The sequence below is a fragment of the Salmo salar genome, unplaced genomic scaffold (genome assembly GCF_905237065.1).
Source record: "Salmo salar unplaced genomic scaffold, Ssal_v3.1, whole genome shotgun sequence".
NCBI classification, from domain to species: Eukaryota; Metazoa; Chordata; class Actinopteri; order Salmoniformes; family Salmonidae; genus Salmo; species Salmo salar.
The window spans coordinates 63,547-135,635 of record NW_025549375.1 but is presented as its reverse complement, the minus strand read 5'-3'; the positions used below and the strand labels follow the sequence as shown (position 1 = coordinate 135,635).

The window sequence follows — 72,089 nt, the reverse complement described above, 5'->3', positions numbered from 1 at the left end:
TTGAATTAACTGCTATAGAACTAGTTTAATGTAGCTAACTTCCTACTGTTGAATTAACTGCTATAGAACTAGTTTAATGTAGCTAACTTCCCACTGTTGAATTAACTGCTATAGAACTAGTTTAATGTAGCTAACTTCCCACTGTTGAATTAACTGCTATAGAACTAGTTTAATGTAGCTAACTTCCCACTGTTGAATTAACTGCTATATAACTAGTTTAATGTAGCTAACTTCCCACTGTTGAATTAACTGCTATAGAACTAGTTTAATGTAGCTAACTTCCCACTGTTGAATTAACTGCTATAGAACTAGTTTAATGTAGCTAACTTCCCACTGTTGAATTAACTGCTATAGAACTAGTTTAATGTAGCTAACTTCCTACTGTTGAATTAACTGCTATAGAACTAGTTTAATGTAGCTAACTTCCCACTGTTGAATTAACTGCTATAGAACTAGTTTAATGTAGCCTAACTTCCCACTGTTGAATTAACTGCTATAGAACTAGTTTAATGTAGCTAACTTCCCACTGTTGAATTAACTGCTATAGAACTAGTTTAATGTAGCTAACTTCCCACTGTTGAATTAACTGCTATAGAACTAGTTTAATGTAGCTAACTTCCCACTGTTGAATTAACTGCTATATAACTAGTTTAATGTAGCTAACTTCCCACTGTTGAATTAACTGCTATAGAACTAGTTTAATGTAGCTAACTTCCCACTGTTGAATTAACTGCTATAGAACTAGTTTAATGTAGCTAACTTCCCACTGTTGAATTAACTGCTATAGAACTAGTTTAATGTAGCTAACTTCCCACTGTTGAATTAACTGCTATAGAACTAGTTTAATGTAGCTAACTTCCCACTGTTGAATTAACTGCTATATAACTAGTTTAATGTAGCTAACTTCCCACTGTTGAATTAACTGCTATAGAACTAGTTTAATGTAGCTAACTTCCCACTGTTGAATTAACTGCTATAGAACTAGTTTAATGTAGCTAACTTCCTACTGTTGAATTAACTGCTATAGAACTAGTTTAATGTAGCTAACTTCCCACTGTTGAATTAACTGCTATAGAACTAGTTTAATGTAGCTAACTTCCCACTGTTGAATTAACTGCTATAGAACTAGTTTAATGTAGCTAACTTCCCACTGTTGAATTAACTGCTATAGAACTAGTTTAATGTAGCTAACTTCCCACTGTTGAATTAACTGCTATAGAACTAGTTTAATGTAGCTAACTTCCCACTGTTGAATTAACTGCTATAGAACTAGTTTAATGTAGCTAACTTCCCACTGTTGAATTAACTGCTATAGAACTAGTTTAATGTAGCTAACTTCCCACTGTTGAATTAACTGCTATAGAACTAGTTTAATGTAGCTAACTTCCCACTGTTGAATTAACTGCTATAGAACTAGTTTAATGTAGCTAACTTCCCACTGTTGAATTAACTGCTATAGAACTAGTTTAATGTAGCTAACTTCCCACTGTTGAATTAACTGCTATAGAACTAGTTTAATGTAGCTAACTTCCCACTGTTGAATTAACTGCTATAGAACTAGTTTAATGTAGCTAACTTCCTACTGTTGAATTAACTGCTATAGAACTAGTTTAATGTAGCTAACTTCCCACTGTTGAATTAACTGCTATAGAACTAGTTTAATGTAGCTAACTTCCCACTGTTGAATTAACTGCTATAGAACTAGTTTAATGTAGCTAACTTCCCACTGTTGAATTAACTGCTATAGAACTAGTTTAATGTAGCTAACTTCCCACTGTTGAATTAACTGCTATAGAACTAGTTTAATGTAGCTAACTTCCCACTGTTGAATTAACTGCTATAGAACTAGTTTAATGTAGCTAACTTCCTACTGTTGAATTAACTGCTATATAACTAGTTTAATGTAGCTAACTTCCCACTGTTGAATTAACTGCTATAGAACTAGTTTAATGTAGCTAACTTCCTACTGTTGAACTAACTGCTATATAACTAGTTTAATGTAGCTAACATCCCACTGTTGAATTAACTGCTATATAACTAGTTTAATGTAGCTAACTTCCCACTGTTGAATTAACTGCTATAGAACTAGTTTAATGTAGCTAACTTCCCACTGTTGAATTAACTGCTATAGAACTAGTTTAATGTAGCTAACTTCCCACTGTTGAATTAACTGCTATAGAACTAGTTTAATGTAGCTAACTTCCCACTGTTGAATTAACTGCTATAGAACTAGTTTAATGTAGCTAACTTCCCACTGTTGAATTAACTGCTATAGAACTAGTTTAATGTAGCTAACTTCCCACTGTTGAATTAACTGCTATAGAACTAGTTTAATGTAGCTAACTTCCCACTGTTGAATTAACTGCTATAGAACTTTTAGAATGTTCTAATTAAGACTGATTATGCATTATGCTAATTTTAACATCTCTAACCCACTTACCTGTGGTAGCAGTTCTACAGGAAGAGAGAGACTGCAGATTCTTTCAAACAACAATTTTATAAGATTTGCAAAAATGAAGCAATCAACCATCACCAAGAATTGTTCAGTTGAAAACTTAACAAACGTAGTCGGGTCTCTGCTTTTATAGAAGAATACATCATTCTTGTGTCCGTGGCAGTTAGCAGATAGTGTGTAAAAGGTCATTAGTTGTCTGTGCAGATTGAAGATAGCACGAGGTTGATAGTCCGAGGGCTCAACCGTCTAACTGCATTCAGAACAACAACAAAAAATGAAATAAAATATAATGTTATTGGTCACATACATGTGTTTAGCAGATGTTATTGTGGGTGTAGCGAAATGCGTGTGCTTCTTGTTCCGACAGTACAGCAATATCTAACATTTATCTACCACTACTATCTACCAATATCTAACAAGTAATATCTAACATTTATCTACCACTACTAATATCGACCATTATCTACCAATATCTAACAAGTAATATCTAACATTTATCTACCACTACTAATATATACCAATATCTAACATTTATCTACCAATATCTAACACGTAATATCTAACATTTATCTACCACTACTAATATCTACCAATATCTAACAAGTAATATCTAACATTTATCTACTACTACTAATATCTAACATTTATCTACTACTACTAATATCTAACATTTATCTACCACTACTAATATCTAACAAGTAATATCTAACATTTATCTACTAATATCTATCTACTCGTACTACCCACTGAACGCTACTATCAACTATTTCTTCAACAGTCACTCCCTCTACTAAACCAGCCAAATAAAATGTAACACTAACAAACTTCTAAACTACTTCCATTAGATGCACCATATCCCTGTGGATCAGTTGGTAGAGCATGGTGTTTGCAATGGTGTTTGCAACGCCAGGGTTGTGGGTTCGATTCCCATGGGGGGCCAATACAGGAAATAAAGAAATAAAAATGTATGAAATGAAATGTATGCATTCACTACTGTAAGTTGCTCTGGATAAGAGCATCTGCTAAATGACGTAAATGTAATCATATTTCCTCCCTAAATAATATCCTAAAACTTTTCTAATTCCTTATGAGTGGAAGTGTAGTAGTCTGACTATAGTTGTTAGTGATGAAATATGTGACCTAACTGCCCCACACTCCAAAGTAATAAGATTCACATAGTAGTCCATCAAAGTAAACAGACCAGATATTGGTGTATTTGTTATTATTTTTGACTATATTTCATTACTTTGCTTAAATAAAGCGTTTTAACATTTGTTCCACTGCCACAACAATACTTGTTGAGTTAAAGCAACCCCACAGGTTACCTTCATGGAAAATGACTATCTAGTTACTTATTTTCTTACTCACATTGGTGCTATTTTCACAAGTATGTGTGGAATTTTCAGAACTCTTAGTACAAAACTCCAAACTGGTAACAGTTGCAATGCAGCCAGTCTTCTATTCAAAACCTTTTTATAGAGCATCCATTTTTGTTTGGAGACATCTCTCACCACACAACCATTGATCCAAAATATATGTTTACAGTAAAATACAATGAGAACATTGATTTAATCACCAAAACATAATGACATTTTCTCAACTTAGGGAGTAAACATTATTTATAATAATGTCACATGGCGAAAATCAAATCTCTCTGAAATGAAAATGGATGGCCCTCCCTTCAGCAAAATATATTTTCCGCTTGAAAATAAAAAAAACTGAGGCAAGCTATTTCACCCCCTGGAGTTGATTGACGCATCTGGTCCATCAATTGAAGTTACATAACAAAAAAATCACATCAAACACTCTGGCTTTCTTAAAGCATTCTATTCATCAGCAAGCTGACCAGACTGTTGTAGATAGTGGCAGAGCCTGTTATTTAGAATGCAGCAATACAATTTACACACAGTGCTAATGGGACCAATCCCTCTATGGTTCAATGTGATTTTAGGGTCCTTTTTGGAGGATTTTTGGAACGGCTTGATTATGGATTTGTACTAAACAGAAGGAATAATGCCTGTCTCAAAACACGCCTGGAAGAGTTCAAATAGTATATGGAATAGTCTTTGGGAAATTAAGACATAAATGTATTGTTCCGATATCATTACAACATAGGTGTACTGTAATCAGATGATACAAATTAAATGAATGAATGAAAGAAACAAGGTTTAGCAGGCGTTAGTTAGCATCAAGCCTGTCTGGAGCATTTGGCCATAGGTTCTCATCCACATCACAGTAAATGCACCTGGTGAAAAACATTTTTGGAATTGCAAATAGAAGCCTGATATAGTTTTTATTATTTTCTACATTGTAGAATAATAGTGAAGACATCAAAACTATGAAGTAACACATATGGAATCATGTAGTAAGCAAAAAGTATTAAGCAAATCCAAATATATTTTAGATTCTTCTAAGTAGCCACCCTTTGCATTGATGACAGCTTTGCAAACTCTTGGAATTCTCTTAACCAGCTTCACCTGGAATGCTTTTCCAACATTCTTGAAGGAGTTCCCACATGTGCTGGGCACTTGTCTGCTTTTCCTTAAATCTGCGGTCCAACTCATCCCAAATCATCTCAATTGGGTTGAGGTCAGGTAATTGTGGAGGCCAGGTTATCTGATGCAGCACTCTATCACTCTCCTTCTTGGTCAAATAGCCCTTACACAGCCTGGAGGTGTGTTGGGTCATTATTGTCCCACTAAGTTCACACCAGGGATGGAGCATCGCTGCAGAATTATATGGTAGCCATGCTGGTTGAGTTTGCCTTGAATTCAAAATAAATCACTGACAGTGTCACCAGCAAAGCAACCCCACACCATCACACCTCCTCCTTCATGGTGGGAACCACACATGCGGAGATCATCCATTCACCTACTCTGCGTCTCAGATACAAGGCGGTTGGAATCAAAAATTGGGGCTCATCAGAACAAACAACAGATTTCCACCGGTCTAATGTCCATTGCTCGTGTTTCTTGGCCCAAGCAAGTCTCTTCTTATTGGTGTCCTTTAGTAGTGGTTTCTTTGCAGCAATTCGTCCATGGAGGCCTGATTCACTCAGTCTCCTCTGAACAGTTGATGTTGAGATGTGTCTGTTACTTGAGCTCTGTGAAACATTTATTTGGGCTGCAATTTCTGAGGCTGGTAACTCTAATGAACTTATCCTCTGCAGCAGAGGTAACTCTGGGTCTTCCTTTCCTGTGGCGGTCCTCATGAGAGCCAGTTTCATCACAGAGCTTGATGCTTTTTGCGACTGCACTTGAAGAAACTTTCAAAGTTCTTGAAATGTTCCACATTGACTGACCTTCATGTCTTAAAGTAATGACTGACTGTCGTTTTTCTTTGCTTATTTGAGCTGTTCTTTCCATAATATGGACTTGGTCTTTTACCAAATAGGGCTATCTTCTGTATAGCACCCCTACCTTGTCACAACACAACTGATTGGCTCAAACGCATTAAAAAGGAAAGACATTCCACAAATTAACGTTTAACATGGCACACCTGTTAATTATAATGCATTCCAGGTGACTACCTCATGAAGCTGAATGCCAAGAGTGTGCAAAACTGTCATCAAGACAAAGGGTGGCTACTTTGAAGAATCTCAAATATCAAATATATTTTGATTTGTTTAACACTTTTTGGTTACTACATGATTCAATATGTGTTATTTCTTAGTTTAGATGTTTTCACTATTATTATACAATGTGTAAAATAGTAAAAATAAAGAAAATCCCTGGAATGAGTAGGTGTGTCTAAACTTTTGACTGGTACTGTAGTTCTGGATTGATATCATTAAATGTATTTCATTGTATTTATGTATCGTGTCTTGTGTGGCTTAATTAGTATGAGCATGGCACTAGCAACACCAGAGTTGTGGGTTTTGATTCCCACTGGGGTCACATACCAAAACTTTGGATAAAGCACCTGCTACATGAATGGCATATATTAGAGTGATAGTAAAATGTATTTTAACAAATGAGAAGAGAATCATATCTTAAGTAAAGTGAGGGTTGCATTGTGAAAAGCAATTTCTTTATATGAACATGTATTGCAATGTGAAACATGTATTTCTAGATGAAACACTACGTTTTGGTGAAAAAGTGTCTGTATGATTTTGTGTGTTGTAATAGTCAATTGAAAATGTACTCAGAGTTTTGAAACAACTGTCTTTTTGATGATCTGTTTTGGATTTTGTACTAATCGTTGCTAAAATGTACCACATACTTGTGAAAACTGCACCAAAGCAATACAAACAAAAAATATATATTTCTCTCTCTCTCTCCCTCCCTCCCCCAGAGCTGGTTGAAGAGGTGAGTATTTATGACGTCCTGTGGGAGACCAGTGAGAGAGTAGCAGATGAGACCCTCGACACCGCCTTCCTCAGAGGGATGTATTCCAGACGTCTGCCTGCCCACTGCTATGCTGACTTCTGCCACCAGGAGCTGCTATACCTGGACAGAGTCATCACCATGCTGCAGGTGACAAGAAAATAAATTTAATAGAACGAATATCATAAAGTTTTACTTACTATGACTGTGATACGTGGTTGTCATCGCTAGCTATCTTAAGATAAGTTGCTCTGTGTGTGTAAATGTGTGTATGCGTGTGTGCGAGCCAGGTGCTGATCAGAACAGTCCAGGGTCCTCCAGACATCATGCAGTTTCTCCAGAGAACACATCAACGCTACCAGGAGTCTCTGAAGGAGGCCCAGAACCAAACTCCACCACACCTGGTAAGAAGCTGTTATAACAATCACCCTTAATATATAATTTAAGATAATATATCTAATTATACAATTTAAAATAATATATCTAATTATACATTTTAAGATAATATATCTAAATATACAATTTAAGATAATATATATTAAAAAAATAATTTAAGAGGACTTAAAAGCAACTGGAACGTAGATGATTTATCAATTTAATAAACCTACCATAAATGTTTTCAATGACCCTTATTTAACCTTTTTGTTTTGGTTAAATTCAAGTTTAATTTTGGTTACCCAAGTTTTGGTGTATGTAGACACACCGCCAAAAGGTAAATCAATAATATCTTCTATCTTTTCCCTTTTTGACTCCCTTTAGATCATTCAGTTCAGTTCATAGTCTTTTAGCGTTACAATTATATTTCCCTAAATTGGAATTTAGTTTGTTTATAGCTAGGTTTCCAGCCAATTGGTGACAGATTTTCATGGGAATATTATAAAATCTTCATATAATCAATATGCCATTTCAGAGATTCCTTTAAAAAATTTGGTGCCGGACAACATGATAGGGAAGATTTTAATTTACCAGATATTTGAGAAACCCATATGCATTCAGATCCAACCTGGTGCTGCCAGAGGGATGTTGGCCAAATGAGCCACATTTACGTTGTAACGGCTGTCTACGGAAGAAGTGGACCAAAATGCGGCGGAGTTAGGGTTCGTCATTTTAATGTTACGAACACTATGCAATTAACAAAACAACAAAACTGACAGCCAACACAGTCCTGTCAGGTGCAACAACAGTGACAAGCACAATTACCCACACCACACAACGGAAACGTAGGCAACTTATGTGTGACTCCCAATCAACCACAACCCTCTACAGCTGTGCTTGATTGGAAGTCACACGGCCAAAATTAAATGAAACAATAAAACACTCACTCCCTTCTGCCACGTCCTGACCCAACTACACCCTCTACTGGTCAGGACGTGACAGTACCCCTCAAGGTGCAGACCCCGGGATGCACCTAAAAAAAGGAAAACACAAAAAAATCCCCAACAAAAAGGAACACCTAAACAATAAGGGAGGGAAGGGAGGGTGGCTGCCGTCACCGACGGCACTGTGCTACACCCTCCCTCCCCAACCCACCTATCCTGGAGGTGGCTCAGGTGCAGGACGTGGACCTCGCTCCACCTTCGGCGTCGCCCACTCTGTTGGCGCCCGATCGCTGCGCCGGGCAGACGGGCCACTCGGGCTGACCCTGGCAGACGGACCACTCGGGCTGGGCCGGAAGGCATGCGGGCCACTCGGGCTGGGCCGGAAGGCATGCGGGCCACTCGGGCTGGGCCGGAAGGCATGCGGGCACACTCGGGCTGGGCGAAGGCATGCGGGCCACTCGGGCTGGACCGGAGGGCAGGAGGACCACTCGGGCTGATCCGCATCCCCGCAGATCAGGCAGCGGGCACCCTGGCAGAACAGGGCAGTCCGGCCACTCTGGCAGAACAGGGCAGTCCGGCCACTCTGGCAGAACAGGGCAGTCCGGCCACTCTGGCAGAACAGGGCAGTCCGGCCACTCTGGCAGAACAGGGCAGTCCGGCCACTCTGGCAGAACAGGGCAGTCTGGCCACTCCGACGACTGTTGACTGGCGGGCAGCTCCGACGACTGTTGACTGGCGGGCAGCTCCGACTCAGGATTCACCAGGCTGGGGAGACATAACGGAGGCCTGGCTTGAGGAGGTGGCACAGGAGTGACCAGGGTGGAGAGACCCACTGGAGGACCGGTCCGTGGAGGAGACACGGGCTTGACCAGGATAGGGAGATCCACTGGAGGACTGTCCGTGGAGGAGACACGGGCTTGACCAGGATAGGGAGACCCACTGGAGGACTGGTCTGTGGAGGAGACACGGGTTTGACCAGGATAGGGAGACCCACTGGAGGACTGGTCCGTGGAGGAGGCACGGGCTTGACCAGGATAGGAAGACATGCAGGAGGCTTGGTTCTGGGCGTAGGTACAGGATGTGCAGGGCTGGGAAGACATGCAGGAGGCCTGTTTCTGGGCGCAGGCACAGTCTTTACCAGACAACCAGCACGCACCTCAGGACGAGTATGGAGAGCTGCCTCAGGTGACATCATACCCACGACACGCTCATTAGGGCGAATACCGTACTTTATGCACCACACTAGCAGCTCTCTCATCTCTCTCTCTCCTAATTTTCCCATTAACCCCGTCACAGTCTCTGTCTCATATCCCTCGCTCACCTCCAATGTCATCCCGACTGGCTCTGGTTCCGACCTCAGCTCCACCGACTGTCCCGTGTGCCCCCCCAAAAAAAAATTATTGGGGCTGCCTCTCGCGCTTCCTAGCCAACCGTGTTCCAGCGTAACATTCCCGATGGTTCCTCTGTCCAGCTGCCTCCACTCTCCTGAGTGCCTCCACCTGTTCCCATGGGGAGGCGATCCCTTCCGGCCAGGATCTCTTCCCAGGTGTAGGCTCCCTTGCCGTCCAGGACGTCCTCCCATGTCCATTGTTCCCTTTTTCTCTCCTGTGGCTTCCTCCTCTTCTGCTGCTTGGTCCTTTGGTGGGTGGTTCTGTAACGGCTGTCTATGGAAGAAGTGGACCAAAATGCGGCGGAGTTAGGGTTCGTCATTTTTAATGTTACGAACACCATACAATTCACAAAACAACAAAACTGACAGCCAACACAGTCCTGTCAGGTGCAACAACAGTGACAAGCACAATTACCCACACCACACAACGGAAACGTAGGCAACTTATGTGTGACTCCCAATCAACCACAACCCTCTACAGCTGTGCTTGATTGGAAGTCACACGGCCAAAATTAAATGAAACAATAAAACACTCACTCCCTTCTGCCACGTCCTGACCCAACTACACCCTCTACTGGTCAGGACGTGACATACGTGCCCTAAAAACTGCTATAATAAATTACAAAACACTATTACATTTGTTTCCATGTGTAGTATACACAAAACTTTATAGACATTTTCTTTATTGGTCTTTAGGCTACTTCCTAAAACAACAATTGTCCACTATAGGACAATTGCATACTGCAGTTGAAGTTGGAAGTTTACATACGCCACCAAGGTTGGAGTCATTAAAACTCATTTTTCAACCACTCCACAAATTTCTTGTTAACAAACTATAGTTTTGGCAAATTGGTAAGGACATCTACTTTGTACATGACACAATTAATTTTTCCAACAATTGTTTACAGACAGATTATTTCACTTATAATTCACTGTATCACAATTCCAGTGGGTCAGAAGTTTACATACACTAAGTCAGTCCTTCTCATATAGTGGGCGCGCCCCCTGGAGGACCTCGAGGCGATGCCAGGGGGGAACATGCTTTTTTTTGCCGCAGGGAGTAGGGTTTTTTGCACCGAACAAGAGCACGCAGCACAGAGCAGGAGATATGAAGTGCAGATAACAAACCCTTAAGAGACACCATGGAAAAATATTTAACAGGGATGAAAAGAAAGGCGGAGAGAGACGGAGATAATGAGACAAACGTAAGTCTCCCGAAAGCTAAGACGAGGAAATATGACGAAGCGTATGTAGCGCTTGGCTTCACTGTGACTACGGTGGGAGACGAGGAAAGACCGGTATGTTTACTGTGTCTAAAAATGTTGGTAGCGGACAGCATGAAGCCAAATAAATTAAGGCGTCACTTAAAGACATTTCACCCCAATCACACTGATAAGCCGCTTGAGTTTTTTTCAGCGAAACGTGCGAATATTGCCAACAATCGTCCCGCTTTGTGAATGCTACTTCAGTAAACCAGCGAGCACTGTTAGCATCATATAAGGTGGCGTACCAAATTGCTCAGTGCAAAAAACCCCACTCCATAGCAGAGGAGCTGATACTGCCTGCAGCATTAGACATGGTCTCTGTCATGCTGGATGACGCAAGTGCTGCAAAAATAAAAACTATCCCTCTGTCCAATGACACTGTCGCCAGACGTATAAATAACATTGCTAACGATCTTAAAGAACAGCTGGTAGATAAACTCAAAGACAAACGTTTTACCTTACAGTGAAGCAACTGACAGCAACAAAGACTGTTTGTTTATTGCTTATGTACGTTTTGACATGACAAACTCCCGGTGTGAGGATCTACTTTTTGTAAATATGTCAGACAGAGCCACAGCTGAAGAGCTATTCAAAATGCTGGACTGCTATCTGTGAGGAGATGGGAGCTGAACATCAAGCTGTGCTGTTTCACAGTGAAGCAAGGTGGCTGTCACGAGGAAAAGTCTTGTCCCGAGTTTTTGAGCTCAGAGAGCAGATAAGAATGTTTTCGGAGCAGGAACACAAGTATGACCTCGCAGAAAAATGTAGTGATGAGAACTTCCTGCCAAACTGGCCTACCTGAGTGACATATTTGGAAAGCTAAATGAACTAAATCTACTGCTTCAAGGGAAAGATAAACACCTCCCTCAGGTCACAGACAAGATCAGCTCTTTCACTCGAAAGCTTGCAATGTGGGGCAGGCGACTTGATGAAGGAAATACTGATTCATTCGAGAACCTGCATGAATTTGTTGACACTACTGACTATGATGCCACCTCAGTGATTCCAGAAATTAAGGAGCATATTTCATCACTGATGGGATTCTTTAATCTAACCACACTGTCCGATTTCAAAAGGCTTTACAACGAAAGCAAAACATTAGATTATGTCAGGAGAGTACCCTGCCAAAAATAATCACACAGCCATTTTCAAAGCATGCATATATGTCACAAAAACCAAAACCACAGCTAAATGCAGCACTAACCTTTGATGATCTTCATCAGATGACACTCCTAGGACATTATATTATACAATACATGCATGTTTTGTTCAATCAAGTTCATATTTATATCAAAAAACAGCTTTTTACTTTAGCATGTGATGTTCAGAACTAGCATACCCACCGCAAACTTCCGGTGAATTTACTAAATTACTCACGATTAATGTTCACAAAATACATAACAATTATTTTAAGAATTATAGATACAGAACTCCTTTATGCAATCGCGGTGTCAGATTTTAAAATTGCTTTTAGGCGAAAGCACATTTTGCAATATTCTGAGTAGATAGCCTGGCCATCACGGCTAGCTAATTTGACACCCACCAAGTTTGGCCCTCAACAAACTCAGATTTACTATTAGAAAAAGTGGATTACCTTTGCTGTTCTTCGTCAGAATGCACTCCCAGGACTTCTACTTCAACAACAAATGTTGTTTTGGTTCGAAATATTCCATATTTATATTGAAATAGCTCCGTTTTGTTCGTGCGTTGAGGTCAGTATCCAAAGGGTGACGCGCGGGCATATTTCGTGCCCAAAAAATTCAAAATATTCCATTACCGTACTTCGAAGCATGTCAAACGCTGTTTAAAATCAATTTTTATGCGATTTTTCTCATGAAATAGCGATAATTTTCCAACCGGGCGACGTTGTATTCGTTCAAAGAGAGAAAGAAAAAATGTAGTCCTCTCGTGCACGCGTGCTCCAGTGTCAGTGTTCCCAGCCTGACCACTCACAAACACTGCTGTTTTTCGCCCAGAGACTGCAGAGCTCTCATTCCACTTTCTGGCGCCTTCTTAGAGCCAATTGAAGCCTTAGAAAATGTCACGTTACAGCAGAGATGCTGTATTTTTGATAGAGATGCCCAATAAAGGTCAACAAATTGTCAGACAGGGCACTTCCTGCATGGTATCTTCTCAGGTTTTGGCCTGCCATATGAGTTCTGTTATACTCACAGACACCATTCAAACAGTTTTAGAAAATGTAGAGTGTTTTCTATCCAAATCTACTAATTATATGCATATTCCCATTTCTGGGTAAGAGTAGTAACCAGTTTAAATCGGGTACGTTTTTTATCCGGCCGTGAAAATACTGCCCCCTAGCCCCAACAGGTTAACACTTTTTTGGTTACTACATGATTCCATATGTGTTATTTCATAGTTTTGATGTCTTCTCTATTATTCTACAATGTAGAAAATAGTACAAATAAAGAAAACCCTTGAACGAGTAGATGTGTCAACTTTTTACTGGTACTGTATGTATAGACATATATTATTTAGATATACATATATATACATACATACATACATACATACATACATACAGTTGAAGTCGGAGGTTTACATACACCTTAGCTAAATACATTTAAACTCAGTTTTTCACAATTCCTGACATTTAATCCTAATGAAAATTCCCTGTCTTAGGTCAGTTAGGATCACCACTTTATTTTAAGAATGTCAAATGTCACAATAATAGTAAAGAGAATGATTTATTTCAGCTTTTATTTCTCCTCTGAACAGTTGATGTTCTGATGTGTCTGTTATTTGAACTCTGAAGAATTTATTTGGGCTGCAATCTGAGGCTGGTAACTCTAATAAAGTTATCCTCTGCAGCAGAGATATATCTGGGTCTGTAGATAGCTCCACACTGATCTGGTACTGGTACTCCCTGTATATAGATCCATTCTTGTTTATTGTATTTTATTCCTCCTTTTACTTTCATTTCTGTTATTATGTTTTAACTGTGGATCATTGGGAATGCTCTTAAGCATTTCACGGTAAAGTCAACACCAGTTGATTTCAGAGCCTGTAACAAATAAAATGTAAATTAGATTTTGCTTCTCCTTTTACTCCTCCTCCATATCCTCCTCCTCATTCTTCTCCTCTACTTCCATCTCCTCCTCCTCTTCCTCATCCTCTACCTCCATCTCCTCTTCCTCCTCCTCCTCCTCTTCCTCCTCCTCTACTTCCATCTCCTCCTCCTCTTCCTCCATCTCCTCCCCTCATTCTTCTCCTCTACCTCCATCTCCTCCTCCTCGTCCTGCTCCATATCCTCTTCCTCCTCATTCTTCTCCTCTACCTCCATCTCCTCCTCCTCCTCCTCCTCCTCACCTGCCTACAGAACCGGTCCTCCATCCAGCCCTCTGCAGCCGTGTTTCAGTACCTTCACACCTTCCATAACCACATAGTAAACTCCCTGTCTCTCTTCCTCCTCCTCCTCCTGCCTACAGAACCTGTCCTCCATCCAGCCCTCTGCAGCCGTGCGTCAGTACCTCCAGAGCTTCCATGACATTGTGAATGAGGAGCCCATCTACTGGCTGGTGTCTCTGCTGCCCAGAGCCCTGCTAAGACCTTTCCTGGCAAAGAACCTGCCCCTGGGAGAGAGGACCAGACCAGGCCCCAGGCCCTGCCTCTACCCCGGCTAAACCTCTTCCCATGCCCCTGCTACCAGTTGGGGGAAGAAGACATGAAGTCAGACCAGAGGAACCAGAAGGACGAGTCAGGGACATATTACAGGTATATTGAGGATATTATCATGTATTACAACTGATACAATATAATGTATGCTGATTGATATTGATGATATGAGGTATGCTGATTGATATTTATGATATGAGGTATGCTGATTGATATTGATGATATGAGGTATGCTGATTGATATTGATGATATGAGGTATGCTGATTGATATTGATGATATGAGGTATGCTGATTGATATTGATGATATCAGGTATGCTGATTGATATTGATGATATGAGGTATGCTGATTGATATTGATGATATGAGGTATGCTTATTGATGATATAAGGTATGCTGATTGATATTTATGATATGAGGTATCTTGAGGTTTATAGCCTATGGAAGTTTATAGTGTCTCAAGTCCACGTTGTTGTGTTTAATCTTGTCAAGTGTGGTGATATTGTGGAGTGACTCTTTTCTAACCTGTTTCTCTCTCCAGGCCTCTACTGGAGAAGTACCAGGATGTGATAGATGTCTATAAGGCTGTCAACATCTTCAGAGTCCAGATGATCAACGAGAAGGCTCTCTTCACCTCCAGGTGCAGTTAGCCTATCCAAGTCTACAGTTAGCATGATCCTGCTAACTAGGTTTACAGTTAGCCAGATCCTGCTATCTAATTCTACAGTTAGCCTGGTCCTGCTATCTAATTCTACAGTTAGCCTGGTCCTGCTACTATTCTCGTTCCTTCTGCTATCTAATTCTACAGTTAGCCTGGTCCTGCTATCTATTTCTACAGTTAGCCTGGTCCTGCTAACTAAGTTTACAGTTAGCCTGGTCCTGCTGACTAAGTTTACAGTTATCCATGTCCTGTTTTCTAAGTCTACAGTTAGCTTGGTCCAGCTAAACAAGTCTTGCCAGGTCTCCCTCTCAAAACAGGCTCTCAACCCTACGGATCTCTTTAGCCTGGGCACCAATCTATTTTGTGATAACATTCTACTCCTTGTCAACATAATTTGGTATATGACATGGAGTACAAGAAGTGTAATCCCAACTAGCGCATTTGGTTTATTGAAAGTTGTGGGAACATGCATGTTTGGTTTACCATTGGTTCTAGGGAGGAAGTCATAACTTTACTGACTGGTAAAACGGAGCGTTTTTTAAACATTCTGAAAACAGAAGTGAAAACTTAGCCTGTTCTGGGAACATTAAGTTTAAGGTTGCAGGGAGGTTTCTGAGAACGTCTTACTATGCTTCCAGGGAGGTTCAGAGAACGTCTAACTATGGCTCCAGGGACGTTTCTGAAAACATCTAACTATGGCTCCAGGGACGTTTCTGAAAACGTCTTACTATGACTCCAGGGACGTTCTGAGAACGTCTTACTATGGTTCCAGGGAGGTTCTGAGAACGTCTTACTATGGTTCCAGGGACGTTCTGAGAACGTCTTACTATGCTTCAGAGGTTCTGAGAACGTCTAACTATGGCTCCAGGGAGGTTCTGAGAACGTTCCCTGAAAGTTTTCCTGGGAGTTTTTTTTAACGCTCAGAGACAGAATTATAGGTTATTTTTACTTTTTTTTAAACTTCCTTAAAACCTTCACTGAATGTTTCAATAATACTTTTAATAACAGTGTTATCTTTTTGGCTTAACTTTTTTAAAGTCCAAGCACAAATAGGACAAGGGGCTCAACTTTATGAGCTAGCTGGGATGTTAGCACAAAACAGGTCTGGATTTCAGGCTCTCAGTGAAACACTACAGTAGAACACGTGTATCACATTAACCAGGTGATCTCTGTATTAACCTCTTATGGCTAGGGGGCAGTATTTTCATGGCTGGATAAAAAACGTACCCGATTTAATCTGGTTACTAATCCTACCCAGTAACTAGAATATGCATATACTTATTATATATGGATAGAAAACACCCTAAAGTTTCTAAAACTGTTTGAATGGTGTCTGTGAGTATAACAGAACTCAAATGGCAGGTCAAAACCTGAGAGATTCCTTTACAGGAAGTGGCCTGTCTGACCATTTCTGGAACTTCTTTGCCATCTCTATCTTTTACTAAGGATCTCTGCTCTAACGTGACACTTCCTACGTCGTCCATAGGCGCTCAGAGCCCGGGAAAAACCTGAATGTCGTCATCCCAGCCCCAGGCTGAAACACATTATCGCCTTTCTCAAGTGGCCTATCAAGGTACTCTGGGCTTAGGCGCGTGACCTGGTCGCCCCCGTCTTTGTGATTTTTTTTCCTCTGTTTGCCGAAAAGGAGATTCCCGGTCGGAATATTATCGCTTTTCTACGAGAAAAATTGCATAAAAATTGATTTTAAACAGCGGTTGACATGCTTCGAAGTACGGTAATGTTATATTTAGATTTTTTTGTCACGAATTGCGCCATGCGCACGACCCTTCTTTACCATTTCGGATAGTGTCTGGAACGCATCGAACAAAACGCCGCTATTCGGATATAACGATGGATTATTTTGGACCAAACCAACATTTGTTATTGAAGTAGCAGTCCTGGGAGTGCATTCTGACGAAGACAACAAAGGTAATGAAACTTTTGTAATAGTAAATCGGAGTTTGATCAGGGCTAAACTTGGTCGGTGTCTAAATGGCTAGCCGTGATGGCTGGGCTATCTACTGAGAATATTGCAAAATGTGCTTTCACCGAAAAGCTATTTTAAAATCGGACATATCGAGTGCATAGAGGAGTTCTGTATCTATAATTCTTAAAATAATTGTTATTCTTTTTGTGAACGTTTATCGTGAGTAATTTAGTAAATTCACCGGATGTGTGCGGGGGTATGCTAGTTCTGAACGTCACATGCTAATGTAAAAGCTGGTTTTTGATATAAATATGAACTTGATTGAACAAAACATGCATGCATTGTATAACATAATGTCCTAGGGTTGTCATCTGATGAAGATCATCAAAGGTTAGTGCTGCATTTAGCTGTGGTTTTGTTTTTTGTGACATTATATGCTACCTTGAAAAATGGGTGTCTGATTATTTCTGGCTTGGTACTCTGCTGACATAATCTAATGTTTTGCTTTCGCTGTAAAGCCTTTTTGAAATCGGACAGTGTGGTTAGATAAAGGAGAGTCTTGTCTTTAAAATGCTGTGAAATAGTCATATGTTTGAAAAATTGAAGTTTTTGTATTTTTGAGGAATTTGTAATTCGCGCCACGCCCATCATTGGATATTGGAGCAGGTGTTCCGCTAGCGGAACGTCTAGATGTAAGAGGTTAATGTTAAATACCTCTGTGATGTTCATCTCTGTATTACTAGCTGGCAGCGTAATATAACTGACGTCATATATAATGTTGTCTCCAGCTGGAGTGTCCTAATACTTTTAATATCAAATAAATTCTATAAATCAATGAATATCTGATGTAATCTAATCCGTCTGTGTAATATTATCCTAGTTGGTTTCCCACTGGTGACGAGGAGGAAGTGGAGGATCAACCCAACCTGTGGTCTGTGGAGTCTGGACCTGACGTTAGCGTGAGTGACGTATTTACTTATGACATGTTTATCTTGTATTGAAATCAGTCGAGGATTGTGTACGACTGATAATGTGACTGTTTTTCTTTTCAACATTTACTTGTATTTTCTAACACACTGACCCTCTCCCAAAACAGTTATTCTTTGCAAAACTCCCAATTTAGACCAGCCCACTGGGCTTAATAATGGACCAGCCCATCTGGCCCCAAACTATCCTATGGCCAGTCAGTATTTGGTTCGTAGTGACTCTATCGAGACAGCTATGTCATGAGAGCCTTTCAGATAAGATGTGTTATCGTTCTTTGGTCTTGTTTGTCCTGTCCCTTAAATCTGTTTGTTTCTGTCTCTCTTCTCTAGGTGAAGTTGTAGCAGTGCAGCTGTAGAATACAGGGAGCTGTGTGTGTTTGGCTGTGTGTGTTGGCTTTCACACTGGGCAGGACTGTTCCTCTTGTCAGACATATTCCAATATGACTCTATGTTTGAAACTTCTCCCAAACAACTACTGTTTAAACTGTATTAATGCAATAACAGAATGAATGAACACATCTAATAATTGTCAACAAAGGAGCTACAATAAAATAAAAACATTTAGATAATAAAATCAAAGAATGAAACTGTGTGAACTGTAAAACGGTATTTTCTTATGGATATTGCATTATGAATATTACAGTTTGCTGTGCTCTTCCACAATCAGAAGAATTGCTCTGGCTAGCCAATAAACAGATGGTATTTCTTCCAAGAATTGACCAATCAGAAAAAGCTAAGGTTGCCCGACTGGCACTTGGCCAATATTTGAATTCTCCATTGTATAAACTATTGTATTTTTCCTGTGTTCATGTTTTATATTCATGTTGGATCCACAGATTTCAAACAATTAGACAATAGTTGTCCTTATCACGCCTAATTTCTGTGTCTTTAATTATTTCCTGGATTTACAAGCAAAACAACTTGGCTAACATTATGGTTTCTATGTAAACCTGTTCTTAAATGAATAGATCAAACCCTTTCTCTTTGGGAAGTACCAAACGTAACTCCTGTTAACACTTTCACCCTTCTGGGTATAACGTGTGAAGTTCCAATCCTGACGAGTGGACTGAGAAAAATAGAGGGTTTTATATCAGAATTTATGGTCTGGATGACGATGACAGATTTACATGGCGAGGATAGTTAGAAACCTGATGTTTTCTCCTGTCAGATTTACATGGTGAGATATTAAAACCTGATGTTTTCTCCTTCAATTTACATGGTGAGGAGCGAGGATAGTTAGAAACCTGATGTTTTCTCCTGTCAGATTTACATGGTGAGGATAGTTAGAAACCTGATGTTTTCTCCTGTCAGATTTACATGGTGAGGAGTGAGGATAGTTAGAAACCTGATGTTTTCTCCTGTCAGATTTACATGGTGAGGAGTGAGGATAGTTAGAAACCTGATGTTTTCTCCTGTCAGATTTACATGGTGAGGAGCGAGGATAGTTAGAAACCAGATGTTTTCTCCTGACAGATTTACATAGTAAGAAAAATTAAGCATAAAATCAATGGTTCTAGAGTGAATACAGCAGCTGATGTCAGGATTCCATTCCAGGTCGGCGTCTGTGAGTGTGTCATTGTTGGTAGAACATGAGCTCCGAATTTGCTCCAATTATTAATTATTGGTAGCGCAACCACTACCTCCAAAAGTGTGTGCGTGTGCGTGTGCACGTGCGAAAGAATGTAAGGTATATGTTTGAGTTTGTGCGTGTGAGTGAGTGGCTATACCAGTGTCTTCTTACCTGCTCCTGTATTACTGATGGGTAGATGGACAGTCATCTCTGTTTCCCTATCTCTCTCCCTCTCTCTCCAAGACTGGTGATAGATAGTTGGATATAATTTTTTTCATAAAAACATAGGTCCTTTTTTCTCAATTTCCGCATGACAGGCGTGCCCTATGTAAACTGCCTGTTACTCAGGCCCAGAAGCCAGTATATGAATATGATTGGTACCATTGGATAGAAAGCACTCTGAAGTTTGTAGACATTTTAAAATAATGTATGAGACTATAACACAATAGATATTGTTGGTGAAAATCCAAAGAAAAACCAACCCAGATTTCTTTTTGTTGAGAGCCAATGCTCATACAATGGAAAGTATAGGGGCATATCCAAATCCAGCTCCCAGATTGCAATTCCTATGGCTTCCACTAGATGTCAACAGTCTTTGTTCAAGGTTTAGGCTTGTTTCTTCCAAAACGAGGAAGAATTTTGAGTTTTAGTACTGGGACACAGACTTGGAAATTCGTGTATGCGCACGCAACGAAGAGGATGGGCACCTGCTAATATCGCTTTCCTATTGAACATACTTCTTTCCAAATGAAATATTATAGTTTATTTACATTTTAGGGTATCTGAGGATTTAATAGAAACATATTTTGACTTGTTTTAAATAAGTCTAGCGGTAGCTTTTTGGATTGATTTCTCTGCATGTTGAAATAGTGGATTACTCAAATCGATGCCGCCAACTAAACTGACTTTTTGGGATATAAAGAAGGATTTTATCAAACAAAACAACACTACATGTTATAGCTGGGACCCTTTGGATGACAAATCAGAGGAAGATTTTCAAAATGTAAGTGAATATTTAATTGCTACTTGTGAGTTTATGAAACCTGTGCTGGTGGAAAAATATTTTGATGTGGGGCGCCGTCCTCAAACAATCGCATGGCATGCTTTTGCTGTAATGGCTACTGTAAATCAGACAGTGCAGTTAGATTAATAGGAATTTAAGCTTGTAACCAATATTAGACACTTGTATGTTCCTAAATGTTTAATATCCATCATTTTTATGATTATGTATTTGAATTGCGCACCCTCCAGTTTCACAGGGATGCCTAGCCTTAAGAAGTTTTAATGAGTAAATTCATTTATTTCATCCTTCCACCAGATCATACTCTGACTGTACAAAACTTTAGGAACACCTTACTAATGTTGAGTTGCACCCCCTTTTGCCATCAGAACAGCCAACAATTGTCGGGCGCAGACTCTACAAGGTATCAAAAGCGTTCCACGGGGATGCCGGCACATGTTGAGTCCAGTGCTTCCCACAGTTGTGTCAAGTTGGCTGAATGTTCTTTGGGTGGTGGACCATTCCTGATACACACGGGAAACTGTTGGGCATGCAAAACCCAGCAGCGATGCAGTTCTTGACACAAACACCTTCTATCACACCCAGTTCAAAGGCACTTAAAAATGTTGTCTTGCCATTCACCCTCTGAATGGCACACATACACAATCCATGTCTATATACATATTTTTAATTTGTTTAACACTTCTTTGGTTACTAAATTATTCCATATGTGTTATTTCAAAGTCTTGATGTCTTCACTATTATTCTACAGTGTAGATAACAGTACAAATAAAATAAAGAATAAAGAAAAACCGATGAACGAGAAGGTGTGTCAACTTTTGACTTGGACTGTATATATATATATATATATATATATATATATATATACACTGCTCAAAAAAATAAAGGGAACACTTAAACAACACATCCTAGATCTGAATGAAAGAAATAATCTTATTAAATACTTTTTTCTTTACATAGTTGAATGTGCTGACAACAAAATCACACAAAAATAATCAATGGAAATCTAATTTATCAACCCATGGAGGTCTGGATTTGGAGTCACACTCAAAATTAAAGTGGAACACCACACTACAGGCTGATCCAACTTTGATGTAATGTCCTTAAAACAAGTCAAAATGAGGCTCAGTAGTGTGTGTGGTCTCCACATGCCTGTATGGCCTCCCTACAACGCCTGGGCATGCTCCTGATGAGGTAGCGGATGGTCTCCTGAGGGATCTCCTCCCAGACCTGGACTAAAGCATCTGCCAACTCCTGGACAGTCTGTGGGGCAACGTGGCGTTGGTGGATGGAGCGAGACATGATATCCCAGATGTGCTCAATTGGATTCAGGTCTGGGGAATGGGCGGGCCAGTCCATAGCGTCAATGCCTTCCTCTTGCAGGAACTGCTGACACACTCCGGCCACATGAGGTCTAGCATTGTCTTGCATTAGGAGGAACCCAGGGCCAACCGCACCAGCATATGGTCTCACAAAGGGTCTGAAGATCTCATCTCGGTACCTAATGGCAGTCAGGCTACCTCTGGCGAGCACATGGAGGGCTGTGCGGCCCCCCCAAAGAAATGCCACCCCACACCTTGACTGACCCACCGCCAAACCGGTCATGCTGGAGGATGTTGCAGGCAGCAGAACGTTCTCCACGGCGTCTCCAGACTCTGTCACGTCTGTCACGTGCTCAGTGTGAACCTGCTTTCATCTGTGAAGAGGACAGTGCGCCAGTGGCGAATTTGCCAATCTTGGTGTTCTCTGGCAAATGCCAAACATCCTGCACGGTGTTGGGCTGTAAGCACAACCCCCACCTGTGGATGTCGGGCCCTCATACCACCCTCATGGAGTCTGTTTCTGACCGTTTGAGCAGACACATGCACATTTGTGGCCTGCTGGAGGTCATTTTGCAGGGCTCTGGCAGTGCTCCTCCTGCTCCTCCTTGCACAAAGGCGGAGGTAGCGGTCCTGCTGCTGGGTTGTTGCCCTCCTACGGCCTCCTCCACGTCTCCTGATGTACTGGCCTGTCTCATGGTAGCGCCTCCATGCTCTGGACACTACGCTGACAGACACAGAAAACCTTCTTGCCACAGCTCGCATTGATGTGCCATCCTGGATGAGCTGCACTACCTGAGCCACTTGTGTGGGTTGTAGACTCCGTCTCATGCTACCACTAGAGTGAAAGCACCGCCAGCATTCAAAAGTGACCAAAACATCAGCCAGGAAGCATAGGAACTGAGAAGTGGTCTGTGGTTTCCACCTGAGAACCATTCCTTTATTGGGGGTGTCTTGCTTATTGCCTATAATTTCCACCTGTTGTGTATTCCATTTGCACAACAGCATGTGAAATTTATTGTCAATCAGTGTTGCTTCCTAAGTGGACAGTTTGATTTCACAGACGTGTGATTGACTTGGAGTTACATTGTGTTGTTTAAGTGTTCCCTTTATTTTTTTGAGCAGTATATATATACACACACACACACACACACACACACACACACACACACACACACACACACACACACACACACATACACACATATACACACATACATACATACATACATACATACATACACACACACACACATATACACACATACACACACACACACATACATACATACATACATACATACATACATACATACATACATACATACATACATACATACATACATACATACATACATACATACATACATACATTTGAAGTCAGAAGTTTGCATACACCTTAGCCAAATACATTTAAACTCAGTTTTTCACAATTCCTGACATGTAATCCAAATACAAATTCCCTGTATTAGATCAGTTAGGATCCCCACTTTATTTTAAGAATGTGAAATGTCAGAATAGTAGTAAAGAGAATAATTTATTTCAGCTTTTATTTCTTTCATCACATTCCCTGTGGGTCAGATTACATACACTCAATTAGTCCTTGGTAGCATTGCCTTTAAATTGTTTAACTTGGGTCAAACTTTTGGGTGGCCTTCCACAAGCTTCCCACAATGTTGGGTGAATTTTGGCCAATTCCTCCTGACAGAGCTGGTGTAACTGAGTCAGGTTTGTATGCCTCCTTACACGCACATGCTTTTTCAGTTCTACGCATACATTTTCTATGGGATTGAGGTCAGTGATTTGTGATGGCCACTCCAGTACCTTGACTTTGTTGTCCTTAAGCCATTTTGCTAAAACTTTGGAAGTATGCTTGGGGTCATGGTGTTCTTTGGCTTGCAAGCCTCCCCTTTTTCCTCCAAACATAAAAATGGTCATTATGGACAAACAGTTCTATTTCTGTTTCATCAGACCAGAGGACATTTCTCCCCATGTGCAATTGCAAACCGTAGTCTTGCTTTTTTATGGTGGTTTTGGAGCAATGGCATCTTCCTTGCTGAGTGGCCTTTCAGGTTATGTCGATATAGGACTTGTTTTACTGTGGATATAGATGCTTTTGTACCTGTTTCCTCCAGCATCTTCACAAGGTCCTTTGCTGTTGTTCTGGGATTGATTTGCACTTTTCGCACCAAAGAACGTTCATCTCTAGGAGACAGAACGCATCTCCTTCCTGAGCGGGATGACGGCTGCATGATCCCATGGTGTTTATACTTGCAAACTACTACAGTGAGGGAAAAAAGTATTTGATCAATCAATTTATAACATTTTTGACATGCATTTTTCTGGATTTTTTGTTGTTATTCTGTCTCTCACTGTTCAAATAAACCAACCATTAAAATTATAGACTGATCATTTCTTTGTCAGTGGGCAACGTACAAAATCAGCAGGGGATCAAATACTTTTTTCCCTCACTGTGTATATATATATATATATATATATATATATATATATATATATATGGGGAGAAAAAGTATTTGATACACTGCCGATTTTGCAGGTTTTCCTACTTACAAAGCATGTAGAGGTCTGTAATTTTTATCATAGGTACACTTCAACTGTGAGAGACGGAATCTAAAACAAAAATCCAGAAAATCACATTGTATGATTTTTAAGTAATTCATTTGCATTTTATTGCATGACATAAGTATTTGATACATCAGAAAAGCAGAACTTAGTATTTGGTACAGAAACCTTTGTTTGCAATTACAGAGATCATATGTTTCCTGTAGTTCTTGACCAGGTTTGCACACACTGCAGCAGGGATTTTGGCCCACTCCTCCATACAGACCTTCTCCAGATCCTTCAGGTTTCGGGGCTGTCGCTAGGCAACACGGACTTTCAGCTCCCTCCAAAGATTTTCTATTGGGTTCAGGTCTGGAGACTGGCTAGGCCACTCCAGGAACTTGAGATGCTTCTTACGGAGCCACTCCTTAGTTGCCCTGGCTGTGTGTTTCGGGTCGTTGTCATGCTGGAAGACCCAGCCACGACCCATCTTCAATGCTCTTTCTGAGGGAAGGAGGTTGTTGGCCAAGATCTCACGATACATGGCCCCATCCATCCTCCCCTCAATATGGTGCAGTCGTCCTGTCCCCTTTGCAGAAAAGCATCCCCAAAAAATGATGTTTCCACCTCCATACTTCACGGTTGGGATGGTGTTCTTAGGGTTGTACTCATCCTTCTTCTTTCTCCAAACACGGCAAGAGGAGTTTAGACCAAAAACTATATTTTTGTCTCATCAGACCACATGACCTTCTCCCATTCCTCTTCTGGATCATGCAGATGGTCATTGGCAAACTTCAGACGGGCCTGGACATGCGCTGGCTTGAGCAGGGGGACCTTGCGTGAGCTGCAGGATTTTAATCCATGACGGCGTATTGTGTTACTAATGGTTTTCTTTGAGACTGTGGTCGCAGCTCTCTTCAGGTCATTGACCAGGTCCTGCCATGTATTTCTGGGCTGATCCCTCACCTTCCTCATGATCATTGATGCCCCACGAGGTGAGATCTTGCATGGAGCCCCAGACCGAGGGTGATTGACCGTCATCTTGAACTTCTTCCATTTTCTAACAGTTGTTGCCTTCTCACCAAGCTGCTTGCCTATTGTCCTGTAGTCCATCCCAGCCTTGTGCAGCTCTACAATTTTATCCCTGATGTCCTTACACAGCTCTCTGTTCTTGGCCATTGTGGAGAGGTTGGAGTCTGTTTGATTGAGTGTGTGGACAGGTGTCTTTTAAACACGTAATGAGTTCAAACAGGTGCAGTTAATACAGGTAATGAGTGGAGAACAGGAGGGCTTCTTAACCTCTCTCGGGTATGTGGGACGAAATCGTCCCACCTAGTCAACAGCCAGTGGAATCGAGTGGCGCGATATTCAAAAACCTTAAAAATGCTATAACTTCAATTTCTCAAACATATGACTATTTTACACCATTTTAAAGACTCCCGTTAATCTAACCACATTGTCCGATTTCAAAAAGGCTTTACAACGAAAGCAAAACATTAGATTATGTCAGGAGAGTACCCAGCCAGCAATAATCACAAACCCATTTTTCAAGCTAGCATATAATGTCACAATAACCAAAACCACAGCTAAACTTCCGGTGAATTTACTAAATTACTCACTATAAATGTTCACAAAAAACATAACAATTATTTGAAGAATTATAGATGCAGAACTCCTTTATGCAATCGCGTGTCAGATTTTAAAATAGCTTTTCGGTGTAAGCACATTTTGAAATATTCTGAGAAGATAGCTCGCCATCACGGGCTAGCTAATTTGACACCCACCAAGTTTGGCGTTCACTAAACTCAGATTTACTATAAGAAAAATTGGATTACCTTTGCTGTTCTTCGTCAGAATGCACTCCCAGGACTTCTACTTCAACCACAAATGTTGTTTTGGTTCAAAATAATCCATAGTTATGTTCAAATATCCTCTGTTTTGTCCGTGCGTTCAGGTCCCTATCCGAATGGTGACCTGCGGACCCATGTCGTGACAAAAAAATTCAAAATATTCCATTACCGTACTTCGAAGCATGGCAAACTCTGTTTAAAATCCATTTTTATGCGATTTTTCTCGTAAAATAGCGATAATATTCAGACCGGGAGACGTTGTTTTCGTTCAAAGACAGAAAGAAGAAAATGGTGTCTTCATGTGCACACGCGCGCCCGTGTCATTGTTCTCAGATCGACCACTTTCCAAATGCGCTACTGTTTTTCAGCCAGGGACTGCAGAGTCATCATTCCCCATTCTGGCGCCTTCTGAGAGCCTATGGGAGCCTTAGAAAATGTCACGTTACAAGCAGAGATCCTCTGTTTTCGATAAAGAGGCTATAGAAGGCCAAGAAATGGTCAGAGAGGGCACTTCCTGAATAGAATCTTCTCAGGTTTTGGCCTGCCATATGAATTCTGTTATACTCACAGACACCATTCAAACAGTTTTAGAAACATTAGGGTGTTTTCTATCCAAAGCCAATAATTATATGCATATTCTAGTTACTAGGCAGGAGTAATAACCAGATTAAATCGGGTACGTTTTTTTATCCGGACGTGAAAATACTGCCCCCCTACCCAAGAGAGGTTAAAGAAAAACTAACAGGTCTCTGAGAGCCGGAATTCTTACTGGTTGGTAAGTGATCAAATACTTATGTAATGCAATATAATGCAAATTAATTACTTAATAATATCCTGTTGGGGCTAGGGGGCAGTATTTTCACGGCCGGATGAAAAACGTACCCAATTTAAACAGGTTACTACTCTGGCCCAGAAAATAGAATATGCACATTATTAGTATTATTATTATTATTAGATTTAGATAGAAACCACTCTGAAGTTTCTAAAACTGTTTGAATGGTGTCTGTGAGTATAACAGAACTCATATGGCAGGCAAAAACCTGAGAAAAATTGAATCAGGAAGTGGGAGAAATTAGAAATGTAGTTTTTCTTTTGAATCCCTTGAAAAACTACAGTGACATAGGATTTACGTTGCACCTCCTAACTCTTCCATTGGCTGTCAACAATCTTTAGGAACTGGTTTCATCCGTCACCTGTTACCGGGCAGAAAATTGTGGCTCAGTCAATCACTGGCCAGTCTGAGGACAGGTGTCTTATGACGCGCGTGCACTTGGCTTCGTTGTTTTTTATTTTTCTTCTGGGATGAATACCTATTGCCCGGTTGTAAAATTATCGCAATTTTACGTAAAAAATACCCTAAAGGATTGATTGTAAACATCGTTTGACGTGTTTCTACAAACGGTAATGGAACTTTTGACAATTTCGTCTATGGATTTGCGTCCACACCACATGGCATTGTAAAGTGTTCTGGATGGGTCAACAAAACGGACGTATTTGGACATAAATTATGGACTTTGCAGAACAAATGAACCTTTCTTGTGGAAGTGGGTGCCCTTCCGAGTGCATTCCGCCGAAGATCAGCAAAGGTAAGAAAATATTTTGAACATATTTTTAGAGATTTGTCGACGCCGTGGTTGTAGGCTAACTATATAGCTTAGCATTGAAGGCTAAGTTCTGTACTCAGAATATTGAAAAATGTGCGTTTTCCGTAAAGTTATTTTGAAATCTGACAAAGTGGTTGCATAAAGGAGTAGATTATCTCTCGGAAAAGTGGTGCGTGCATATGTATTCACCCCCTTTGCTATGAAGCCCCTAAATAACATCTGGTGAAACCAATTACCTTCAGAAATCACATAATTAGTTAAATAACGTCCACCTCTTTGCACTCTGAGTGTCACATGATCTCAGTATATATACAGACAGATCTATATACAGATATATAGAGATCTTCTGAAAAGCCCCAGAGTCTGCAACACCACTAAGCAAGGGGCACCACCAAGCATGCTACACCATGAAGACCAAGGAGCTCTCCAAAGTGGTCAGGGACAAAGTTTTGGAGAAGTACAGATCAGGGATGCGTTATAAAAAAATATCCAAAACTTTGAACATCCCACGGAGCACCATTAGATCCATTATTAAAAAATGAAAAGTATATGGCACCACAACAAACCTGCCAAGAGAGGGCTGCCCACCAAAACTCACGGACCAGGCAAGGAAGGCATTAACCTATATGGGCTAGGTGGGACGCTTGCACAGTCTAATTTTAAAATCTGAGCTTTAGTCCTGGTTGGTTCAGTTCCTCTTGGACCTGGACTGGTTATTTTATGATTAGAGGTTGGATCCTGCGTCCCCCAATTCAACTTCTAATTTAGTCTTTATTGCGATCTGAATAAGTAAGTTTCCTTTTGAAAACACAACTTTTTTTTTTAATGAAATGTACAGTGCGATTTGAGAGCTTTTGATTGGGTCGTAGTCCTGTTGAATATTTGTGTCGTTGTCCCTGCGGGTTTGTAAGTCTCATTGTAATTGATAAGTTGTATGGAATGTACCTCTTTTTTCCCCCTTTGACAAACTTTGTCTAATCAATACAATATTTAGGATTTCTGCTGTAACGTGACACTTCCTACGGCTCCCATAGGCTCTCAGAAGGCGGGAAAAAGCTGAATGATGTCTTTGCGGCCCCTGGCTGAAAAACATTAGCGCCTTTGGTAGGTGGTCTATCAGAGGACAATGAGACTGAGGCGCGTGCACGAGGCGACCCCATGTTTTTATTTTCTCTCTCTTTGAACGTAAACAGGGTTTCCCGGTCGGAATATTATCGCTTTTTTTACGAGAAAAATGGCATAAAAATTGATTTTAAACAGCGGTTGACATGCTTCGAAGTACAGTAATGGAATATTTAGAATTTTCTTGTCACGAAACGCGTCGGGCGCGTCACCCTTCTTTACCTTTCGGATAGTGTCTTGAACGCATGAACAAAACAGAGGATATTTGAACATAACTATGGATTATTTTGAACCAAACCAACATTTGTTATTGAAGTAGAAGTCCTGTGAGTGCATTCTGACGAAGAACAGCAAAGGTAATCACATTTTTCTTATAGTAAATCTGACTTTGGTGAGGGCTAAACTTGGTGGGTGTCTAAATAGCTAGCCCGTGATGGCTGGGCTATCTACTCAGAATATTGCAAAATGTGCTTTCACCAAAAAGCTATTTTAAATCGGACATAGCGATTGCATAAAGGAGTTCTTTATCTATAATTCTTAAAATAATTGTTTTGTTTTTTGTGAACGTTTATGGTGAGTAATTTAGTAAATTCACCGGAAGTGTGCGGTGGGTATGCTAGTTCTGAACGTCACATGCTAATGTAAAAAGCTGGTTTTTGATATAAATATGAACTTGATTGAACAAAACATCCATGTATTGTATAACATAATGTCCTACGATTGTCATCTGATGAAGATCATCAAAGGTTAGTGCTGCATTTAGCTGTGGTTTGGGTTTATGTGACATTATATGCTAGCTTGAAAAATGGGTGTGTGATTATTTCTGGCTGGGTACTCTCCTGACATAATCTAATGTTTTGCTTTCGTTGTAAAGCCTTTTTGAAATCGGACAGTGTGGTTAGATTAACGAGAGTCTTGTCTTTAAAATGGTGTAAAATAGTCATATGTTTGAGAAATTGAAGTAATAGCATTTCTAAGCTTTTTTGAATAACGCGCCACGGTATTCCACTGGCTGTTGAGTAGCCCATAGAAGCCCATAGAAGTTAATGGACCCCAGGAAGAGTAGCTGCTGCATGTTCAGTAGTTAATGGACCCCAGGAAGAGTAGCTGCTGCATGTTCAGTAGTTAATGGACCCCAGGAAGAGTAGCTGCTGCATGTTTAGTAGTTAATGGACCCCAGGAAGAGTAGCTGCTGCATGTTCAGTAGTTAATGGACCCCAGGAAGAGTAGCTGCTGCATGTTCAGTAGTTAATGGACCCCAGGAAGAGTAGCTGCTGCATGTTCAGTAGTTACTGGACCCCAGGAAGAGTAGCTGCTGTATGTTCAGTAGTTAATGGACCCCAGGAAGACTAGCTGCTGCATGTTCAGTAGTTAATGGACCCCAGGAAGAGTAGCTGCTGCATGTTCAGTAGTTAGTGAACCCCAGGAAGGGTAGCTGCTGCATGTTCAGTAGTTAATGGACCCCAGGAAGAGTAGCTGCTGCATGTTCAGTAGTTAATGGACCCCAGGAAGAGTAGCTGCTGCATGTTCAGTAGTTAATGGACCCCAGGAAGAGTAGCTGCTGCATGTTCAGTAGTTAATGGACCCCAGGAAGAGTAGCTGCTGCATGTTCAGTAGTTAATGGACCCCAGGAAGAGTAGCTGCTGCATGTTTAGTAGTTAATGGAACCCAGGAAGAGTAGCTGCTGCATGTTCAGTAGTTAATGGACCCCAGGAAGACTAGCTGCTGCATGTTCAGTAGTTAATTAACCCCAGGAAGAGTAGCTGCTGCATGTTCAGTAGTTAATGGACCCCAGGAAGAGTAGCTGCTGCATGTTCAGTAGTTAATAATGGATTGGGCGGATGTGACACCAGCATCTTCCTCCTGAATCCTCCTCACGATGGTTGCAGAAGCTGGAGTCCTTGGGATATGTTGCCTCCTCTGGATTTGAGGTCTTACCAATGCCATGCCCAACTCCTCGAGAAAGAGCCGTCTCCTCTGGATCTTCCATCTGTTCCAATCTGGGTACAACGCCATCCAGATGACAAATGTGTTGTTCACCGAGATGTCCAAGATGTTGGAGAATATCACAAGTGGCCAGCGTAGGGTTCTTCTTTTGCAGCTGTAGCCAGTCACCATCTTGTCCAAATTTTCCTCCCCTCCTTTTCTGGCATTGTGATCCATTATGATTTCGGGTTTTTTATGTTTCTGGCCACAAAATCTGTCATTCTGCCCCTGAACAAGGCAGTTAACCCACTGTTCTCCGGTATGCCATCATTTGAAAATTAGAATTTGTTCTTAAATAAAGGTTAAATACATTTTTTTACATAAAATTCTCCCATCGCTATGCAGCATACTCACGAGTACCACATTTTTGCTTTTCTTTGGCACGTAGGACACTAGGGACATGTCGGACATGACACAAACTTAGAGGAATTGATAGGCCTGTTCCATTTATTCAACAGCTGAGGTGGGAGCTCTGGCTTGTTTTTTCATACTGTTCCTACCATCGTCAGCATCCTCTTGAGGAGCTCCTGTCCCATCTTTTGCGTAAATAAAGAACTTATTGCATGTGATGTTGTGGCCACTGTGTCCCTGTGTCATGTCCAGGACAACCTGCATCCCTTGGTTCTTCTCAGGGGCTCCTCCATCTGGCTTCCCTGTATACACTTGCAAGTTCCACGCATATGATGAAGCAGCATCACAGGCAGCCCAGATCTTGATTCCATATTTTGCGGGTTTAGACGGAATGAACTGTCTGAAGGGGCAGCGGACCCTAAATGGCATAAACTGCTCATCAACAGTAATGTTGGGCCCAGGGTTGTAAAACAGGGGAAAGCAGTCCCCCTACTTGTCCCACACTGACCTGATTGCAGCTAGCTTGTCTCTCTGCCGCCGAGCTGGTCTGGTGTCTCGGTTATTGAAGCGGATAATCCTGGAAATAATGTGGAAGTTTTCCAGAGACATTGTTGCACAGAAAAGTTCTCTGTCAGTTTCTGAATCCCACAGGGATTCTGTGGATTCCCCATTGGATCTGAAAACACCAGCATGGATAAGACCCCCAAAGTATGCATGTAATTGAGTTTGGTCCATCTCCTTCCATCTCTCTCCAAAAACACGCCTTCCCTCCAAGTTTGTGCAGTCCAGAATGATTTTCTGGATGGTGTCTGGGATGAACAGTTCAAAAGAAGACTTTATGTTCTGTACATAAGGAACCTCCATCCACGTCGGCCCTGGTTACATCCTTATCACATTGGCAACCGGGGTGTCTCAAGCCTTGCCCAAGAAGACCATTCAATTTCAAACATTTTTAACATCCATATTTCTCCTTCCGCAGGTTGCTGATGAGCTGGCTGCTGAAGGGCTGGTCCTGGGGCTGGTTGCTGATCCTGGAACTGGCTGCTGACGGGCTGATCCTGGGGCTGGCGGCTGACGGGCTGGTCATGGGGCTGGCTGCTGACGGGCTGGTCCTGGGGCTGGCTGCTGATGGGCTGGTCATGGGGCTGGCGGCTGATGGGCTGGTCATGGGGCTGGCGGCTGATGGGCTGGTCCTGGGGCTGGCTACTAACGGGCTGGTCCTGGGGCTGGCTGCTGATGGGCTGGTTCAAGGGCTGGCTGCTTAAGGGCTGATCCTGGGGCTGGTGGCTGACGGGCTGGTTCAAGGGCTGGCTGCTTAAGGGCTGATCCTGGGGCTGGTGGCTGACGGGCTGGTTCAAGGGCTGGCCGCTGAAGGGCTGGTCCTGGGGCTGGCTGCTGAAGGGCTGGTCCTGGAGTTAGCTGAGGGTCAATCTCATCCTCTTCGTCCAACTCACTGTCAGACTCCGAATTGACAGAGACATGATCATCATATTCATAAAATGCTTAATGTTGCAAGGTGGAAGGCGCTCCTTCCACACTAGCTTCTCTATCTTCAAAAAAATCTTTCTAAGGTCCTCTGAGCTAGATTATTTTTGCCATACTGATTGATTGTGGTAATGAGCCACACATGCAAAGCTATTTATTTGTTGTTTCCCTCCTCCAAGTTGCACCTGGCTGGGGTAGAGAGTTTTACAATGTATTGGAATAATGTATTGAAGTAATGTATTGTAATAACATTGAAAAGGTTCCTGCAAGACATTGTGTAGTTTCACACGCTACAAAGGGTTAAGAGTATGAGATAAACGGGAGACGGGCAGACAAGGCAGGGAGACAAACAGGTTTTGGTGCTATATTGAAACAGCAGGCCCAGGGAAGACGAAGACAGAGTGTAGGCACACAACAAACATTTGTTTCATTTTTAATTGTTTTCACCTACACACACACACACACACACACACACACACACACACACACACACACACACACACACACACACACACACACACACACACACACACACATTCAACACTTTTATTACCCTCTGGTCCAGTGGACCAGAACACCTCATATGTGATATAAATGTGTAGGGGGGGTCCAGTAGACCAGAACACCACATATGTAATTTAAATGTGTAGGGGGGTCCAGTGGACCAGAACACCACATATGTAATATAAATGTGTATGGGGGTCCAGTGGACCAGAACACCACATATGTAATATAAATGTGTAGGGGACTACAGTGGACCAGAACATCTCATATGTAATATAAATGTGTAGGGGGGTCCAGTGGACCAGAACACCACATATGTAATATAAATGTGTAGGGGGGTCCAGTGGACCAGAACACCACATATGTAATATTAATGTGTAGGGGGGTCCAGTGGACCAGAACACCACATATGTAATATAAATGTGTAGGGGGGTCCAGTGGACCAGAACACCACATATGTAATATAAATGTGTAGGGGGGTCCAGTGGACCAGAACACCACATATGTAATATAAATGTGTAGGGGGGTCCAGTGGACCAGAACACCTCATATGTAATATAAATGTGTAGGGGGGTACACAATGTGCACTCAATGAAAATGTGTTATTTGTCACAGAAAATGACAAAAAATATATAATTTTTCTTTTAGTAAACATTGAAAATGGGTCTGACAGACCTGAACACCACACAAGGGTGAAGCATCCTCACACCAGCTCTATACACCCTGCTGGCTTGCTAACTTCAACTGTGGTCTCAACCACATGGAATGCAGCCTAGCAGATACTGTTGTGGGAATCTACCTCTACGTTGTTATTGTCAGAACATTAAAGTCTTTCCTTACTATTGTACGTGAGATAGAAAGGCCTGGGCGGGTGCAACTTGTCAAGAAGGTAAATGCCTGTGGGCAACACCCTATCATGCAGTGGCATGCAAATATAACACTGGCTTACCAACTTCTACATGCCAACTTCAACCTGAAGAGGAGCAGAGGACCACCGGGTTAGTCATGGTACTTTAAACACTGTTTCCTGTTATTCATGATATCATGTTACAGCGATGACATTATATTACAGAGATGTTACTCATGGGCACCAATATTGATCCTTCTGTACCATATGTTACTAGTGGTGGGCATCAATATTGATCCTTCTGTATGATATAGATATCGTTTGATATCGATATGAACAAGGTATATCGTCATATCTGTTTGTCCTTGCTGTTAACCTACACTATTATGAAAAAGCGCAAACATGACTTTTCCCGCAGGTTATATATGTGTTCTGATATGTACTGACAGCATGGGTTAGTGATTATTGAAAACATCACGCTCATATTTGATTTAGCCGTTGACACTCCATAGGAGCTGGGTGGGTGTAAACTTACTGTCACATGGGATGACGCTGGAGAGACGAAGCAGGTACGGGGGAGTAAAACATTTAATGAATAACGGACATGGAACGAGATAGGAACAGCGTCAGCAAACAGGTAACACAAACAAAAGACAATCAATGCAGCAGCAGGGAACAAAGCAAAGGAACTGACAAATATAGGGGAGGAAATAAACAGATGAGTGAGTCCAATAACGCTGCTGTGCGTGATGAGGGAAGGCAGGTGTGCTTAATGGATAGAAGGAGTGCGTGATGCAGGACAGCCTGGCGCCCCCATGCGCCAGGGTGGGGGGAAGAGCAGGAGCAGACGTGACTGTACACCCCCTCTTGGGGCGCCATCCATCATCCCACCTGGGTGAACCGGCCGAGACATGGGTGCTTGGGCAAGCCTGTTGGGGCGTGGGTGCCCGACGAACCGGCAGGAGCGTGAGAGCCTTGCGAGCCGGCTGAGGCAAGAGGGCCCGACAATCCGGCTGAGGCAAGATGCCTGTCAATCCAGATTCTGAGGGAGGCGTGACACAGGGCAACCTGACGCCCTCGAGCGCCGGGGGGGGGAAGAGTGGGAGAATACGTGACACTTACATAATATTTGATGTAGCCGTTGGTACTCCATAGGCGCTGGCTGGATGTAAATCTTACATCATATTTTATGCTGATTATTTTGGGAAGCAAGGACCTAAATAAGCGACTGAATCAGTTTAGTAAATGTAGTGTCATTCCTTCTCTCAAGAATGTCCCAACTGTCCTCCTTTCATTGATTCATATCTGTTCTTTTCTACCAACCAGTCTAAACTGATGATCCATGGTGAATTGAGGAACATTATGGGACAGGCTGTGTCCCAAATGGCACCCTATTACCTATGGACCCTGGTCAAAGGTAGTGGACTGCACCATGTAGGGAATAGGGTGCCATTTGGAATGCAGACGGAGTCCCCTGACCACCCACTCATTGCTCTTTCTCTTAATCAGCATTTTTACCAGCTAGGAGAGAGTGTCTATGAGGAGCTGAGGCAGGTAGGGGTGAATTAATGCAGGCTGACTGCTGATATCAACATGTCTTTATGTTTGGCGCCCTCATGTGGTAGTCAGGGTGCGTTTCAGATATAAATATAAATTATGGATCTTCATGATTTGGACAGTTCTAATCTTACCGTGATCAAGTATAGAGGAAAACACATATTATAACTTTAAATGGAGGGTATATATTGTATAACATAAATACAATGTAACTTCAATATCCTTGTTGTAGGAAGTGCATGATTTTGGGAGTGGGAATACTGCACAAAAACATTTTATGTACACCATCATACATTGCGTTCGGAAAGTATTCAGACCCCTTGACTTTTTCCACATTTTATTACATTACAGCCTTATTCTAAAATGGATTAAATTAATGCTTTTCCTCATCAATCTACACACAATACCCATAACGGCAAATCGAAAACAGGTTTTTAGAAATGTTTGCAAATGTACAGTACCAGTCAAAAGTTTGGACACCTACTCACTCCAGGGTTTTTCTTATTTTTATTTTATTTTCTACATTGTTTAATAATAGTGATGACATCAAAACTATGAAATAACACAACACACAAAAAAGTGTTAAACAATTCCAAATTATATATTTGAAATTCTTCAAAGTAGCCAGTGTTGCACACTCCTGGCATTCTCACAACCAGCTTCACGAGGTAGTCACCTGGAATGCATTTCAATTAACAGGTGTGCCTTCTTAAAAGTTAATTTGTGGAATTTCTTTCCTTAACTTTTGAGCCAATCAGTTGTGCTGTGACAAGGTAGGGTGTGTATACAGAAGATGGCCCTATTTGGTAAAAGACCAAGGCCATATTATGGCAAGAACAGCTCAAATAAGCAAAGAGAAATGACAGTCTACCATTACTTTAAGACATGAAGGTCAGTCAATCAAGAACTTTGAACGTTTCTTCAAGTGCAGTCACAAAAACCATCATGATGAAACCGGCTCTCATGAGGACCGCCACAGGAAGAAAGAACCAGAGTTACCTCTGCTGCAGAGGATAAGTTCATTAGAGTTCCCAGCTTCAGAAATTGCAGCCTAAATAAATGTTTTACAGAGTTCAAGTAACAGACACATCTGAACATCAACTGTTCAGAGGAGACTGTGTGAATCAAATCTTCATGGTGGAATTGCTGCAAAGAAACCACTACTAAAGAACACCAATAATAAGAAGAGACTTGCTTGGGCCAAGAAACACGAACCATGGACATTGGAACGGTGGAAATCTGTCCTTTGGTCTGATGAGTACAAATTTGAGATTTTTGGTTCTGTGAGTCACAGAAAGAAAGAAAGAAAGAAAGAAAGAAAGAAAGAAAGAAAGAAAGAAAGAAAGAAAGAAAGAAAGAAAGAAAGAAAGAACTCTGTCCATCTATGACCACTCAGGTCATACTCAGTAAATGTATAAAAAAAATAGTGATACGTTAAAAAGGGTATCATTTATAGATAAAACTATACTAAATATATTCACATCACCAAATAACTTATTAAACCAGCTCTACTGTAGTCTCGACCGCACTTTGTAGGGTAGCACCATGGTGTTGCCGAAGGACAGCTAGCTTCCATCGTCCTCTGGGTACATTGACTTCAGTATAAAATCTAGGAGGCTTATGGTTCTCACCCCCTTCCATAGACTTTCACAGTTATTATGTCAACTTCCGGAGGACATCCTCCAACCTATCAGAGCTCTGTCCACCCAATCAAAGGATCGGAGAATGAATCTAGTACTGAAATCATAAGCTACAGCTAGCTAGCATGCAGTGTATCAAATGTGTATCAAATGTACTCACCCTGCTCAAACAGAGAGATGCTATGTTGGCTAACTGGCTATGGCTATCAAAGACTGGAATTCTTCTTCTTTGGTTTAATTAATTTATTGCCACTGGGGCCTGCTGGTGTCATTGCTAAACTGCTTGCTGACTGTACACTGTTTTTGCATGAAAGTAGCGGGTTTACTAACGCATTAGTTCTAGTAGCTATGTTGAGTATGACGTCAGCTAATATGGTGACAACGATGTAGGCTGTGTGTAGCGGTTTGTGGTAATGATATGAAGGTTTGGCTTGGAAAGGTTTTTTTGCCTGTTCACAGACAGATGATGTGTTGAAGTTCACAAGCGAAGGAAAAAGGTGAGAGGAGGAGAGAGCAAACTGATCATGGTGTTTTTATGTAGCTGCTATGAAAATGAACTGTGTGGTCAGGGTGTATTCATTCTGCCGATTCTGTTGAAAAACGTGAGTGTTTGTTTTTCTGTACCTAAGACATTATTTACAGATATTTCAAACATTTTGTGAATCAGGTTTATATTGGACTTTTCATGCATGTTTTGTTCAATCAAGAGAATTTACATATGTGAACCCAAAACTTCAGAAAATGTAATTTGTGTACAGCATCCTAAAACCAAAATAAAAATACCCCACACAATAAATCAGAGTATTAACCACTAATAAATATTAATTAACCTGTTGGGGCTAGGGGGGCAGTATTTGCACGGCCGGATTAAATCTGGTTATTACTACTGCCCAGAAACTAGAATATGCATATAATTATTGGCTTTGGACAGAAAACACCCTAAAGTTTCTAAAACTGTTTGAATGGTGTCTGTGAGAATAACAGAACTCATATGGCAGGCAAAAACCTGAGAAGAGTCCTTACAGGAAGTGGCCTGTCTGACCGCTTTCTTTGGCTTCTACACTCTCTTTATTGAAAACTGAGGATATCTACTGTAACGTGACACTTCCTACGGCTCCCATAGGCTCTCAGAAGGCGGCAAACCGGTGAATGATGTCTTTGCAGGCCCTGGCTGAAAAACAGTAGCGCATTTGGATAATGGTCGATCAGAGAACAATGAGACTGAGGTGCGTGCACGAGGCGACACCATGTTTTTTTCGTCTTTGAACTTAAACAGGGTTTCCCGGTCGGAATATTGTCACTTTTTTTACGAGAAAAATCGCATAAAAATTGATTTTAAACAGCGGTTGACATGCTTCGAAGAACGGTAATGGAATATTTCGAATTTTTTGTCACGAAACGCGTCGGTGGCGTCACCCTTCGGATAGTGTCTTGAACGCATCGAACAAAACAGAGGATATTTGAACATAACTATGGATTATTTTGAACCAAACCAACATTTGTTATTGAAGTATAAGTCCTGGGAGTGCATTCTGACGTAGAACAGCAAAGGTAATCAAATTTTTCGAATAGTAAATCGGAGTTTGGTGAGGGCCAAACTTGGTGGGTGTCAAATTAGCTAGCCGTGATGGCTGGGCTATCTACTCAGAATATTGCAAAATGTGCTTTTGCCGAAAAGCTATTTTAAAATCGGACATAGCGATTGCATAAAGGAGTTCTGTATCTATAACTCTTAAAATAATTGTTATGTTTTTTGTGAACGTTTATCGTGAGTAATTTAGTAAATTCACCGGAAGTTTGCGGTGGGTATGCTAGTTCTGAACGTCACATGCTAATGTAAAAGCTGTTTTTGATATAAATATGAACTTGATTGAACAAAAACATGCATGTATTGTATAACATGATGTCCTAGGATTGTCATCTGATGAAGATCATCAAAGGTTAGTGCTGCATTTAGCTGTGGTTTTGGTTTATGTGACGTTATATGCTAGCTTGAAAAATGGGTGTCTGATTATTTCTTGCTGGGTACTCTGCTGACATAATCTAATGTTTTGCTTTCGTTGTAAAGCCTTTTGAAATCAGACAGTGTGGTTAGATTAACGAGAGTCTTGTCTCTTACATCTAGACGTTCCGCTAGCGGAACACCTGCTCCAATATCCAATGATAGGCGTGGCACGGATTACAAATTCCTCAAAAATACAAAAACGTCCATTTTTCAAACATATGACTATTTTACAGCATTTTAAAGACAAGACTCTCCTTTATCTAACCACAAAAAGGCTTTACAGCGAAAGCAAAACATTAGATTATGTCAGCAGAGTACCCAGCCAGAAATAATCAGACACCCATTTTTCAAGCTAGCATATAATGTCACAAAAACCCAGAAGACAGCTAAATGCAGCACTAACCTTTGATGATCTTCATCAGATGACACACCTAGGACATTATGTTATAGAATACATGCATGTTTTGTTCAATCAAGTTCATATTTATATAAAAAAACAGCTTTTTACATTAGCATGTGACGTTCAGAACTAGCATACTTCCGGGGAAATCGCTAACATTTTACTAAATTACTCACGATAAACGTTCACAAAAGCATAACAATTATTTTAAGAATTATAGATACAGACCTCCACTATGCACTCGATATGTCCGATTTTAAAATAGCTTTTGGTGAAAGCACATTTTGCAATATTCTAAGTACATAGCCCAGGCATCACGGGCTAGCTATTTAGAGTTTAGCACTCACCATAATCATATTTACTATTATAAAAGTTTGATTACCTTTTGTTGTCTTCGTCAGAATGCACTCCCAGGACTGCTACTTCAATAACAAATGTTGGTTTGGTCCAAAATAATCCATCGTTATATCCAAATAGCGGCATTTTGTTCGATGCGTTCCAGACACTATCCGAAATGGTAAAGAAGCGTTGCGCGCATGGCGCAATTCGTGACAAAAAAAATCGAAATATTCCATTACCGTACTTCGAAGCATGTCAACCGCTGTTTAAAATTAATTTTTATGCCATTTTTCTCGTAGAAAAGCGATAATATTCCGACCGGGAATCTCCTTTTCGGCAAACAGAGGAAAAAATCACAAAGACGGGGGCGGTCAGGTCACGCGCCTAAGCCCAGAGTCCCTTGATCGGCCACTTGAGAAAGGCGATAATGTGTTTCAGCCTGGGGCTGGAATGACGACATTCAGGTTTTCCCGGGCTCTGAGCGCCTATGGACGACGTAGGAAGTGTCACGTTAGAGCAGAGATCCTTAGTAAAAGATAGAGATGGCAAAGAAGTTCCAGAAATGGTCAGACAGGCCACTTCCTGTAAAGGAATCTCTCAGGTTTTGACCTGCCATTTGAGTTCTGTTATACTCACAGACACCATTCAAACAGTTTTAGAAACTTTAGGGTGTTTTCTATCCATATGTAATAAGTATATGCATATTCTAGTTACTGGGTAGGAGTGGTAACCAGATTAAATCGGGTACGTTTTTTATCCAGCCGTGTCAATACTGCCCCCTAGCCCTAACAGGTTAATCACATCCATTTTAGAATAAGGCTGTAATGTAACAAAATGTGGAAAAAGTCAAGGGGCGGAATAATTTCCGAATGACAAAATGTTGTTGTGCAGCATTCCCACTCCCAAAATCATGCACTTCCTACAACAAGGATATTGAAGTTACATTGTATTTATGTTATACAATATATCCCCTCCATTTAAAGTCATAATATGTGTTTTCCGCTATACTTTTTCACGGTAAGATTAGAACTGTCCAAATCACGAAGATCCAGAATATATATTTATATCTGAAATGCACCCTGACTACCACATGAGAGCGCCAAATATAAAGGTTGGTCAATAGTAGAAGTCAGACTGCATTAATTCACCCCTACCTGCCTCAGCTCCTCATAGACACTCTCTCCTAGCTGGTAAAAATGCTGATTGAGAGAAAGATCAATGAGTGGGTGGTCAGGGGACTCCGTCTGCGTTCCAAATGGCACCCTGTTCCTCCTCCGTTCCAAATGACACCCTATTCCCTACATAGTGCAGTCCACTACATTTGACCAGGGTCCATAGGCTTTCATGCCTCAGCCGGCTCGTAAGGCTCCCACGCTCCTGCTGGTTCGTCAGGCTCCCACGCCCCAACCGGCTAGCCCAGCTCCCATGTCTCGGCCGGTTCGCCCAGGTGGGACGCCGGGTTACGCAACAAGAGGGGGGGTACTGTCACATCTTCTCCCACTCTTCCCTTCCCCTGGCGCATGAGGGCACCAGGCTGCCCTGCATCACGCACTCCTTCTATCCATTACGCACACCTGCCGTCCCTCGTCACGCACGTCAGCGTTATTGGACTCACTCATCTGTTTATTTCCTCCCCTATATTTGTCAGTTCCTTTGCTTTGTTCCCTGCTGCTCCATTGATTGTCTTTTGTTTGTGTTACCTGTTTGCTGACGCTGTTCCTGTCTCGTTCCATGTCCGTTATTCATTAAATGTTTTACTCCCCGTACCTGCTTCGTCTCTCCAGCGTCATCCCATATGACAGTAAGTTTACACCCACCCAGCTCCTATGGAGTGTCAACGGCTAAATCAAATATGAGCGTGATGTTTTCAATAATCACTAACCCATGCTGTCAGTACATATCAGAACACATATATAACCTGCGGGAAAAGTAATGTTGGCTCTTTTTCATAATAGTGTAGGTTAACAGCAAGGACAAACAGACATGACGATATACCTTGTTCATATCGATATCAAACGATATCCATATCATACAGAAGGATCAATATTGGTGCCCACTAGTAACATCTCTGTAATATTATGTCATCGTCGTACATGATATAATGGATGATAGGAAACAACAGTGTTTAAAGTACCATGACTTTCTCAAGTAACCTGGTGGTCCTCTGGTCCTCTTCATGTTGAAGTTGGCATGTAGAAGTTTGTAAGCCAGTGTTATATTTGCATGGCATTGTATGAGAGGGTGTGGCCTATAGGCATTTATCTTCTTGCTGAGTTGCACCCTCCTAGGCCTTTTACCTCAGTAATAATAGTATCTTCTTGCTGAGTTGCACCCTCCTAGGCCTTTTTACCTCAGTAATAATAGTATCTTCGTGCCCAGTTGCAGCGTCCTAGGCCTTTTACCTCAGTAATAATAGTAATGAAATGAGGAAACAGATGTTGAATAACAAGGGAATGGTAAATTCCCACTGCATTCCAACAACAATGTTTTGTCTCAGCCCTTAAGGACGTCACGCTGCTTGCTTGGCGAGTACCTCTGCCTTGCTAGCACATGTGACCGCCCTCCTAAATCGTCTTACCAGTCGGCGCCACGCGAAAGCTACCTATTCGCTGGCGCAAGTGGGGACACTCAAAAACCTCAAAATGATCTAAAATGTGTATTCTCTGAGCGTTAATAAAACCTCCCATGAAAACTTTCAAGGAACCATAGTAGAACATTCTCAGAACCTCCCTGGAACCATAGTAAGACGTTCTCAGAACCTCCCTGGAACCATAGTAAGACGTTCTCAGAACCTCCCTGGAACCATAGTAAGACGTTCTCAGAACCTCCCTGGAACCATAGTAAGACGTTCTCAGAACCTCCCTGGAACCATAGTAAGACGTTCTCAGAACCTCCCTGGAACCATAGTAAGACGTTCTCAGAACCTCCCTGGAACCATAGTAAGACGTTCTCAGAACCTCCCTGGAACCATAGTAAGACGTTCTCAGAACCTCCCTGCATCCTAAAAATAAACATTCCCAGAACAGGTGATATGTTCGCTTCTGTTCTCAGAACGCATAAAAACTTTCTGTTTTTCCAGTCAGGAAACGTATGGCTTCGTTCTCACAACCAATACAAAAACAAACCTTCCCACAACTTACAAGGAACCAAATGTGCTAGCTGGGACCTTAAAATCATATTTCCATTACAATCCACCTGTTTTGCTAGATATTTCACATACATTATAACACATCTATTTTTATTGGATTCAGAAATTTCACACAAATTCAAACTAATTCATGCATCCCAATAGATGGTCTCATCTAACATGTGCTCCTGATATTTGAATGAATCCTCCACCTTGCTCGGCGGTAGGTACTTGTCGTCTCATTGGTCTGAACTTTGACTCGGTCCGTATCTCACCATCTGCTCCGTTATCCATCTCTCTAGAGTTCTGGTGATTAAACCTCTCGCACACGGGACCAAACAACAACCACACAACCCAAACACACTCATACAGGTGAAAGCAGCCCATAATACAGTTCCTACAACACTTTTCCATTTCCCAAACATGAGCTGTGTTATCAGAAATGTACGTACAGCAATGAACCTAATCATTCTACCTACACCATCCTCTTTGCCCGTATCATTTCAAGAGTCAGTCTATTTTACCAGGTCATGAGGGAAGTGGCGGATATTTTTATTTATTGTCAACTACCAAAATAATATAGTGTTAAAGCCTTCACATATTTGATTCATAACTTTGTATTCATCTGGAACCTCCCTTAGGATGCCAATAGCATCCATCTATTCAAAGCTATTCCCATCCTGGTCAAAACTCCTCCTGTGCCTTCTTTAGCCTCCTATAACTGGTCTCTGATAACTAATTCGAACTGGTTGAACCAATATCCCCAGGGCGCAAGTTCCTAACCACCCTTTGTGGTCATTTCTGTCGTATGCGTCCTTTGCTGGTACTAGCCCACCCTTCATCAGTTATAGGTGCTATGAGGTTACACATTTTCTCCTGTGCTTTCAAACCTAAGTCAGTCGCATCAACGATTACCTTTCCAGCCATTAAAATCATATTTTTTCTCGGTGCCCTTCTTGTATCTATAACACTGGCATTCATCCGGAATTTAGGTGAACCGAGGTGGGTTGGCTGAGTACTTCAATCTGGCCAACCCCAAATTCCTGTACAGTTGTCTGCTTCCCCAGGAAGTTGTTTAATGTTTACCTTAAATTCTACATCTTGATCTTCTTTGATTCCTTATTCTGTACGTCACTCATCAGTGTATTATATAGTTTATCTTCTACTTCTTCTCAATGACAATGGTATCCTATGATTAGTACCAGTAGGTGGTGGATCTGAATATATCAGAAAGATTAGACTATGATGCAGCTCAGAGTTTCTACTCTTCCCAAAAACCGTCAACCCTCTCCTGCCCTTAGTCTCTCTGCTTGGTACCACCCCATACTCACACCTCTAGGAGCACACACAGTGATGAACGGTCGGGATAGGAAATCTTTGTTAAGGAGGTAACCCCCGGACCTTGTTGGTTCTCGGTTCTTCTCCTAACTCTGTGTGTGATCAGCAGTGTTCATATGTGTACATACCTTCTTGCAGTGGGTAACGTGGACCCAAGTGACTCTCTCAGCTTTCCTAATGGCAAAGGCAATGGTTTAACAGCACCTGGTATGGGCCTTCCCAACGGGACTGCTTCCAGTTTTTTCTCCTCAGGGACTGGATCCACACCCAGTCTCCTAGTTGGATTGACTGAATCACCTTCTCTTGTAATTCACCTGTTGGACACAAAATCTTGGACATACGGGTTTGGTTAACAAACAGTCTTCTCATGTGCTCTGCTAGTATTTCTTCAACGTCTTTGTCTACCTGTTCTGGTCTCTCTAACTCTGGCATTCTATAGGCTCTACCTGATTAGCTAAACTGTCATCCATCATTTAAAGAGATAGATCCCAGTATCAACACTAGGGATTATATCTTGTCCTAATATTTTAGCTACCATAATCATGTCCACCAAGTAAGTTGGGAACGCTTCTACCCATTTGCTATACTTATCTGTTATTGTTAAACACCCCTTCTTCCCCTCAATTCGGAATAGTTCAATAAGTCCATTTCCAAATGTTGGAATGGAAATTCTACAAAAAATGTTTTTGTTCTAGTAGCATCCTATCCTGTTCTATCGCCTGCTCTACCATACTCCCCCTTTTTATACATGGCTCAAGCCATGTATCAATTTTACTGCATATCTAAACAATGTCTTTGGTAAGATCAGTAAATTATCCTTATTTCAGCCCTTCTCTTGTAGGATTGCCCCCTTTCATTTTACACATGTCCAATTCTCCCTGGGGCATTCATCCTTAGTTACCCTGTAACAATTCTCTACCAAGTGTCTTAAGATTTATCTGTGCTGCTTTGTGTGGTTTTAAATGCCTATGTGCTTGTCTGTGTAAATAGTTATATCTCTCCTGATAGAATTTACCAAACATAAACTTAAAATCAAAACTAAAATACATGCCAATGGAGCTGATAGGATATTAATACATGGAGTGACTATCTAAACGAACCTAACTAAATTATCCTTCTATCTTCTATTCTTATGTATTTTCTGTCTCTCCCAGTGTCATTTATGTCCTCACCTGTTTATAATTTAACTATGCTGGTCGTCACTCACTAACCGTTATCTAATTCTTCTGTTTCACTTTTATCTTCTCTTCCTTGCTTATGCTCTCCTCCTTCTACTTCCAACCCATCAAGGTCTCAGCATTGCAGGGGAGTACTAAATGTCTCATTGTCTTATTCCATAGCTACTTAAATGTATCTCAATACCCTCAATGATCATGGATTACCTACAGATGTCATATATTCCTATCCTGTTGGCTTAGAATATATCCTAATGCTTGACATAAGTCTACCATTATTAAACTTACTCACAACAAAATATAATACTATTATATCAATTCCACAGCCTTGTTTTGTTAAATCTCTTACACTGCTTTCAACCACAGCTGACTTCCAAAGGGAAAATAAACGTATCTAGATCATGTAAAAAATATTCCTAATTATCAAATGATATTCACATAACATAATCAGATCAAAATGACTAATCTGAACTTCTCCACAAAGAAAAATTATTGTACCCTTATCGTCATTCTATCTTCTCATTGGTTCAAATTATCACTTGTGTCTAAGAACTTTAACTCCATCATAATTATCAGTTCTCCAAATTTCCTTAAAATCAATATCACCAATGACCTTAAATTCACCATCCAAATGGCTTTTCATTGCAGCTGATCAGACCACAAAAGGAAAAGTCACCAGAGGGGTAAAAAGTCATACCCCCTTTTCAGAACCGTGTTTCTTACTATATTAGACAAATGAAAGCTAATAACTTAATTTACATTTTGTATCTCAAGTTCCCAGAACATTCCCTATTAAAAGAATTTCACGTGCTTAATTAAAACTCAGAAAACAAAACTTCAAAATGCCATGTGTGTATACCCCTTTAAGATATCCTGTCCCTAGGAATTTTTCTCAAAAGAGCTAAGCGCTCCTTTTTCCATAAAATAACCACTTGGTCAGCATTTCCTCATACTACACCGATTCAGAAACCCAAAAATGAACTACAAACAAAACCTAAAAATGCTTATAATTCCATTGTACTCCCCCCAATCATTAGTTTTAAACTTAATTGAACATGCGCTACCCTTGGATACAATACTGTATTTCAATCTATGAAACCCCATATTTTAATGTACTATTTGACTAATTTGACCCAAGATTGCTTAAAACCTTAAAACCCCTTCAGTTTGTCTGCAAACCGGCCCATTCTGTTTGCTAGGAATACCCTGCCATTATACACAACTGTGTTTAATGTGCACCGTCCCTGTAAATATAAAATGAACTCCACCTGTACTTCACTTTAATGACTTGATATTTTTCCATGCAATGTTCAATTCACTGGTGTTACTAAACAATCAATACCACGAACCAATAACCAGAATTCATCACAAAACAAAACGCTTCTTTCCCGCCAAACATAGCCCAGCGATTACCTCTTTTCAAACAGCGTTCTGCCTTTCCTCTATCGCAAGATTAAAACCAATGTTCCAACTGTATCTCTCTTTCGGCTTCACACTTATGAAATGTCTATGACCTTATATGTACCATGTAAATCGCCAAATTTATATAATACTTAATACTACTCCCTTTAAACCTATCCGCTCATTATAATTCATTAGATTTCGGTAACTGTCTCTTCAATTTAAACTAAACAAGCCATCAAAACGTTCGGTTTATATCTTAAACAACCACTAACAACCTTAAGGTTCCATTCAAAACATAACAATTAAATTTCAGTCCCATAGAGCATGGGCTGGGATCCGAACGCGGGCCTCCCGCATGGCAGGTGAGAATGCTACCACTGAACCACCAATGCTATTGCTTAGAGCTGCAATTTCGGTGGTTGTGTCCTACTCGGTCACAATGTTTACAGGGTGTTTTACAGTTTCTGGCGAGATGTCCCGTTCTATCACAGTTAAAACACCGCTTCTCTTCGTCTCTGTCCGCGTGTCTCCCTGTTTTTCCCCTTCTGTCGACGGAGTCTCTGCTCCTCCCCGCTATTTCTCCTAGGGTTGCTATCAGGTACTCTGTTACCCCGACAGTTACTGTTAGATGCTCTATCTCAACCGATTCACTCTTTTTGCAGTTTCAACCTATTTTATTGCAGTGTTTACACAGAACTTCACATTCTCTAGCGAAATGACCCGGTTTGTTACAGTTAAAGCATCCATTTCTCCCTTTCTTTTGTCTATTCCTATCCGGTCTTTGGTTATGATAAACTAGTCTACTGAGGGCTCTGGGTTGTGCAGCACCACTTACACGCTCTCGACTCCTAGTTCTCATCATTATATCTCCCTCTGTTTCTATCCACTTTTTTAACCTGTTATGGCTAGGGGGCAGTATTTTCACAGCCGGATAAAAAACGTACCCGATTTAATCTGATTATTACTCCTGCCCAGAAACTAGAATATGCATATAATTATTAGCTTTGGATAGAAAACACTCCAAAGTTTCTAAAACGGTTTGAATGGTGTCTGTGAGTATAACAGAACTCATTTGGCAGGCCAAAACCTGAGAAGATTCTATACAGGAAGTGCCCTGTCTGACAATTTCTTGCCCTTCTTGATTATCTCTATCCATTACAGGGGATCTCTGCTGTTACGTGACACTTCCTACGGCTCCCATGGGCTCTCAGAAGGCAGCAAAAAGCTGAATCGTGGCTTTACAGGCTCTGGCTGAAAAAAAGTAGCTCGTTTGGATAGTGGCTGGTCACAGTACTGTGAGACGCAGGCGCATGCCCGAGTCGACCCCATGCTTTGTTTTCTTTCGTCTGTTTACCTAAACGCAGATTCCCGGTCGGAATATTATCGCTTTTTACGAGAAAAATGGCATAAAAATTGATTTTAAACAGCGGTTGACATGCTTCGAAGTACGGTAATGGAATATTTAGAAATCTTTTGTCACGAAATGCGCCATGCTCGTGACCCTTATTTACACTTCAGAGAGTGTCTTGAACGCATCGAACAAAACGCCGCTATTTGGATATAACTATGGATTATTTTGAACCAAAACAACATTTGCTATTGAAGTAGCAGTCCTGGGAGTGCATTCTGATGAAGAACACCAAAGGTAATCAAACTTTTGTAATAGTAAATCGGAGTTTGGTCAGGGCTAAACTTGGTGGGTGTCTAAATAGCTAGCCGTGATGGCTGGGCTATCTACTCAGAATATTGCAAAATGTGCTTTCACCGAAAAGCTATTTTAAAATCGGACACCTCGATTGCACAAAGGAGTTCTGTATCTATAAATCTTAAAATAATTGTTATGTTTTTTGTGAACGTTTATCGTGAGTAATTTAGTAAATTCACCGGAGGTTTGCGGGGGGTATGCTAGTTCTGAACGTGAACTTGATTGAACAAAACATGCATGTATTGTATAACATAATGTCCTAGGTGTGTCATCTGATGAAGATCATCAATGGTTAGTGCTGCATTTAGCTGTGGTTTTGTTTTTTGTGACATTATATGCTAGCTTGAAAAATGGGTGTCTGATTATTTCTGGCTGGGTACTCTGCTGACATAATCTAATGTTTTGCTTTCGTTGTAAAGCCTTTTTGAAATCGGACAGTGTGGTTAGATTAACGAGAGTCTTGTCTTTAAAATGGTGTAAAATAGTCATATGTTTGAAAAATTGACGTTTTTGCATTTTTGAGGAATTTGAATAACGCGCCACCTAGCCCATAGAGGTTAATCACCAGGACTCTAGAGAGATCGATGACGCAGCAGATGGTGAGATATGGGCCAATTCCGAGCTCCGATCAGTGGGATGGCGAATGCGGGCCTCCAGGCCAGGAAGATGGCTCCGTTTCTTTTAATCATGAGGAGCCAATGTTTGATGAACCAATTTTCAACGTTTTGATTGAATTTTCAACGTTTTGATAGACTGTTCCTTTAATGAAAATTATGATGAAAATCCTGAATCGAAGTTTCATAATTGGAAAGAGGCCTAGGACTGTCATTGATGGGTATAGGAGGAATAATTATGTATTAGTCTTGTTAAATCCTTGTATCACAATTAAATTCCATATAGCGTGTGATTATTGTATTTCCATATAGCGTGTGATTATTGTATTTCCATATAGCGTGAGATTATTAGTGATTACTTATAGCATGTGATCATCATGGTGAATTAGTGAATCATTTAAGGGTGGAATTGATAAGAGAATTATCTAATAAAAGTAAATTAATCAATAAACCATGATGAATTATTAGTCATACAGCAGGTTTAATGAATAATCAATGTAATGATCAATGTAGGGATCGATTAGTCTGATTAGTTCCGGAAAGTCCAGGAACCACTGGAGAGGGAAAGAAATGTGTGTATGCAATTAGTATAGCTACAGAAGCAGATGGTCAAGGGAGTAAAACCTCAGAGAGTTCTTAACCTTGAAGGAAAGGAACAGGCTGAGCCAGAAGGTGATAAACAGTGTGAGAAGTTTATGGGGGTTGCAGGTCACCAACGGATTGTGTGTAAATGCATGTGCGTAAGTAAGCAAGAACTATATAATGACTGTTTTGTTATCCTGACGCCAGAACGTTCTCTGAATAAAGCTACAGAAACCTTTTGCAGAAAGCTGAGTCCTTGCCTAATTATTTTAACCCATTGTCTTACAAACCTTGGGCATTAGTCAAGGCGAATTGATTATTGATTATTATCATCAAGATATAAAATTCCTTTAACATTTATCAATTAATTTGCTGTTTCAATGTTTAAATGTTTGATGGTGTAGAATGGTTTGATTTATTGATTTTGTTGATATCTGGTATTTGTCAAGTGTACGAACACCAAGTTTAGATAGGTGGGTTAGAAGCGGGGTGATTTATCAATTATTTTTGTGTTGGTCGGAAAATAAATACGGGGATAATACAGTAAAACAAAAACATGACTACCAGTGAAGAAGCGGAAAGAGTATTAAAGGCTCTAAAATCCACGCTCGAAATCAATGGAGGGAAGGAATGGAAGAGACGAGGAGAGAAACTCTGTATGGAATGGATAGAGGATGGTTGGGTATTGTCCCCTGATGGAGTTCCCACAGAAGGTGAGCCAGGTAGAATACTGGGAGCATTGAAGCTAATAAAGCTAATAATTATATGCATATTCTAGTTTCTGGGCAGGAGTAGTAACCAGATTAAATCGGGTACGTTTTTTCATCCAGCCGTGCAAATACTGCCCCTTATCCCCAACAGGTTAATGTTGCTGATCAATTTGAATGTATTATTATTTATTGATTATATTTTATTTTATTTTTCAGTATCAAATGGTAAAAAATGTTTACAGTTTAAATAAGGCTTGAATTTTTTTTTAAATTTCAGGCAAATTGATGCACTTTAAGTCTTTTCTGTTACAGACTAAAAAACAATGTTAATAAAGTTATTCTTTGTTGTAAGTTGATCTATATTTCTTTCTTTTTTCTTTTTTTGTTTTCTTTAATGTTAATAAGGATACAATGTTATGCAGAGGTGTACTTATAACAATTTTATAGACAAATGATACTATTTACAGTTGCGGCGGAGAGTTGGGGGGCGCGGTTGGAATATTGTCCGGTTGGAATATTATCGCTATTTTACGAGACAAATACCATAAAAATTGATTTTAAACAGCGTTTGACATGCTTCTAAGAACGGTGATGGAACATTTTGGATTTTTGTTCTCGAAATGCGCTCGCGCGTTACCTTTGGATATTGACCTGAACGCATACGAACAAAACGGAGGTATTTGGACATAACTATGGATTATTTCGAACAAAATCAACATTTGTTGTGGAAGTAGCAGTCCTGGAAGTGCATTCTGAGGAAGATCAGCAAAGGTAATACAATATTTCTAATACTAATTCTGAGTTTAGGTGACCCCGAAGTTGGCGGGTGTCTGAATAGCTAGCTGTGATGGCTGAGCTATGTACTCAGAATATTGAAAAATGTGCTTTCTCCGTAAAGCTATTTTAAAATCTGACACCGCGGTTGCATAAAGGAGTAGTCTATCTATGATTCTTAAAATAATTGTTATGTATTTTGTCAAGGTTTATGATGAGTATTTTTGTAAATTCACCAGAAGTTTTTGGTGGGAAGTTTTTGATTTTAGAAACTTTAGAGTGTTTTCTATCCAACGGTGTTGCTTCCAGTTTTTTCTCCTCAGGGACTGGATCCACACCCAGTCTCCTGGTTGGATTGAGTGAATCACCTTCTCCTGTAATTCACCTGTTGGACACAAAATCTTGGACATACGGGTTTGGTTAACAAACAGTCTTCTCATGTGCTCTGCTAGTATTTCTTCAACTTCTATGTCTACCTGTTCTGGTATCTCTAACTCTGGCATTCTATAGGCTCTACTTGATTAGCTAAAATGTCATCCATCATTTAAAGAGATGGCTCCTAGTAAACCAACTCTAGGGATAATATCTTGACTTAATATTTTAGCTACCATAATCATGTCCACCAAGTAAGTTGGGAACGCTTCTACCCATTTGCTATACTTATCTATTATTGTTAAACACCCCTTCTTCCCCTCAATTCGGAATAGTTCAATAAGTCCAATTCCAAATGTTGGAATGGATCTTCTTACAAAGAAATTGTTTAAGTAATTATCCTTTAGGTCATCACTCTTTCCTAACTACTCTACTATACTTCCCTCCCCTTGATACATTGCTTAGCCTATGTATCAATATTGCTGCGTATCCATACAATGTCTTTGGTAGGATAAGTAAATTATCCTTATGTCAGACCTTCTCTTGTAGGATGCCCCCTTTCATTTTCCACATGTCCAATTCTCCCTGGGGCCTTCATCCTCAGATATTCTGTAACAATTCTCTGTCAAGTGTTTTATCTTCTTTAAGATTTATCTGTGCTGCTTTGTATGGTTTTAAATGTCTATGTGCTTGTCTGTGTAAATAGTAACTTTTCTCTCCTTTCTTATTTCACCGGTTCTAGTCAATGCTACTATTTCGGCCTACTGTGCAGAATAGCGTCTGAGCAATGGTTCAGTGTCTAACACCTGAAACCAACTAAGCTTTCATTTCCCTTTTAGTTAGGGTAACAATTACTTTCAACAAAATTATACTAATCTCCTCCTAGCGAATTTACCAAACATAAACTTAAAATCAAAACTAAAATACATGCCTGCCAATGGAGCCGATAGTCTCTCCATTAATTAATATCCTAGAGCTTTAGTGAACCAAATTCTCTTCCTATCTACTCCTGCTGTCCCCCTTCTTTCTTCCTGCTTCTCCCCAACCCTCAAGGTTTCAGCATTGCAAGGGAGGATTTCTCCATCTTCCCTTCTATCTGTCTCCTACTTTTCTCATAATATGGGTTGTTTCCAAATATTGACTAAATGTCTCATTGTCTCCTTGATTTCACTCCTGAGTTTTAGAAAAATCAACCTGTCTAGATATTGCATATCTACTTAAATGTATCTCGTTACCCTCAATAATCTTGGATCACCTACAGATGTCATATATCCCTGTCCTGTTGACATAAGTCTATCATTATTAAACTTATTCACAACAAAATATAGTAATACTATTATATCAATTCCACAGCCTTGTTGTGTTAAATGTCTTACACTGAATTCAACAACAGCTGACTTCCTAAGAGAAAATAAACGTATCTAGATCATGTAAAAAATACCCCTGCTACTGGTCAAAATATTTTCAAATCACATAATCAGATCAAAATGACTAATCTGATTTACTCCACCAAGAAAAATTATTTTACCCTTATTGTTCTAGGAAAATAGACTTAAAGAAGCCTACCCTTAGTCTAAGGCTTTGCCCTTTTAGTCTTCTCATTGTTTCAAATTATCAATTGTGTCTAAGAACTTTAACTCCATCATAATTATCAGTTCTACAAATTCCCTTAAAATCAATATCACCAATGACCTTAAATTCACCATCCAAATGGCTTTTCAATGTGGCTGATCAGACTACACAGGAAAAGTCACCAGAGGGGTCAAAAGTCATACCACCCTTTCAGAACCGTGTTTCTTACTACATTAAACAAATGAAAGCTAAGAACTTTATCTACATTTTGTATCCCAGGTTCCCAGAACATTCCCTATCAAAATAATTTCACGTTTTTAATTAAACTAAGAAAACAAAACTTCCAAAATGCCATGTGTGTATACCCCTTTAAGATATCCTGTCCCTAGGAATTTGTTATTATTTTTTTTTTCAAAGAGAGCTAAGCGCTTCTTTTTCCATAAAATAACCACTTGGTCAGCGTTTCATCCTATCACACTGATTCAAAAACCCCAAAGTTGACTATAAACAAAACCTAATAATATTTATAATTCCATTGTACTCCCCCCATCATTAGTTTTAAACTTCCTCAATGGCTTATGTGATTGAACATGCTTTTCTGTGGGCGCCTGACCTTCTCTCTGTATTTGTCTCGACCCCGTCTTTGGCCTCTCTTATTTCCCTCATCTGCTAGCCCCCACCCTAGGAGGTTCTGTTTGGTGGCACGATTTATCTCGGGACGCATTCCACTGAGGAAAGCAATTTTTAATTCCTGATAATACGGGGCATCAAATCCATCCACTACCGGGGGTTCTATTAACCCACTATTAGCATTGGACACGTCCTTTAATCTCTCTAGGTATTGGCTTATAGTCTTATGAAATGTCCAAGGGTTTAAAAAAAATATCATGTATATCGCCACAATTCTGTCACAATTATTAATTTCCACTCTTTATAATTCATTTAGATTTAAGTAACTGCCTTTTCCTTGATTCCGTCATTCAAATACAACTCCCATTCTCTATAAATCCTTTAAGCAGGCCATTCAGACCACAAACAACGTACTTTATCGAATTCGCCTCGCTATTATTTTCAAAGAATCTGTCTTCCTATTTAAACTAAACAAGCTATCAAAACATTTGGTTTCTATCTTAAACAAACACTAACAACCGTATCGTTCCAGTCAAAACATAACAATAATTTAATTTTAGTCCCATGAGCTGGGATCAGTACACGGGTCCCCCGCATGCCAGGCAAGAATTCTACCACTGAACCACAATGCTATTGTTCATGTTTACAATTTCGGTAGTTGTGTCCTACTCGGTCACAATGTTCACAGGGTGTTTTACAGTCTCTGGCGAAATGTCCTGTTCTATCGCAATTAAAACACCGCTTCTTTCCGTCTTTGTCAGCGCGACTCCCTGTTTTCCCCCTTCTGTCTACAGAGTCTCTTCTCCTCCCTGCTATTTCCCCTAGGGTTGCTATCAGGTACTCTGCTTTTTCTGTTCTTTTTAATCCTGTTGTTTTTCCCATGCTGCTCATAGTGAACGGCATATCTCTTCACCTCTGCCAGAGTTGCTGTTCCCCATCCTACTAGAGTCCTTTTTATGGCACGACTTATCTCTGGGCGCATTCCACTGAGGAAAGCTATTTTCAGTTGCTGGTGATATGCTGTATCGTTCCCCTGGGCTACCGGTGGCTCTATTAACCCACTGTTGGCATTGAATACCTCCTTTAATCTCTCTAGGTATTGACTTATAGTCTCATTGTCTTCTTGTTTACATTCGTGGACCTTAGAGAAATCTGCATGTCGGTGATAGTGGTCCCTCAGATTATTACACAGCTGTGTGATTTTCTCGACATACTGTCCATCTATCGCCCAGGGCAATACCACCAAATCATTATGTCCAGGTACCCACTGTCCCCGGACCGCTGCCCAGTCCTTCCCCACCAGCTGTCTTACTGCTCTCTCAATCTCCCCTGTGTCTAGATTAAAGCTGGCTGCTAGACCTTCCAGATCTCTTCTGAACCCTTCTATACCTGTCTTAGGATGCACTACACCCTCTACGGCTCGGACCACATCTCTCTGTGTCCATGCCCTGTATACATCCAGAGTGGCCTGCGCCCCATCATCCCCAGCCCGTGGGTTTGGCAATGCTATCATAGGGTACTGGCCACTCTCTCCATCCTCTCTCAACTTCAGTAGCTCCTCTCTCTCCTTACCCTGTTCTTCCAGCAGCCTTCTCAGGGCTTTGACTGCCCTGTCCTCTTCACTATCTACATGTCTATGTTCTACCATTAACTCTAGCTTTTCTACATCTAAACGTCCATCAAATTCATACTTATTTCTCCATTTTGGGTCAAAATAAATGTTCCTTTTATCCTTAGATTCAATATATCTCTCATATATCTCTCTTAATTCCAGGACCTCCTTCGAGGATTTACCACCCATATTATTCAATTGCTTTCCTTGTTATTATGCTTATTCTCACAATCTATGGGTGTGCTTTTATTGTATATTTTTAATAGTTCCTGACTACTTCCCATATACCCCTAATAGTCCCAGACTATTTCCCATATATTTTTAGTAGTCCCAGACTATTTCCCATATATTTTTAGTAGTCCCAGACTACTTCCCATATATATTTAGTAGTCCCAGACTACTTCCCATACATTTTTAGTAGTCCCAGACTATTTCCCATATATTTTTAGTAGTCCCAGACTACTTCCCATATATTTTTAGTAGTCCCAGACTACTTCCCATATATTTTTAGTAGTCCCAGACTACTTCCCATATATTTTTAGTAGTCCCAGACTATTTCCCATATATTTTTAGTAGTCCCAGACTATTTCCCATATATTTTTAGTAGTCCCAGACTACTTCCCATATATTTTTAGTAGTCCCAGACAGTCCCAGACTACTTCCCATATATTTTTAGTAGTCCCAGACTATTTCCCATATATTTTTAGTAGTCCCAGACTACTTCCCATATATTTTTAGTAGTCCCAGACTACTTCCCATATATTTTTAGTAGTCCCAGACAGTCCCAGACTACTTCCCATATATTTTTAGTAGTCCCAGACAACTTCCCATATATTTTTAGTAGTCCCAGACTACATCCCATATCTTTTGAATAGTCCCAGACTATATCGATACGGGGTAGTTTATTTTTAGTAATGGCCTCAACTACTACGAGTCATTACGGACCCGTCCGTTTCCGAATAGTCCCAGACTACTTCCTATATTTAAAATCCTCCCTCACCTTTATCTTGACCAAAGCTTTATAGGAATTTTTAGTAAGTTTAGAATTTAACCCCAAAATAATGAATAAAGATTACTGACCTTATCTTGCAGCTGAGAATTCAATGTTCGTAGAATCTCGTCACCACCTCTGTCGCGTACCAGTTTGCCACCGGCCTGTAAAGAACCCACAGTAAAGGGCCAGGTCTTTGATTTACAGATATTTCATCCGCACGGTTTCAGTGTCTCCTTGGAACGACAGCGGCAGTTTGAGATCCGGCTCGAATAGGACCAATTGTTATAGGAATTTTATATCTTGATGATAATAATCAATAATCAATTCGCCTTGACTAATGCCCAGGGTTTGTAAGACAATGGGTTAAAATAATTAGGCAAGGACTCAGCTTTCTGCAAAAGGTTTCTGTAGCTTTATTCAGAGAACGTTCTGGTGTCAGGATAACAAAACAGTCATTATATAGTTCTTGCTAACTTACGCACATGCATTTACACACAATCCGTTGGTGACCTGCAACCCCATAAACTTCACACTGTTTATCACCTTCTGGCTCAGCCTGTTCCTTTCCTCCAAGGTTAGGAACTCTCTGAGGTTTTACTCCCTTGACCATCTGCTTCTCTATCTCTCTATACTAATTGCATACACACATTTCTTTCCCTCTCCAGTGGTTCCTGGACTTTCCGGAACGAATCAAACTAATCGATCCCTACATTGATCATTCATTAACCATGCTCTATGACTAATAATTCATCATGGTTTATTGATTCATTTACCTTTATTAGATAATTCTCTTATCAACTATATAGGGAACAGGGCTCTGGTCTAAAGTGGTGCACAACACAGGGAATAGGGCTCTGGTCTAAAGTAGTGCACTACATAGGGAATAAGGCTCTGGTCTATAGTAGTGCACTACATAGGGAATAGGGCTCTGGTCTAAAGTAGTGCACTACATAGGGAATAGGGCTCTGGTCTAAAGTAGTGCACTACATAGGGAATATGGTGGCATTGTTGGACGTAACCAGTCAGTCTCTGGACAAGACCCACTACACCAGTTAACATGTGTATCAAGGTGATCTGAACACACACATGGCTTTATGAACGGTGTGTGTAGCAGCAACATTAAAAGATATCCACGTATTGAGTGACATCCAAATCCAACCACCCTCAGACTAGTTTTTCAACAGTTATGAGTTTCTCCTGTCAGACTAAATACATAGAAATATAAGGAATAGAACCAGAGTCTCCATTCAAGTCAAGGATTCAGACATTCTATTTCTATCTATTCAGTCCTATCCGATAGGAGAAATACAGATCACTTTTGAAAAACTGGGCCCTGGGCATCAAGTCATCAAGGGATCAGGTCAGAACAGGTTTTAATGGGTTTCCTGTAGTTACACTAAGTCACTATTAACAACATTGTATAACACAGTACTTACATGGCAATTAACCAGTCACAAAATGGAGAGAGTCCTCCTACACATCTCAGCAGATTTGTTGACAGTATTGTATTCATGACACCTGGTGTTACTCAGAACAGATGTAAAATCAGCAGCTTTGTCTCAGCCAATAGGAACATACTAGCATCACAATGACATGTACTGATGCCCTCCAGGTCTCCTTCACCTATTCACTGTACAGATGGTATGAGAACGGAAAGCTGCTAACAACGCGGATACAATTGAAACCTAAATGAAACATCTTGTAAAGCAATGAACAGAAATGTTTTATGTACCAAACACACAGCGATCAAAGACTGGTCACTTGTCAGACAGGATGTTCTGTGATGGGATATGAAAGGATCCTCTCAACACATCATCATCATCATCATCAGCTGTTACAAGGGTCCATTTAATATGAACATCCTGAGTGGGGTCACATGTTACCGATGTGAACACAGTTAGGGAGGCCATTCCTCTGGTGTCCCAAAGCAAACGAGGCCTGTTGTGATTCCCCCATAGGTCCTATATGACAGGGAAAGCCTGGGTTTACCCATAGGTTCTATATGACAGGGAAAGGCTGGGTTTACCCATAGGTCCTATATGACAGGGAAAGGCTGGGTTTACCCATAGGTCCTATATGACAGGGAAAGGCTGGGTTTACCCATAGGTTCTATATGACAGGGAAAGGCTGGGTTTACCCATAGGTTCTATATGACAGGGAAAGGCTGGGTTTACCCATAGGTCCTATATGACAGGGAAAGGCTGGGTTTAGCCATAGGTTCTATATGACAGGGAAAGGCTGGGTTTACCCATAGGTCCTATATGACAGGGAAAGGCTGGGTTTAGCCATAGGTTCTATATGACAGGGAAAGGCTGGGTTTACCCATAGGTCCTATATGACAGGGAAAGGCTGGGTTTAGCCATAGGTCCTATATGACAGGGAAAGGCTGGTTTTACCCATAGGTCCTATATGACAGGGAAAGGCTGGGTTTAGCCATAGGTCCTATATGACAGGGAAAGGCTGGGTTTACCCATAGGTTCTATATGACAGGGAAAGGCTGGTTTTACCCATAGGTTCTATATGACAGGGAAAGGCTGGGTTTAGCCATAGGTCCTATATGACAGGGAAAGGCTGGTTTTACCCATAGGTCCTATATGACAGGGAAAGGAAGTGCTTATTTCTTCTTGGTGGCTCTCTTTCCTTCGCCCTTCTTGGGTTTCCCCTTGCCTCGTAGTTTCCTCAACCGCCGCATCTCCTCCTTGAAGTCCTCGTGCTCATCTCTGGTGGGGAAACAGGGAGGAAATGGTGTTACTGAGGTAAGCAGCATTAGTACTAAACTAAAAGGACGTGTTCAGAAGAACAGAGACAAACAGGGTCTAGAAAACTGTCTGCTTAGAACACAGAGACAAACAGGGTCTAGAAAACTGTCTGGTTAGAACACAGAGACAAACAGGGTCTAGAAAACTGTCTGGTTAGAACACAGAGACAAACAGGGTCTAGAAAACTGTCTGGTTAGAACACAGAGACAAACAGGTTCTAGAAAACTGTCTGGTTAGAACACAGAGACAAACAGGGTCTAGAAAACTGTCTGGTTAGAACACAGAGACAAACAGGGTCTAGAAAACTGTCTGGTTAGAACACAGAGACAAACAGGGTCTAGAAAACTGTCTGGTTAGAACACAGAGACAAACAGGGTCTAGAAAACTGTCTGGTTAGAACACAGAGACAAACAGGGTCTAGAAAACTGTCTGGTTAGAGCACAGAGACAAACAGGGTCTAGAAAACTGTCTGGTTAGAGCACAGAGACAAACAGGGTCTAGAAAACTGTCTGGTTAGAACACAGAGACAAACAGGGTCTAGAAAACTGTCTGGTTAGAACACAGAGACAAACAGGGTCTAGAAAACTGTCTGGTTAGAACACAGAGACAAACAGGGTCTAGAAAACTGTCTGGTTAGAACACAGAGACAAACAGGGTCTAGAAAACTGTCTGGTTAGAACACAGAGACAAACAGGGTCTAGAAAACTGTCTGGTTAGAACACAGAGACAAACAGGGTCTAGAAAACTGTCTGGTTAGAGCACAGAGACAAACAGGTTCTAGAAAACTGTCTGGTTAGAGCACAGAGACAAACAGGTTCTAGAAAACTGTCTGGTTAGAACACAGAGACAAACAGGGTCTACAAAACTGTCTGGTTAGAACACAGAGACAAACAGGGTCTAGAAAACTGTCTGGTTGGAACACAAACAGGGTCTAGAAGACTGTCTGGTTAGAACACAGAGACAAACAGGGTCTAGAAAACTGTCTGGTTAGAACACAGAGACAAACAGGGTCTAGAAAACTGTCTGGTTAGAACACAGAGACAAACAGGGTCTAGAAAACTGTCTGGTTAGAGCACAGAGACAAACAGGGTCTAGAAAACTGTCTGGTTAGAGCACAGAGACAAACAGGTTCTAGAAAACTGTCTGGTTAGAACACAGAGACAAACAGGGTCTACAAAACTGTCTGGTTAGAACACAGAGACAAACAGGGTCTAGAAAACTGTCTGGTTGGAACACAAACAGGGTCTAGAAGACTGTCTGGTTAGAACACAGAGACAAACAGGGTCTAGAAAACTGTCTGGTTAGAACACAGAGACAAACAGGGTCTAGAAAACTGTCTGGTTGGAACACAAACAGGGTCTAGAAGACTGTCTGGTTAGAACACAGAGACAAACAGGGTCTAGAAAACTGTCTGGTTAGAACACAGAGACAAACAGGGTCTAGAAAACTGTCTGGTTAGAACACAGAGACAAACAGGTTCTAGAAAACTGTCTGGTTAGAACACAGAGACAAACAGGGTCTAGAAAACTGTCTGATTAGAACACAGAGACAAACAGGGTCTAGAAAACTGTCTGGTTAGAACACAGAGACAAACAGGGTCTAGAAGACTGTCTGGTTAGAACACAGAGACAAACAGGGTCTAGAAGACTGTAATTTCACTGTCTGTGGTTAGCCAGAAGGACCTTCTAAAGCCTCTAGAAGTGGTTCTGGCTAGAGTAGGGCTGTATACATTATTACACAATGCCAAACACAGACATGCCAAAAGAACCCAGATCCCTTTCCCATGAATAGGCCTATGGATCTATTCAGCCCATCGTCACGTCATGTCTACCTGAAGAGTCCCATGTACCGTAGCTTCTGTGTAAGGGCATAGTAGATCTTGTGTTGAGGGTACCAGTCGTACACCTCCTTTTTCTGGGCCATGGGCGGCTCCTTGAACAGCTGGACCACCTTCATGGACTTGTTGTCCGTCGGACGCGCCACATCCCCAAAGATACGTGCGCTGAGACGTGCCATACGCACAGCGTAGTTGGACAGGCTGGCCATAGCTAGCTGAAATACAAGAGGAAAGAGAAGCAGCAAATATTAGTTACAAATATGTCCTCAAAAAATAAACAACTTCTATAGACGGGTTAGCTGACAACGTCACAAAACATGATCGCTTCAAATGGGGCAGAAATCTGTGTTGTGATTCTGGTTGGCCAGATAGCTAGCAACAACGACAGGAAGCTGGCATGTAGGGAATCGTAGGTGGCTCGTTTCAGCTAGTTTCATCTTCTTCTCGATGCCACGTCTTGTTTTGAGGTGTTCTGACTGATGTCTGACCTACGCTAATATGGCTAAAATTCACCCGCTACCTTGCCAACAACTGTAACGATGTATTTGACACAACAAGTGCAGATGTATATATTTTCAATAAACATCAGAGACGAAATATAGTTTACATGTTGTCAACACTAACCTGAACAAGAATCTGGGCTTACAGGAGACGTTGAATACAGTCATTCTCTGTTAAGCCCAAGAAGCAGCCATTTAACAGCTTGTCGAACTTAACGTCGAAATAAGCATCAAATCCACCTTTTCTGCACCTCCAATAAAATCCCTTTTTACTGCCACGCGCAGATTGGCTGATCCAGCAGATGGAAAGGTCATTGATTATATCCAGAGAGGAACAAACACAGAGCAAGAGGTTTCACTCTTGACAAAATCTATCAAAAAAGAAAAAGCCCAATAAGTTTCTACGAGCTTATTTTGGCCCTAAGCTTGTCGACCTTTGTGACAACGATTCCTAATGGTAGAGCAGAGGCATGAGCATCTCCTAATTAAAGAAGATCTCCGTTTTATCACCTACAACAGTATAGGAACATAAAATCTAAATTGGTTGTATAAACCTGCTCTACCCAGAACGTAAAAATATTCCACCTGCCCTACCCAGAACGTAAAAAATATTCCACCTGCCCTTCCCAGAACGTAAAAATATTCCACCTGCTCTACCCAGAACGTAAAAATATTCCACCTGCTCTACCCAGAACGTAATAATATTCCACCTGCTCTACCCAGAACGTAATAATATTCCACCTGCTCTACCCAGAACGTAATAATATTCCACCTGCTCTACCCAGAACGTAATAATATTCCACCTGCTCTACCCAGAACGTAATAATATTCCACCTGCTCTACCCAGAACGTAATAATATTCCACCTGCTCTACCCAGAACGTAATAATATTCCACCTGCCCTACCCAGAACGTAATAATATTCCACCTGCTCTACCCAGAACGTAATAATATTCCACCTGCCCTACCCAGAACGTAATAATATTCCACCTGCCCTACCCAGAACGTAATAATATTCCACCTGCTCTACCCAGAACGTAATAATATTCCACCTGCCCTACCCAGAACGTAATAATATTCCACCTGCCCTACCCAGAACGTAATAATATTCCACCTGCCCTACCCAGAACGTAATAATATTCCACCTGCTCTACCCAGAACGTAATAATATTCCACCTGCTCTACCCAGAACGTAATATAGATTCTTTCCAGACAAGGCATTTTTTCAGTTGCTTGCATCTTTTTATTCAGACCTTATTTGGAAGTACATAAAGGTCGTGACGGCAGTAATGATGTTAGTTGCTCCATTCTTTGGAAGCTAATTCCCATATATATTTTGACATTATTAAGCTTGAAAAGCTGGTGAATGGCTGTTTCCTGGGTTTAAAGTGGAACTGACTGCATTTTAGCAACATGAAATCTTATTAAAATCTGTTCATATACAACCCATGAATATCTGACAAGCGAGCGCTTGGTCATATGGCCATTTTCACATTTTCATGAATGTTTGGGCATTTGTGAAAATTCCATAGCAATATAGAGTGGGAAAGTGGCCTTGCGTATGGACAATTTAATAGACACTGCAGTAAATAAACCATCTTTCTTGTCCAGGACCAGAGTCTATGCAGACTGGTGCACCATAGCCAATCAGAACTACAGTAGGACTATATACAAACATGCCATTTGCACACAGGCCTGCCATCATTCACTATGAACTGGACTGTGTGTTTACAGGCAGTAGGGCCTGCCATCATTCACTTTGAACTGGTCTGTGTGTTTACAGGCAGTAGGGCCTGTCATCATTCACTATGAACTGGATTGTGTGTTTACAGGAAGTAGCAACAGAGCGACTTTAGATCAATAGAACACATTCCCCAAAAGCCACAAAATACACCTGAATGGATTTCTGCAAATACCAGGGAGTCCTCTTACATTTTGGGAACTTCACAGTCCTGTTGATCAAACAATCATGACAAGGTAGGCCATCTTTTCACTATATACACACACATCAACAAGATCAACATCTAATGCTAGTCAACAAAGCAAGATTAGCGTAAAACCCTCTCAAAGTTTTTTTTAGCTAGTTTGCCATCAAAATTGCACTGTTAGGGCCTCCTGAGTGGTCTAAGGCTAGATGTGCCACTAGAGATTCTGGGTTCGAGTCCAGGCTCTGTCGCAGACGGCCGCGACCGGGACACCCATGGGGCGGCGTACAATTGGCCGGGTTAGGGGAGGGTTTGGCCGGCAGGGATGTTCTTGTCCCATCGCGCTCTAGCAACTCCTGTGGCGGTGCGGGCGTAGTGCACGCTGACACAGTCACCAGGTGTACGGTGTTTCCTCCGTCACTTTGGTGCGGCTAGCTTCCGGGTTAAGCGGGCATTGTGCGCCATGGCTCTCGACCTTCGACTCTCCCGAGTCTGTACGGGAGTTGCAGCGATGGGACAAGACTGTAACTACCAATTGGATACCACGAAATCGGGGAGAAAAATAAATAAATACTAAAAACAATTTGCACTGATAAGCAATGGACAATTGTAGCCTCCTCGCCTTTCTGCAGCTTGCCTTCCAACAGTGCATGCTTGTCCCAACCAAACACCCAAGCTAAAGTTGGCTTGCTAGCTACTTCCAGACACATAATGAGAGAACACCTCACTCTGATCATTTGACTCCCCCTAGCAGACCTGGTTAGGTTGTTTACATGTTATGCAGCATTTTTTTTACTAACTTCCTTTCTTTGCCTACATTTACTGACACCAGTCATATTCAGCAGGTGTTGCACGTTGGTATCATCAGTTATTCAGCGCTCTGGCACGCTCAGACGAGAGTGCTCTGAAATCGAAGTAGATAATCAGAGTGAATTTGTAAAACGCAAGAGATATGCTAACTGGATAACAGTCGTTCAATTTCAGAATAGCGAAGCGATTAACATGTCTTGCTAGCTAACCAAATGACACCTGCATCCATATCTCTGTAGCCACCGGAAAATTCAGTCACTCACCCACTCCTCCGATGACATCCTCCTAGCAGCTAGCTATCTAGCTAAGTTCAGTCTCTGTGTTTTAGCTTGCTACATAGATTCGCTAGCCTATCAGCCACATTTTAACTGACTTGTGATCATGGGCCTTGGCCTTACTAGTTTGAATCAAATTTTATTGGTCACATACACATGGTTAGCAGATGTTAATGCGAGTGTAGCAAAATGCATGTTCTTCTAGCTCCAACAGTGCAGTAATATCTAACAATTCCCCAACAACTACCTAATACACACAAATCTAAAGGTTTGGAGCGAGCAGTCGCACCACGCTTCGCTCCACAGGTAATATTCCACTTCGCTACATTACAACGGCTTGATTTGTTTGATCTGAGCAATTCTTCTTAGCTAGCTACATAGCCGTCTTTGTATCAAAGATAATTGTGTAGTTTAGAGTAACTGAGTAATTATCGAGGCTAGCTATCTTCGTCCTCCTAACGTAGTCAACACTGCTAGCTGCTAGCTAGCTAGTCATCACTGTTAGCTAGCCAACTTCTACCGACTAGCAGCACCGCAGAAACTATTACATTACAACGCAACGACTTGATTAGTGTGGTGTTAGTGTTAGTTAGCCAGCTACATAGTTGTCTGTGCTGTCTCTGTATCTAAGCTAATTGTGTAGTTCGAGTTTGAGTATTATCGAGGTGTGCTAGCCAGCCGCGACGCGGCGCCAGACTTACTCAACACACCTAGTCATCATTAACCCACTGCCAGATAGCCATCCGTTACCGACTAGCAGCGCTGTAGTTACTAATACTTCACAACGAACGATTTGACTAGTGCAGTGTTACCTAGCTAGCTACCTAGTTGTCTTTGTCATAGCTTGATAATTGTTAATTGATAATTGTTAGCTAGCCAGCCATCGAGGTTAGCTAGCCAGCTATTTCCGTCCCCCGCGACGCCATTTTTCCTAACCTAGCCAACTATTACCGACGAGCAGCATTGTTGAAACTAAATACACTACAAGGAACGTCTTGATTAGTGTTATGTTAGCTAGCTAGCTACAAAGTTGCTTTGTATCATGACAAGGTGTAGTACTGAAACTACCGAGGTTACCTAGCCAGCTACACGTTCAAAGTCAACAACGCAGCCACTGCTAGCTAGCCTACTCCACCAGCCAGCAGTACTGTATCATTTTAGTCAATAACATTTTTGCAACGTAAGCTTAACTTCCTGAACATTCGAGACGTGTAGTCCACTTGTCACTCCAATCTCATTTGCATTAGCGTAGCCTCTTCTGTAGCTTGTCTACTATGTGTCTGCCTATCCCTGTTCTCTCTCCTCTGCACAGGCCATACAAACGCTCCACACCGCGTGGCCGCTGCCGCTCTAACCTGGTGGTCCCAGCGCGCACGACCCACGTGGAGTTCCAGGTCTCCGGCAGCCTCTGGAACTGCCGGTCTGCGGCCAACAAGGCTGAGTTCATCTCAGCCTATGCTACCCTCCAGTCCCTAGACTTCCTGGCGCTGACGGAAACATGGATCACCACAGATAACACTGCTACTCCTACTGCTCTCTCCTCGTCTGACTACGTGTTCTCGCATACCCCTAGAGCATCGAGCCAGCGGGGTGGTGGCACTGGAATCCTCATCTCTCCCAAGTGGACATTCTCTCTTTCTCCCCTGACCCATCTGTCTATCTCCTCATTTGAATTCCATGCTGTCACAGTTACCAGCCCTTTCAAGCTTAACATCCTTATCATTTACCGCCCTCCAGGTTCCCTTGGAGAGTTCATCAATAAGCTTGACGCCTTGATAAGTTCCTTTCCTGAGGATGGCTCACCTCTCACAGTTCTGGGTGACTTTAACCTCCCCACGTCTACCTTCGACTCATTCCTCTCTGCCTCCTTCTTTCCACTCCTCTCCTCTTTCGACCTCACCCTCTCACCTTCCCCCCCTACTCACAAGGCAGGCAATACGCTTGACCTCATCTTTACTAGATGCTGTTCTTCCACTAATCTCATTGCAACTCCCCTCCAAGTCTCCGACCACTACCTTGTATCCTTTTCCCTCTCGCTCTCATCCAACACTTCTCACTCTCCCCTACTCGGATGGTATTGCGCCGTCCCAACCTTCGCTCTCTCTCTCCCGCTACTCTCTCCTCTTCCATCCTATCATCTCTTCCCTCTGCTCAAACCTTCTCCAACCTATCTCCTGATTCTGCCTCCTCAACCCTCCTCTCCTCCCTCTCTGCATCCTTTGATTTCCTCTGTCCCCTATCCTCCAGGCCGGCTCGGTCCTCCCCTCCTGCTCCGTGGCTCGACGACTCACTGCGAGCTCACAGAACAGGGCTCCGGGCAGCCGAGCGGAAATGGAGGAAAACTCGCCTCCCCTGCGGACCTGGCATCCTTTCACTCCCTCCTCTCTACATTTTCCTCTTCTGTCTCTGCTGCTAAAGCCACTTTCTACCACTCTAAACTCCAAGCATCTGCCTCTAACCCTAGGAAGCTCTTTGCTACCTTCTCCTCCCTCCTGAATCCTCCTCCCCCTCCCCCCCTCCTCCCTCTCTGCGGATGACTTCGTCAACCATTTTGAAAAGAAGGTTGACGACATCCGATCCTCGTTGCTAAGTCAAACGACACTGCTGGTCCTGCTCACACTGCCCTACCCTGTGCTTTGACCTCTTTCTCCCCTCTCTCTCCAGATGAAATCTCGCGTCTTGTGACGGCCGGCCGCCCAACAACCTGCCCACTTGACCCTATCCCCTCCTCTCTTCTCCAGACCATTTCCGGAGACCTTCTCCCCTACCTCACCTCGCTCATCAACGCATCCTTGACCGCTGGCTACGTCCCTTCCGTCTTCAAGAGAGCGAGAGTTGCACCCCTTCTGAAAAAAACCTACACTCGATCCCTCCGATGTCAACAACTACAGGCCAGTATCCCTTCTTTCCTTTCTCTCCAAAACTCTTGAACGCGCCGTGCTTGGCCAGCTCTCTTGCTATCTCTCTCAGAATGACCTTCTTGATCCTAATCAGTCAGGTTTCAAGACTGGGCATTCAACTGAGACTGCTCTTCTCTGTGTCACGGAGGCTCTCCGCACTGCTAAAGCTAACTCTCTCTCCTCTGCTCTCATCCTTCTAGACCTATCTGCTGCCTTTGATACCGTGAACCATCAGATCCTCCTCTCCACCCTCTCCGAGCTGGGCATCTCCGGCACCGCGCACGCTTGGATTGCGTCCTACCTGACAGGTCGCTCCTACCAGGTGGCGTGGCGAGAATCTGTCTCCGCACCACGTGCTCTCACCACTGGTGTCCCCCAGGGCTCTGTTCTTGGCCCACTCCTATTCTCGCTATACACCAAGTCACTTGGCTTTGTCATATCCTCACATGGTCTCTCATATCATTGCTACGCAGATGACACACAATTAATCTTCTCCTTTCCCCCTTCTGACAACCAGGTGGCGAATCGCATCTCTGCATGTCTGGCAGACATATCAGTGTGGATGACGGATCACCACCTCAAGCTGAACCTCGGCAAGACGGAGCTGCTCTTCCTCCCGGGGAAGGACTGCCCGTTCCATGATCTCGCCATCACGGTTGACAACTCCCTTGTGTCCTCCTCCCAGAGTGCTAAGAGCCTTGGCGTGACCCTGGACAACACCCTGTCGTTCTCCACCAACATCAAGGCGGTGACCCGATCCTGTAGGTTCATGCTCTACAACATTCGCAGAGTACGACCCTGCCTCACACAGGAAGCGGCGCAGGTCCTAATCCAGGCACTTGTCATCTCCCGTCTGGATTACTGCAACTCGCTGTTGGCTGGGCTCCCTGCCTGTGCCATTAAACCCCTACAACTCATCCAGAACGCCGCAGCCCGTCTGGTGTTCAACCTTCCCAAGTTCTCTCACGTCACCCCGCTCCTCCGCTCTCTCCACTGGCTTCCAGTCGAAGCTCGCATCCGCTACAAGACCATGGTGCTTGCCTACGGAGCTGTGAGGGGAACGGCACCTCCGTACCTTCAGGCTCTGATCAGGCCCTACACCCAAACAAGGGCACTGCGTTCATCCACCACTGGCCTGCTCGCCTCCCTACCTCTGAGGAAGCACAGTTCCCGCTCAGCCCAGTCAAAACTGTTCGCTGCTCTGGCACCCCAATGGTGGAACAAGCTCCCTCACGACGCCAGGACAGCGGAGTCAATCACCACCTTCCGGAGACACCTGAAACCCCACCTCTTCAAGGAATACCTGGGATAGGATAAAGTAATCCTTCTAACCCCCCCCTTAAAAGATTTAGATGCACTATTGTAAAGTGGTTGTTCCACTGGATATTATAGGTGAATGCACCAATTTGTAAGTCGCTCTGGATAAGAGCGTCTGCTAAATGACTAAAATGTAAATGTAAATGTAATATGTACATGATCTACTGCATCCATGTACATGAATATGTACATGGATGAGCGATGGCTGAGCAGCATCGGCAAGGTGCAGTAGATGGTATAAAATACAGTATATACATGTGATATGAGTAATGTAAGATATGTAAACATTATTAAAGTGGCATTGTATAAAGTAACTAGTGATCCATTTATTAAAGTGTCCAGTGATTGGGTCTCAGTGTAGGCAGAAGCCTCTCTGAGTTAGTGATTGCTGTTTAGCAGTCTGATGGCCTTGAGATTGAAAAACAGATTCTATCTCTCGGTGATCATATTGACATTCCCAGCCGTAGTTACATTTGTCCGTTTTTGTCCAAAAAATATCGAGCCATTGAAACAGAAACAGTGCATTCCGAATGGTACCAGGTCCGCTGTGATTTACAACATGATAGCAATATTTTCTGGACCACCAAGACATGTAGTGGTTTATTATATAAATCATGTATTGAACTGCATCTATCTATTCTGACAACAGTGCCTTGGTGTACGGCATGGAATGTTAAGTCAAATATAACCTATTTATAAAACCTCTTATGAAGTTGGTTTCGTAGCATAAAAGTGTGAATTTGATATTTTTGACTGATATTATGATTATCTGTTTTCAATGGCATAAAGTACTTAAGTAGTACTTTTAAGTATTTTTACTTAAGTAGTTTTTTGGGGGTATCTGTACTTTACTATTTAAATTTGTCAACTTTTACTTTACTACATTCCTAAAGAAAATTATGTATTTTCTACTCTGTACATTTTCCCTGACAACCAAAAGTACTCGTTGCATTTTGAATGCATAGCAGGACAGGAAAATTATCTAATTCATGCACTTAAAGAGAAAATCCCTTGTCATCCCTACTGCATCTGATCAGGCAGACTCACTAAACACAAATGCTTTGTTTGTATATTATGTCTGAGTGTTGGGGTGTGCCCCTGGCTATCAGTCAATAAAAATAAAAATACAAATTGAATTGTGCCGTCTGGTTTGCTTAATATAAGGAATTTGAAATGAGTTATACTTTAACTTTTGATACTTAAGTATATTTAAATCCAAAACCCTTTTTACTTTTACTCAAGTAGGATTTTACTTGGTGACTTTCACTTGAGTCATTTTCTATAAAAGGAATCTTTACTTTTACTCAAGTATAACAATTGGGTACTTTTCCCACCACTGTGTGTTTCATATCTGCAAAGTAGTTCCTCTTTAAATAGTCCAAGTGCCACCCACCAAAAATGTGTTGGACCTTCCGTCTGACTACGCAATCCACTGTTTCATCAGCCCAGCCAGGCAATTTATAAACTTGATCTCCACTATAAAAAGCATCTAGACATTATCTCACATTTCTTTTAGATTAACAATTAGTTTTAAACAGCAGAGATTTGTATAAACCTTGCCGTCTCTCCGACATTTGCTAAATTGATTCAATATTCAAATTCCACCTCCAGCTGTCCCATATCATAGTAATGAACAAGTAGAGTCGCGACCAGACAGACAGCGTTTCTCAGCCAGTTGAAATCATGAATCAGCTGGCATCATTTTTATGGATATATAAAAATACATTTAAAATGAAATAAAAAGAAGGTCCAACTAAAGGAATTGCAGCAGTCTTTCTGGCTCCAGTGTTTGAAGTGATTGTAGTTGTGTTGTCTGCTAGCTGCTCTGAACAACAGGGGTCCTGACCAGAGAGAACATTTTCTATGCCAGGAGAAACCGCACCTCATTAGCTCATTGTTATGGACGTATCCAAATAAAATGTCACTAGAAAACTGATTAAACAAATGCCAAATGTAGCTAGTGTTACTGTTTTTGACCTGACTAAGTTAGCCGTAGTTGGCTAGCTAGCAAAACAAGAGAGAAGAACGGTTATGTCGGGTCTAACACCCGTACCAATATCCTCCAAAAACACCAGCTTCTCGGGCATTTTTTCATTTAAATAAACACTGTATGGTTCAAAACTTGTAAAAGTGGCCATTTATTTTTTTAATAAAAGTTACTTAAAGTTAGCATTGAAATCCCAGCGCATATTGGGTTTTTCCTACACATCCTGCTTCCTTTTTCACACTATTTTATTTATATATAAATATTACATTTCCCTTGGATTAAAATAATAATCGCCATATTGAACGTCTTGTGTAAAACCCAGTATTTCCCCCATAGTAGCTAAACAACCAACCCGTTAATGAAACAGCTTCATGGTTTTAAAACCAATGGAAAAATCATAGCCAACAAACACACCATAAAGTTGATGATCAGTGTGAAAACATGCACCAGACAGAGGAAAGCACATACTGAATAACAAAATGGCTCACTGTGTCCACAGCCAAATACAGACCTGGAATCACCGCGACGTGTGGACTGGCTTTGTTATATCCAATGTTGATATGTTACCATGTTCTACACGATAATGCTATACCTTGCTACTCAGTATGTGTGTCACTAGTAGTTATTATTGTATTTCGTTAAATATGTCGCTAACCTTCAAGCATGCCACCACTGCTATTCTTCGATGAGGTTTAACGGCGGGTTGGCATCCAATACATGTTGCATTACCGCCACCTACTAGACTGGAGTATAACTCCCTTATACTTGGCTTGAAAATGTCAAATAAATACATTAATACCCCTACACTCACTAAAAACCCACCACCTTAATCCACTATTTAAATCTATCTAGTTCTACTTCAGACCAACAGCCTGAAAGGACGGGACACCACCACTCAACACACCCTGTAACTCTTCTGAGGTAAAGTCTTGTACACTCAAATACCTCACTGCAGCTGCCACCACAACCTCAACATCCAGAGACTTACGTTCCATCCCTACAGTACAGTTGATAACCATTGCTATAAATGCTAAAAATCCAATCTTACT

At 41.5% G+C, this 72,089-nt stretch overlaps 1 protein-coding gene across 7 annotated transcripts; it reads right to left on the bottom strand.

The window, feature by feature from the left end:
* Window positions 1-58,087: 58,087 nt before the first annotated feature.
* On the bottom strand, window positions 58,088-71,848 carry LOC106609857 (28S ribosomal protein S33, mitochondrial). Of its 7 annotated transcripts, XM_045713208.1 has the most exons (4): window positions 71,696-71,848; window positions 61,322-61,542; window positions 59,313-59,451; window positions 58,088-59,275 (listed from the first exon to the last, which is right to left on the bottom strand). In XM_045713208.1, exons 1-3 carry the CDS (start codon window positions 71,831-71,833, stop codon window positions 59,346-59,348), a joined length of 465 nt encoding a protein of 154 aa, XP_045569164.1. In that variant the 5' UTR covers window positions 71,834-71,848; the 3' UTR covers window positions 58,088-59,275; window positions 59,313-59,345. The 7 variants fall into 7 exon arrangements, with proteins under 7 accessions (XP_045569164.1, XP_045569163.1, XP_045569165.1 ...); XM_045713207.1 differs by having other exon boundaries at window positions 58,088-59,451; XM_045713209.1 differs by having other exon boundaries at window positions 58,088-59,451; window positions 61,340-61,542.
* Between the last annotated feature and the right edge of the window lie 241 nt (window positions 71,849-72,089).

What these genes read in the sequence shown, in the direction of transcription:
- LOC106609857 (XM_045713207.1), bottom strand. Translation starts at nt 71,833, where the DNA reads ATGTATTTATTTGACATTTTCAAGCCAAGTATAAGGGAGTTATACTCC. An exon ending in CAGTGGTGGCATGCTTGAAG is followed by an intron (nt 61,543 to 71,695) that starts GTTAGCGACATA and finishes CTTGTATTTCAG; the next exon opens with CTAGCTATGGCCAGCCTGTC. An exon ending in CGGTACATGGGACTCTTCAG is followed by an intron (nt 59,452 to 61,321) that starts GTAGACATGACG and finishes TTTCCCCACCAG; the next exon opens with AGATGAGCACGAGGACTTCA.